General features: G+C 39.0%; 2 protein-coding genes and 2 long non-coding RNA genes across 5 annotated transcripts; 2 read left to right on the top strand and 2 right to left on the bottom strand.

The window, feature by feature from the left end:
* Positions 1-39,723: 39,723 nt before the first annotated feature.
* On the bottom strand, positions 39,724-43,782 carry LOC121050384. Its single transcript, XR_005802809.1, has 3 exons — positions 43,136-43,782; positions 41,005-41,167; positions 39,724-40,159 (listed from the first exon to the last, which is right to left on the bottom strand). It is a non-coding gene; the product is annotated as an uncharacterized LOC121050384 (long non-coding RNA).
* Positions 43,783-52,503: 8,721 nt separating this feature from the next.
* LOC112179498 (probable copper-transporting ATPase HMA5) lies at positions 52,504-58,097 on the bottom strand. Its single transcript, XM_024317925.2, has 6 exons — positions 57,786-58,097; positions 54,556-55,950; positions 54,190-54,444; positions 53,849-53,971; positions 53,243-53,722; positions 52,504-53,141 (listed from the first exon to the last, which is right to left on the bottom strand). Exons 1-6 carry the CDS (start codon positions 58,095-58,097, stop codon positions 52,725-52,727), a joined length of 2,982 nt encoding a protein of 993 aa, XP_024173693.1. The 3' UTR covers positions 52,504-52,724.
* A 3,134-nt stretch (positions 58,098-61,231) lies between these two features.
* Positions 61,232-63,244, top strand: LOC121050758. The gene is made up of 4 exons (XR_005803786.1): positions 61,232-61,859; positions 61,941-62,326; positions 62,431-62,515; positions 63,025-63,244. It is a non-coding gene; the product is annotated as an uncharacterized LOC121050758 (long non-coding RNA).
* Positions 63,245-64,046: 802 nt separating this feature from the next.
* LOC112177482 (splicing factor U2af large subunit A) lies at positions 64,047-65,037 on the top strand. Of its 2 annotated transcripts, none has more exons than XM_040511812.1 (5): positions 64,047-64,085; positions 64,183-64,242; positions 64,434-64,494; positions 64,578-64,690; positions 64,795-65,037. In XM_040511812.1, exons 1-5 carry the CDS (start codon positions 64,062-64,064, stop codon positions 65,020-65,022), a joined length of 486 nt encoding a protein of 161 aa, XP_040367746.1. In that variant the 5' UTR covers positions 64,047-64,061; the 3' UTR covers positions 65,023-65,037. The 2 variants fall into 2 exon arrangements, with proteins under 2 accessions (XP_040367746.1, XP_024171539.1); XM_024315771.2 differs by having other exon boundaries at positions 64,047-64,073.
* The last annotated feature ends 7,052 nt before the right edge of the window (positions 65,038-72,089 follow it).

Below are 72,089 nucleotides of genomic sequence, written 5' to 3' on the forward strand. Positions count from 1 at the left end.
CTCAGCCTTCTTTTCATGTAGACAACTGCTAGGTCATTTGCACTAGCATTGTCCACTGTGATAGTGAACACCCTACTGATATCCCATTCCCTCAAACACTGCTCCAGGACCCTCCCTATATCTTCCCCTTTGTGACTGGTAATTGAACAAAAGTTAATAATCCTTTTGTGCAATTTCCAGTCGCTGTCCAGGAAATGGGCAGTGACTACCATGTAGTTAATGTTCTGAATTGATGTCCAAGTGTCAGTGGTTACACTAACTCTCTTTGCATGCTGTGCAAAGATCGACATCATCTTTCCCTTCTCAGATTGGTACAACTCCCACACCCCTTTCGCTACTAATTTTCTACTTGGTTGAATCCACTGTGGCTGAGCTTCTAGCATAAATGCTTTAAACCCAAAACCCTCCACATGCCTAAATGGAAGTTCATCCCTTATGATCATCTTGTACAACTTCTCATCTATCCTACCCTGATTAAATCTGTGATATTGTGGAGCCCCAGAAACATTATCCCTAGCTAATATAGTCTGCCCTTTCTCGATTGGTTTCTCAAATAGAGGGTTAACCTTGCAGTTTCTTCCATGTGACTAGCAAGAACTGGTTCCATTCTTTGAACTTAAAGCAGGAACTAATGCTTTACAGTAGTTGCATTGTGCATTCTGTGGGTCAGGCTTGCCATCAGGGAGCAAAGGCCTTGTAAAACACTCCCATACTCGACTCTGTTTCCTACCCTTTCTTTTCCCCAGCCCTGCACTAGCTTCCACCGATTCAGGATTTGGATTTGGTGTTTCAGTTGGGGTTGGAGTGGGATCTAAGTTAGGGGTACTATTATCTACTGGTGGTAAGTTACCTACTGGTGGTACAGGATTTTGGTTATCATTTGGGGAAACACTAACAGATTGACAACTTGCAGTAACCATGTTTGAAGTTATGGAAGGGGATGAACAACAATGACTTCCTGACCTACTTGTAGAAGCCATGGTCTACAAATTGAAAAGATAGATTCAGTTTTGATCAGTTTTAAAGAAAAGATAGATGTGTTTCATACTTTTAAACGTTTGCAATCGTGTTCAATTTATACTTATAAGTCATTTTCAAGCAGAAACTCATACAGACAGAAAGTCACAAAGTCACATTCTAGCATAAACTTATTCACACAGAAAGTCTTAAGTCTTAAAGTGATAAAGTCACATACTAAGTAATAATCATAAAGACATAAACACCCATACACAGTCAGAAGCAAATACTTCAAGTTCAAATAATCAAAACCCAACCAAGCACACACAAGTTTAGACGTTTAGTTACCTAATCAAAGACCTCGATCACCTGTCTGCCTCAGGATAAACTGATAAACGCTTAACTCAAATCCATGGTCAATACCTTCAAGCTTCAAAGGACTTTCCTACCAAAACACATATTAACATATATGTTAGATAACCACGATCAATTTCAACCATGAAATTAACATAATCAATAACAGAATCCATTTTTTTCATATAGATTAGGGCAAAAGGAGTAACAAGAGAACAAAACTAAAAAGAAAATGATTTTACCTAATTATTTCTGCTTGAAAACACCACTTGAAGTCTTGAACACCGTATAAGCCTCCGAGCAACCACGTGAACCAAGCAACTGATCGAACGATATCTGGGTTGGTCGAACGATTTGGGGATTTCAAAATCAAACAATATCTGGGATTGGATTGGGGCTGGGGTTCGCATCAATGTTAGTGAGGTTCTGATCGATTGTTGTTTTTGGGATTGGATTGGGGCTCGGGTAGTTCTGACTTCTGAGACGAACTGAGGAACGGCGTACAAGAGAGGGACGAGACTCGAGAGAAAGAGGCGCTGGGTTGGGTTCTGAGAGAAAGAGCGGCTGGGTTCTGAGAGAAAGAGAGGCTGAGAGAGGCTGGGTTCTGAGAGAACGAAAGGCTGAGAGAGGCTGGGTTGAGTGGGTTCTGAGAGAAAGAGAGGCTGAGAGATGATGTCGCGAGAGAGGGAGAGAGGCTGCTTTCGAGAATGACTGAATGAGATCCCTAACTGACCCCCTTAGGGTTTTCCCATTTTCGACTCAGATCGAATGGCTTAAATTGATTGCTGATGTATATCAACGGTTAATAACACACCTACTAATTAAAATAATAAAAAATAGCTAATTTTAATCCTATTCGGTCGGTTCGGCAATACCGATCCTCCCCTAAATGCTAAACCGCTACCGAGCCGCCAATCCTCATTCGGTACGGCATTACCGCACCGCGCCTCCGGCTGCCGTTATGGTCGGCGCCGACTCCACCGGTTCGGCCGGTTTCCGGTTGGTTCCGGCAGGTTCGGCATTTCAAGCCACCCCTACAATTTCTATTGTCAAATGGCACAATTATTAATGTCACCGAAGCCCTGTATGCTCCTAGAGATGGAAGAACCTTATTAAGTTTTAAAGATATAAGAGTTAATGGTTTTCATGTGGAAACACATTATGAGAATGGACAAGAGTTCCTTTGCATCACCTCTAATGACTACGGATGTAAACGAGTATTAGAGAAACTTATGTGTCGCTCTAGTGGAGTATATGTAACCACTATTTAAGTAATTGAATCCAACAATGTTATAAGAGAAGATCCTTGGGATTCTAACACATATAGACTTTGGCATGACCGGTTGGGACACCCAGGTCGTGACGTGATGATCCGTATATTAAAGACTTCACACGAACATCCATTCTACAGAACGAAGAGAAGTAAGAATCAAAAATTGATTTGAGGAGCCACACATATCAAATCTGCACCTCATAGCACCGTCCCTGTGCATGAACGGTCGGCAATGGCCGGCGCCGCCTACCCTCAGCGAGACCAACATGGCTTTGATGCTATGGATCCATCTTTGACTCCTCTTTCTACTTCTAAGGTTAATTGTGACTTTGTGGCTCAACCAAAATCCTTATTGGCTGCTTCTAAGGCTCACCTTTAGTTCTACAAAGCCTTCCCTTTAGCAAAATTAGGATCGAGACCATCTTGCAAAAAGGACACTAAAGACAATATTCCATCTTGCAAAGAATCCAAGGTGATATTTGTGGATCTATTCAACCACCTTGCGAATCATTTAGATATTTTATGGTGTTGGTTGATGCATCGACACGCTGGTCACATGTCATGCTATTGTCCACAAGGAACGCTGCATTTGCTAAACTCCTAGCTCAAATTATTAAGTTAATGGCTCACTACCCAAATCATCCTATTAAGTCAATACGTCTTGACAATACTGGAGAGTTTATATCAAAAAATTTTGATGACTATTGCATGTCCATTGCAATGACTAAAAAATCAAAAATTTCGGGGATGTTTTTGTTTTTTTCACATCCCGATATGTTGAATGCCTACCAAGAATTAATCTTTCGTGAGAAATAGTCGAGATTTCTCGATAAATCTGGATATTTACCGAAATATGCGATATTTTCGTAAATTTCGCGAATATCACGAATATTCCTCAAATAAAATGTAAACAAAGATTTGACATAGACAAGTTTGGAACCTGTGCCCTATCAAAATCAAGTCTGATTGAGGAGAACGCCTTAACCAACTCGACTGGGGATGATGTTGGTTATGATTACTAATATTTTAATATTAAAACGTTACAAGGAATATAATTTTTTTTTTAACTTTCAAGATATAATCTCTAGCAATTTTAGATTTTTAGTTTCTTGCTGGTGAGCTGTGACCTATTAGTAAGTTATAATTTCAACATTGTAAAGGTCATGAGTTCGATTGTCACTGGCATATGTAAGGGTGCGGAGGGCTAAGGGTTTTAAAAAAATAATAATAATCAATAAAAATAAAAATAAAATAAGATTTTTAGTTTCTTGAATTCTTATTTTGAATTTTTTTTTGTTAGGTATGTAATTTATTATTGTTGTCAAGTAATTGGTTTGTTACAATTCATCTTATTGATATATATATATATATATATATATATATAGAGAGAGAGAGAGAGAGAGAGAGAGAGAGAGAGAGAGAATCTTCTTCTTGAGCATGTTTAGGATGCAAATATATTTCTAAAATGGCTAGCCAAAAAGATTTTTTAGCTATTTTGGCAAAAATTTAACTCAAAAATTGCTAACATTGCGAAAGATGCTCTAAATCTCTAATTAGGATTATTTATATTGAAAGTACCAAATACCGTACGAGCCACAACATACATGGACTCTAAAGTCTAAACTACTATAATTCACTATGAAATGAATTTTGTTCACCATTTGTTTTTTTGTTTTTTTTTCCCTTCAATATAATAGATGATTGATAAAATAAGTAGCTCACAAAGTTTCACTTAAAATTTTAATAATTTTCTTTCAATTTCCATCATTTCTTTCGAAAGTTTCTCAATCTTTCCATCGAAATTTCCTTTTTTGGTACTTTCAATATTTTCTCAATACTCGATATTTTGGTCATTGGTCCATTAGGATTGAAGTTGAACATCCAGTTCCTCATGTTCATACCCAAAATGGTCTCGCAGAAGCTGTCATTAAAAGACTTCAAATGGTTGCTAGAGCATTGGTTATGCACATCAATCTCCTTGTTTCTGCTTAGGGTAATGCAATATTGCATGCACCTATGCTTATTCGTCTAAGGCCCACTGCCACTCAACCCTTTTTTGTGTCCCAGATTGTGACTGGATATGAGCTTAATGCCTCACATTTACGCATTTTTTTTATGTGCCAATTGCTCCACCACAGCGTACTAAGATAGGTCCTCAAAGACGATTGGGAATTTATATTGGATATGATTCTCCAACAATTATCCGCTATTTAGAACCCTTGACAGATGATATCTTAACCACTAGATTTGCGGATTGTCACTTTGATGAGATAGTCTTCCTGTCGTTAAAGAGAGACAAGAATAAGAATGTTCAACAAGACCTACAGGAATTGTCGTGGTCTGTCTCCACTTTGTCTCATCTTGATCCTCAAAACGTAGCAGATTCGATGCCTGATACATTTTCTGATATCGCTAAAACGAGATCACATATACCTGTTGCAAACGTGCCTATAAGGATTGATGTCCCTAAAAATGAATGACATGACACCGTACCTAGAAGTATTGGGCACGATGCCACGGTCCCTAATGATGATGGTGTTGTAGCTAAGGCCATGGCTCCCGCTACGAAGCACGGGAGACCCACAAGTTCGATGGATTCTCACCCAAGAAAGAAAGCGAGTTTGGCACAAAATAATCCATTAATCATCGACACAAATAATCCGTCTCATGAAGATATTCCGGACTATGGTTATGTCCAAAAGACATCATTGAAGGACGCTCCAGTGTCAAAACCAACTCCAGAGAATATAGAGATGTCCATGAATTACACTACTGTACGTGAAACGTTGAATAGAGATTCTATTATCCTTGATGATGCCTTTGCCTATTCTATTGCAAAAGAAATTATAGAACATGATGATATCGAATCTCGCTCCATTGAAAAGTGTCAATGAAGAGCAAATTGGTCTAATTAGAAAGGTGCGATTTAGGCTGAATTGGATTCACTTACAAAGAGACAGGTATTTGGGCCCATAATGCTGACACCCCCAAATGTGAGGCATGTTGGACATAAATGGGTCTTTGTTAGAAAGCGTAATGACTTGAATCATATACTCTCGCAAGCGTACGAATCGTGTCAAGATAGGGAAGTATTAAACCCAAAATTATCGTACCACGGAGATTAGTGGCTAACCCACAATCCTTGGATATAGTCAGAACTAGAGTCACTAAGCAAATAAAGGAAAAAGAAAAAGAAATGCTATTCTAATGCACCAAGCCTTAGCAATGCTCGGCTTTGATTTTCACCAAAGCCTAAATATAACTAAGAGCCTAGTGGTAGATATAAACAAATGAGTTGAAAATTATAGGAAGTTTTGAATTGTGAATTAACTAAACTAAACGCAACCAAAAAGTAAATGAAACAACTAATTAACGAACTAGAAAATTAAATTGGGGTTTTCAAATTAATGGGAACATAGGAGTGTCGGGTGATTCACACTAACTCTCTTGCAAATATCGATGTCAATTTCACAAATGCATGCATTTCCTATATGTGTCGAGTCCCGTATCTAGTACCGGTTAAGGTTACTAAACCAATTATCATTTCTGTGTATTGATTATGCCGGTTAAGGCCACAATAAACTCTCTAATTTGGGCACTAAGCCGGTTAAGGCCGCAATATCCAAAATTAGAGGCCTAGAGAGTAAGATAATAGAGACCCAAGCAAGCTTAACTACAGTTAAGCTAGCTAATGGTCACCACACTTAAATCCTAGATGCCACAAGACTAATAAGTTGTCAATTTATCAATCTATTCATCACAATTGCCCACAACATAATTTCAAAGGTTGACAAAGCCTAGAAACATGCTTCTAAAGACCACTAAATTCGGATTTAAAGCATACACAATGGAAATTGCATTTATTAAAAGTAAAACATCAATATTTACACAACATGAGTTAGAGCTTCACAATCCTAACTCCCAAAATTGAACTACTCATGAGTAGTTCAATTTTATATATATATATAAAAGATATTTCTCAGGTGAGGAAGTCCGTACCGAAATTTCGGTACGGATTTGCTGTTTTCAACAACTTTCTGGTCACATTTTTATATCTTAACCGTTCATTTTTTAGGTCCTAATGTATAGATCACCTATGCAAAATTTCAGCCAATTTGGTGATCGTTAAGGCATCCAAAACTGCAATTTACACGAACGGACCGAATCTGTTAAACAGGAACCGTTCGTATTTATAATGGTAAATTGCAGTTTTGGATGCCTTAACGATCACCAAATTGGCTGAATTTTTGCAGAGGTGATCTATACATTAGGACCTAAAAACTGAACGGTTAAGATGTAAAAATGTGGCCAGAAAGTGAAGGTGATCTATACTTGAGACGGACTGATATATATATATATATATATATATATATTTATATATGTGTATATATTTGAAATCGGTGGCCTCCAAACGCGCGCGTGTGTGTATATATATATGTTAGAAGTTATGAATAACGATTGCATTGCTAGTTCAATTAGTAAGACCGTCGCACAATTTTTCAGTCTTCGAATCCCTGCGGAGGTCTTCTTGATTTTTTTCATTCTCTATTTTTTTTCTTTTCTGTCTCCATTGACTTATTCTATGTCTTTTTCGGTAACTTTTTCATTCATAAATCTTAATATAAAACAGTAGCCTTTTTTTATTACTCTTACTGTTCTTTTTTTTTTTGTCTTTTTTTTGGCTTTGTTTTATGTGCTTTTTTCATAAGTGTCTATGATTAAATCAATAGTACCAAAATTATCTTCTGGATAAAAAAAAAAACGTATTTGCTCCTGATCAAAGTAAAAATTCGAAGTAGTCTTTAGAGTGAATAAATTATTGCTAACTCAAAATCTTCTAGAAATAAATCATCATTACTAACTCGAAACAATCTAAAAATAAACCATCAATACTAACTTCAAACAATCAAGAAATCTTTGTTTGGTCAACATAAAAGAAACCACACTATTTGTGTTAAGCTGGAAATTTTGCAATCAATTCTTGCATTCTTTTGGCATCCTCCTTCAATTCTTCAAATATTTTGGCATGCTCCTTCAGTTCTTCAAATCTTACAATCTCATCTTCATGGGATATGAAATACTTCGACCAAGCATTGTGGTGATATGTCAAATGCAACTTGTTTTCAGCATCCTGTGAGTTCATCTAAAAAGTTTGACAAATCAAATGATTAATTTTGAATACTTCCCTTCAATTTCTCTTATTAATCAAATCTAAGAAAAATATATGAATAAATTGGTTTACAATCTAAAAACCAATCAAGTTGCCATTAGAAATAGCTATTAAGATACCTGTAATTCTTCACTGGAAAAACGAGCACACAGAAAATCCCATTCTACTTGAGTTTTAACTGCTTTTGGCTTGTTTTCTCGTGCTTCATTCACTGTTGGGAATTTCTCAAAATACTTCTTTAGGCTATAACGGAATTTAAAGAATGCCGTCATACACATTTTGTTTATATATCTCTTAACCCAAGGAAGAGACATGTTAATGTCGAACTTGCTCTGCATATACATTAGTAAACTCATTTCAAACAAAATATTGTACTCGTATAAAAAATGTAAAATGTTAAGAAATAAAAATTTATCACTCACAGTTATTCGTTCAATCATCTTAGTCACATCAACTGATTCGATGTCATTCCATTTTTCCACATTCATAGGTGCAAAGTTCCGAACTATTAAGCTAATATAATTCAAGAATAATTCTGCATATGGAGCTGTGGGCCTTCCATTATATTGTACCAAAGTGATGGGTATCTTAGCATTAAGCTGGGTATGCAAATTCTCATAATTCAGTCGTCTTGTCTTTCGTCGCACTTCTCTTTCTGGACCTTTAATATACAAGTTTTAATTAGTTAGTTAAATAATTTGTTCTCTAATTATAGCAAATATAATACAATGCGTACCTATAGGAGGCTCATGGATATTTGTTGACATTGTAATATCACTTAGCCCGATCGTTGTAGCAATAATCATTGGCTTCTCCAAATCTTAACTTCTATCTAAGTTGGACACCATCCGGTACATGAAATAAATTCAAGAGTAAGATTACTGCTTCTCAAAATAGTAAGAGCATGAAGCAAAAACACAGCCCCAATCTAAAGCAAACATCGAACAACTTTCTGCTATATATATATATATATATATATATTATGAGGTTCTCTCTAGAAGTTATTCAGAATAATAGAAGAAAACAAAACAGCAATATATTTTTTTTCGACTAGGTGTGAACAGCAATATTGGTGGTGGATATATAGAAGAAAACAAAACGTATGGGACCTGAGCATGTTTGACCGTATTGGGATTAGCTACCCTAAAAAAAACAGCCATCAATTCCAACTGGGAATGAGGCTATAGCTAGCAATTAAATTTAAGTTCAGTGACATATGGACATATACATATTATATAACACACAGCTGCACTACCCTGTGTGACTATGCCAGTGGGTGGCTGGCAGCTAGCAGCCAGGAGTTCTAATTTTTTTTTTTGACATTACAACAACAGAAAGCAAAAGGGCAAAGAGCCCAACAAGGTTTGATACTGCATTACAGAGGAGGGAAAAGAAGAGGCCAACGATACTGCTAATCAAATGTTAAGGTTAATCTTGTTATTTTAGGAACCAAGCACAAAATGTTTTCTAGCTTTACTGCTACTTCCATCAATAACAGTAAGTTTTAGGCATCATCAAAATCATACTTCCTTAACAAATGACCCAAGACTGAAATAACTATCAGAAATACAATTGAGGACTAAGGAAAAGACAGCCCCAAATCTTAACTTCTGTCTAAGTTTGGACACCTTCTAGTTCATGAAATAAATTCAAGAGTAAGATTACTGCTTCACAAAATAGTAAGAGCAAGACAATTTCTTGAAGCAAAAAGACAGCCCCAATCTAAAGCAAACATCGAATAACTTTAGAAAAATATTAATTTACATATAGAATTATAGTATATAAAAAGAATTAGAACATAATATATGAAACCCAAACCTAAACTCATTCAGCCAGAAGTTCTATTTTTTTTTCGGCATTACAACAACAGAATAGAAACAAAAGGGCAAAGACCCCAACAAGGAACAGAAAGCAAAACGAAAAAAAAAGGAAAAAAAAACCACCATCAGATCAACCCAAACAGAACACATTAAGGCGTTGGGTGGGGGGAGCTGCAGCATCAGATAAGTATATGAGTAGTTTCCTGAAAGATTTCTATATATAAACAAGTTCATAGCAAAACGAAATCAATCCAAGGCTCATACCAACACGAAATCAATCCAAGGCTCATACCAACACAAAAACAATCCAAACAAGTTCATAAAGTAATACCACGTGAGAAGCTAAAAGGAATCAGATCATTCAAACCAAGAATCTATATTTAACATATGAATACAACAAATTAAGGTATGAAGCCGCAGAAAAAATAAAAAGGATCAATCCTCAATCTTCAAACTATGACAAATTCTTACATAAGAAGAATTAGGCTACAAGAAAACAACAAAGTCGATTAACCAAAAGGAGAACTTCAAAAACAAATACATTGACATTGAACTTAATTAATCCAATTCTAAATAATATCAAGATTAGATTAAACAAAACAAACCATGATTAATCAAACAAACAAAACAACAATAAGATTTTAGATACCTACCCACGAGGAGAGTTTCAGAGAGAGCTGATAAGGAGAAACTAACAAGTAGGGTTTTGTCCTCTTAGTTCTCTTTTATATGTTTTATTATTTATTATTTTTTATTACAATCTTAATTACTACTATTTTTTACTGCCCACCAAAAGAAAAAATCTACCCGCTCTTTTTCTTTTTTAATACCGCCAATTTTTCTCCCTTATTTTTTTTCCCACCAAAACCTACACCGATGAAATAATTAGATCCTCACTAAATGCATCAAGGGCGAAGAGATCAATCATCGCTGAAATAAGACTTTTTGCGAGGAATTCTTACATTCGTCCCTATTAAATTTGGCGGGTTTTAAATAATTTTCCGCCAAACAAGTAACGACGAAATCGTTATTTCCTCGCTAATTGCTTCTTTTCACGAGGAAATAGTTCATCGTAAAACACGGGCTTTTAGCGAAGAAACCATAATTTTGTCGCTATTGAATTTGGCGGGTTTGTAATGATGAAATCATTATTTCCTCACTAATTGCTTCTTTTCACAAGGAAATAGTTCATCGTAAAACACGGGCTTTTAGCGAGGAAACCATAATTTTGTCGCCATTGAATTTGGCGGGTTTTAAATAAATTTCCGCCAAACAAGTAACGACGAAATCGTTATTTCCTCGCTAATTGCTTCTTTTCACGAGGAAATAGTTCATCGTAAAACACGGGCTTTTAGTGAGGAAACTATAATTTTGTCACCATTGAATTTGGCGGGTTTTACATAATTTTCCGCCAAACTAATAACGACGAAATCGTTATTTCCTCGCTAATTGCTTCTTTTCACGAGGAAATAGTTCATCATAAAATACGGACTTTTAGCGAGGAATCCATAATTTTGTCGTCATTGAATTTGGCGGATTTTACATAATTTTTCGCCAAACTAATAACAATGAAATCATTATTTCCTCGTTGAATGTCGTTTTCGTGATGAAAAAATTCCTCACCCTAGTCTCATATTTCCTCGCTAATAACTTGATGATTTAGGAGACCAAACTATGGTCACCTTTAGTGATGAACAAAAATATTCGTCGTAGAAAGTGGTGTATAGTGAGGAAAATATGTTTCTGGCAGAAAACCTAATGACATTTAGTGAGGAATTGAAATCTTCCTCGTAAAAAGTGACATTTACTGAGGAAAATAAATTCCTCGCAAAAAACTTGGTCGCTAAAAAGACTTTCTGTTGTAGTGTCACTATCCATAGTTAAATACATCATCATTAGCAAATAAAATTATGGAATAGATAATAAGGAATAGAGGGGAGAGTTAGCTTGATCACTTATAGTTATCATCCAACTACCCAAAATAGAGGTGTGGTGCTCTTGATGATGATTCTTTGAAGTTTGAGTGAGAAATCCTCTAAATACCCACAAGAAAAGCAAAGAAAATAAGAGAAATGGGAGGGGAGGAGTGGAAGGGCAGCAACCCCCCAAAAGGCTGTTGTGCGGCGCTGAAGGTGTCTCCATGTGTAGGGTAGAGAGAGGATCCAAATATATTGTGGGTGGCTGATTGGTCGAAGAGAGAAGTCAGACCTGAGATGATAAGTCTAAGCTTGAGGTGGGAAAATGACCAAAATGGGCACGTGGCTCGGTGTGGCCGTGTGGGCTTCTGAGGTTAGCATCATGATTAATTAAACATGGGCTGCACGGCAAGACTAGAGATGGGATGCTTAATTAAACCATCACCCATAATTAACCTCCTGCATGTATGCCGTGTATGGGTTCTACCAAAACTTGATTAATTAAGATAATTAATCAAGTGATTAATTAACTTCATTAATTAAGCTGCATCATTTATGTAATTTTTTTTCTTTTTCTTTCTTTTCTTTATGTAATTCCACACACACTATAGGATACAATTAGATTGACCATGGTTGACCCGCATTAACAATTTCGTTCATTTGTCGGAAACTCCATTTTACTCAATTTTCCACCATTTTCTCTCGATTTCCGCAATTTCGCTTATTTCCTACATAATAAATAAAAATAGATTAATTACATAACAATTGACTTATGGATTCACTAATTTCTAGCATTTAGAGTGCAATTACGCTCATAGAAATGCGTGTAATCACACCCCCACACTTAAACTTTGCTTGTCCCCAAGCAAACTAAATGAATCATAATCCGAAAATATAATAACTCACAAATATAAAGATAGTATAGTATTAGCCTTTCCAACCACAACCCTCGGAGAACTAATTATGTAAATGATCATGAGGTCGACAAAGCATAATATAGGAATTATGAATTTGTAAGGCAATTAAGATGCACACGTGAGAAATGCTCAAGTATATGCATGTATTGACCATGTGTCAAATCAATCCACCATAATCAAATAGGCACATAAAAGACCTAATATAACCCACTAAACTCACATAGGTTCACTAAATATTACCGCTCAAGTGTTTAGGGGCTATATGTGTTTCACTCAAAGCAATTTCACAACATGCGCGGCCATATGCTTGCTCTTTAATCTCATCTCCACTAGGTAGCTCACAACATTCAAGATCAAGAGGTCTTTTATTTGGTTGTAATGGGGCTAAGGGCAAGTGGCTATAAGAAATGAAAGATAAGGAAATACAAAGTCCATAGAAATCGGTGAAGCGACTCTCTCTTGTAGAGATTTAAGACTTTTGGTTTTGAATGCTAACTCACTCACTCTAATTCCAATGCGTAACCTACTAACTAAACTATGTAATACTTTTTTTTTCAACACTTTCTCTTTTATTTTCCTTTTTTTTTTGAACTTTCTTTTCTATACAAAAATCACTCACCCCACACTTATTCTTTTGTAACCTCACACTTTTGACTTTTTCTTTCTTTTGAAGCACTCAACCTAAAGTCATTCTCTCGAATCGCTTCATCAACTACCATGGAAAAGTAGGATAAAAGTGTATAGGCTAGGTATGAATTTGTGGTGCGAATGAATGAAAAGGCTAACTATATAAATAGGCTCAAAGTGGCAATCTAGTGGTAAATATCTTTAGGCACATGCTTCTTTGGCCATGGTGGTATTATGCCTAATGCCTCAATCCTTTATATCCCATCGTAAGCTAGCATGTAGCCTCGACAGGTCTCAAGCAAGTTCTAGATACGCAATGTCATGAAATTGTACACACATGAAAGAATAAGTGAATGAACGATACATACACTATTGACATAGGCACAAAAGATCACAAATAAGAGCATGCAAGTCAATCAAATCATCTATATGCTTATCTTATTATGATGAACCAACCTAACCATAGAGTATGTGCACACATATAGTCAAGCATAAATCACATATACACTTAATCACAAAACAAATTCAAAGTCCTAGATGCTTAATCTATCCACAATCATAACAAGTTAAGTCCATGTCTCGTCATTGGGGTTGGAAAAGGCATTAACCACTAAATTCTAATTACAAAAAGCTAATCTAATTTTTTTTAGGCACCCGAGCCCTCACCCCCACACTTAAAACCAACATTGTCCTCAATGTTGTAAAGTGAGCTCGAAAGCTAAAATCCGTGTCGGATTTAGGCATGAGAGTGAAGTACGGGCGAAGGCACACAAATTAACTATGAAAATAAAAATCTAAATGCAGAGAAAAGTTACGAAAAACCCCTTTGTAGAACCTCCATTGCTCACGACCTTCGGAGAAGACTAATATGAGACACCAACCTGAAGGCGCAAGGCCTTGACTTCCTTAACGTATGCTCCAAGCTAACTGATAGCTAAATTTAAAGCTATCGAGTTTCCTTATTCTCCTGCAAATATGTCAATCGTAATATAGGGAAATATGGGTATCCCGCAGAGGATTAAGTTAAACTAAATGCTTCAACAAAAGTCACAAAAACGTGACTGCAGCTCCTACTAAACAGCAGTCAAATAACAAACTAAAAACCTAACCAAAACAACCTAGAAAAATACAAAAATTTACAGAGGTATACTAGACAAGTAAAGTGTCTGGCACACAAAATTTGGGAATTTTTGGAGTTCGTTTACTATATTAAATAAATACGGGAAAACAGAGAACAGAAGGTAAAATAAAGAAAAGCTGATTTGAGAATGGTTGAGATCAAGATAATGAAACTAGCTAGGAAGGAAGTATCCACCTCCAACAATCACACACAACACACTTTGTCCAATTTACTTCCAATTAACTTAGTTGAAGACACTCAGATTGGCTCGATACGCTTGAATACAACCTATTACCCTTTCTTACTTTGTACGCTAGGCAGGAAGTGCTCTACACCTAAACTTTTCCCAAGTAATGCAACCTAAAGTTATGTTTATTAGATTAAACATGCAGAGATCATTAAGTTTGAAAACAGTTTGAGAAATCACTAGGCATCGCAAATAACTTAGAGCCTTGCTAAACCTAGGGTTTTGTTTACTTGCTAGTGAAAACTACCAATTACTTCTCTAGATAATTTGAGGAATCCAACTATTGATCCAGGCATCAAACAATCAAAGTATTAGAACCCTAGCATGCATACTAAGTAGGCCTCCAAAGCATACAAACATAGAATTCATCAATAAGAAATACGGTAAACAAAACCTCAACTTTATTAATTAGAAAACAAATTGAATGTCAAAGTATGTTATGGATCATGTCTAGGAGCTTCAACTGCCCCCTAACTACTAGAAATTTAGTTACAGATAATTGGAATCAAAAACACGAAATAGTGAAAAAGGGAGGAAGAAGAAGAGAGCCCGAGCTGCTGCAGATTGATCTCTTTTATATGCTTAGAGGTTAGGAAATCCAAAATCTAAAAGAATTAGGGTTCATGTGCTTAGGTGGAGTTTTCCTATTGGCTCTTGAACTTGATGTCTTATTCTAACCATTCACATCATGCCATTTGTCCATCATAAGTCAGAATATGAAGCACAAACTCGTCCTCCGGCTTCTTGGTGTGATTTGGGCCTCGAAACATACATTCCCGTCCATCCTCAGATTTGCGCGAAGCCGGACCTCTTGTACTAAATCAGCCATAACTTCCTCTAGAAAAATGATATTGTTATGATTCTTCCTTCATGTTGCTAGGAATAGTGCTGCTGACTTTAACGAGTTTGATTGTCAATTCGCACCGTTTTGAATTTAGCAGATAGGCTTATATTTTGATCGTGCACATGCCTTGCACGTGGCCAGTCCAGATAGAGTTGTGTTGTCTAGGGTTTACTTTATGTCTAGATCTTTGACAAGTGTCAAGATCTGCTAGCTTTCAGCTTAGTATAAATTATGTAAACGTTGTGGGAGCAGCCATGAATGAATATCATCTTTCCTTCTTTTTAGTTTTGTTTTCTGTTCTCTTACATAATTAAGTTAGGATCTACTCTCCTATCAGATATTGATGAGTGGTAAAAAGATTTGGAAACTAGACATCCGAGGCTATCCATAAATATAAAGATCATTCTCTGGATCGTTCTGAGATGGTCTCAGTGCTCTGTCGAATTTAACTGAACTGCACATGCAGATTTCCCGATTTTGCTTTTCAATCCCTCTTTTACTTCTTTTCTTCTTCTTTACTCCAAGATACTTATAAAACAAATAAACAAAGTAAATAACTAGAAAATACACTAAAATAAAAAAGAAAGTATGGAGATTAACGCTATTAACATCGCATATATATGCTCTTATCACTAGCTCTAGGTGCTCATGAAAGATCGACTCCATTGAGAAATATATTTAGTGTCCAAAGAGCAATAAGTCACAAATAGGCCACCAAAGAATAAGGACAAGGTCTTCCATTAAGATCATATGTTTTGCCACCTCCAACATAAATCACAGCTGCCTATAATAACCTCCATTGAAGAATTGAAGTGAAAGAAGTCCAACCGACCCGAGTGAACAAAAACTAGTGAGTGCAGAAAACTTTCAGCAATGATCTTTTTGTCTTCAAATACCCATATCTCAAACTCAGTAACTGATAAAGAAATGAGACCCGTTGAATTAGAAAGTACACTCAGAGATCTTTTTATCCATATAAAGTGAGCCACTATCTCCAACTGAGATGAAAACCAAAGCTGGTCAAAATTGCCGATCTGTCATGAAGACTTCCACTGACCCTCAGTCACCAAAACTGCAATAAGTAGGGCTCTAGATGTGAAAATAGAGTGAGAGCAACTGGAAATCAAAGTAGACTCATGAAGATAACTTCTGTTGAAATTCCACTGGAAAATTAATTCTGAGTCAAAATTAGTTAGCCTCCAAACTCACTGTTTTGTTTTACAGTTTCTGCTGTGCCCTGTTTCTGACCTCTGTCACTTGGAACACTATATCTGAAGCTAGGAAGGTTCAAATTAAAAATATTTTTACCAGCATATAGAGAGCATGTGAAGATACAGCTCTAAAAAATTGTAGCTCCAAATTGCTTTATATGTAGAGGGTGTAGCTTCTCAAACTCACTTTACAGTAGCTATCTCTGTTCTGACCTCCTTTCGTTGACCACTAAATAACTGGAGTTTCAGTAATCCAAAGTGGCTCAAATTTTGGCATAAGATAATAGATGCACAGGTTAATAGATCCAGAAAATTTTAGCTCAAAAAAATATGCAGATTGGGAACTGTATCTATCCAAATTCAACTGAATTTTCTGGACAGAAACTGCGCACTGCCACATACATTCTCCTTCTCCGGACACCTCCCATCCACCCAAAAAGATGGCTAAATAGCCTTATTGATGCAAAATAAACAAGAAGATTTCAAAATCACCTAGGGTTGCTTCCCTAGAAGCGCTTGTTTTTAAAGACCCCAAAGCCGGTCCATAGAACATGATCTTGTCAAGGTGGATACTTCTCAAGTACGACCACCCTATTGTTTGGGCCTAAGGGACTCCTTGACATATCATAGAGGTAAGACCAAGAGCTAACTATGAATATTCCAATTGGCGAGCAAAGGTGTAGCTTCTTAATCTTCCTCTTCTTCTCAATATTTCTTCTGTGACTCAATCTCCTTGCCTTCTCCTTCTTAAGCGGTGTAGAAATGATGCTCATATGAACAATAGGTAGTAGAGGATCTTGAGAGTGATGGGACATGGTGAGTGCAAGTGCTTCATTTTCTTTCCAATCCATCACTTAATGGTGGATTGACAGGTAAAAGTACCTTAATCTCAATCTTCTCATTAAGAACATAAGGGCTCAATGTTCTATTCTCCACCTTAGGAAGCTCATGATAGATCTCCATGGATTTAGGAGGCGAGAAAGTCCTTGGCTCTTTAATTTCTTTATCATCACAAAGTATTGAAGGACTATTTTACTCCATGGGAATATCGGTCTCAACAAATAAGGGATTATGGTGTATGACTTCAAGCTCCGCATCCTGCTCAATGAACAAGGGATTATGGTGTATAACTTCAAACTCTGCATCCTACTCATTAGACAAGTCATCTTCCTCTTCGAACTCATCTTCAAGCATCTCATCTCCATTTGAAAGCTTAGATTTCCAATATTGGACCCATTCTTCTGAATTGTAGTCACTCACCCCACGTGCATTGAAACTTTCATAACGAAGCTCTTGTACATCAACATCACTATCATTATTTTCAACGTTCATAAGCAAGCTCACTATGTTGCATCACTATCATCACTATGTCTAGCATCAACATCACTACCAAGCTCAAGATGCTTGATATGCACTTCTTCTCTTGAAATAGGCTCCACTTGGTCAAAGAAAGATTCTTGCTCATTAATAATTGTGAAGGGTGTTGCACACTTACTTCCAGTTGCTCATTGGAATGTGCAAGCATTTCTTCATAAACTTGCAATTGAGATTGTGAGGCTTGTAATTGAGATAGCAATTCTTCAAGAGAATGCCTCCTAGACTCATATGCTTGCTCATGAGGATATGCTTCGGGAACCATTGTCTCTTATGAAATTCTAGCTTGAGAGGCATGTAAAAGATCTCGGGAGGCTTGCAATTGAGCTAGTAGTCCTTCAACGAATTCCTTCCTAGGCTCATAAGCTTCATCTTGTGAATGTGCATCGGGTACAAATGTCTCTTGATACATGCTCATCTTGTTCTCACACTCTTGCATAAAATTCGGGCACTCAAATCTCAAAGAGCACTCAAAAGGTGAATACCACGGAGAATTATAGAAAGCACAAGTTTCATTGCAAGAAGACATAGAATCCACCGCATGAGAATTCCACTCTTGATGACCTCCACCATAGAAACTTTCTTGCTCATATCCTCTTAGATCTTCCCATCCATAGCTCAATATAATAAGAAATAAGCACCTATGAGTTCCCAAAAGTAAGAGTAGTAACCAAAAAATTAGAAAATATAAAATTAGAGAGTAAGCAAACAAAATAAACAACCAATTTTTTTTTTTAAATAAAGAAACAAAAATATGCTAATGTGACCTAAAGAACCGATTCACCAAGAGATTAAGTCTATTAAACCCTAATCCCCGACAACGGCGCCATTGACTTGAATCATATACTCTCGCAAGCATATGAATCGTGTCAAGATAGGGAAGTATTAAGCCAAAATTATCGTACCACGGAGATTTGTGGCTAACTCACAATCCTTGGATAGTAGGAACTAGAGTCACTAAGCAAATAAAGGAAAAAGAAAAAAAGAAAAAAATAAAAATGCTATTCTAAAGCACCAAGTCTTAGCAATGCTCGGCTTTGGTGAAACCAAAGCCTAATCAAAACTAAGAGCGTAGTGGTGGATATATACAAATGAGTCGAAAATTGTAGGAAGTTTTGAATTGTGAATTAACTAAACTAAACGCAACCGAAAAGTAAACTAAACAACTAATTAACGAACTAGAAATTAAATTTGGGTTTTCAAATTAATGGGAACATTGGAGTGTCGGGTGATTCACACTAACTATCTTGAAAATATCGATGTCAATTTCACAAATGCATGCATTTCCTATATGTGTCGAGTCCCGTATCTAGTACTGGTTAAGGCTACTAAACCAATTATCCTTTCGATGTATTGATTATACCGGTTAAGGCCACAATCAACTCTCTAATTTGGGCATTACACCGGTTAAGGCCGTAATATCCAAAATTAGAGGCCTAGAGAGCAAGATAATAGAGACCCAAGCAAGCTTAGCTTCAGTTAAGCTAGCTAATGGTCACCACACTTAAATCCTAGATGCCACAAGACTAATAAGTTGTCAATTTATCAATCTATTCATCACAATTGTCAACAACATAATTTCAAAGGTTGACAAAGCCTAGAAACATGCTTCTAAGGACCAATAAATTCGGATTTAAAGCATATACAATGGAAATTGCATTTATTAAAAGTAAAACATCAATATTTACACAACATGAGTTAGAGCTTCACAATTCTAACTCCCAAAATTGAACTACTCACTATCCATAGTTAAATACATCATCAATAGCAAATAAAATTATGGAATAGACAATAAGGAAGAGAGAGGAGAGTTAGCTTGGTCACTTCTAGCTATGAGCTAGTATGAACCAAGTAATTTCTTCACCCAACTACCCAAAATAGAAATGTGGTGCTCTTGATGATGATTCTTTGAAGCTTGAGTGAGAGATCTTCCAAATACCCACAAGAAAAGTGAAGAAAATAAGAGAAATGGGAGGGGAGGAGCAGGCCCGGCCCTGAGAAATTCAAGGCCCAGGGCGAAAAATAAAATTGGGCCCTTTATATAAAAAAATAATTAAAAATATTTTATATTGATAAAAAAAATATGATACAGCGGGGGGGGGGACATAAAACCAATACCCCGAAAAATAAACATTACATCACTTTATATCAATCAAATCTCATCTAAAATGATTTCTTCTTACACTTTTAGAAGCAAAATCATCAATTATGTGCTGAAGCTCAATATTTTTCAACATATTCTTTTCAATACTCAAGATTGCTAAACCATTCAACCTATCTTGAGTCATTGTTGTCCGCAAATAAGATTTTAATAACTTTAATTTTGAAAAACTTCTTTCTGCAGATGCCACTGTAACAGGTATAGTCAATAAAATCCTATAAGCAACTAAAATATTTGGAAACATATCCATTTTTTTTGCAAACTCCATAATTTTAATGGAATTCCATGGGTTACCTCATTTTCACCTTGATTTTCCGAAGAAACACATCTTTTGTTAAAAAAATTATCTAAAGAACCTCTTTGGGAGCTTATAAAATCTTCTTGCTGTTTTTTTCTTTTTCTTTTTTCACTACCAGTCTACCAGAAACATATTTCTTAGGAAACATTTATAAAAAAACAAAAGGAAAAATATCAATCGAACAATAGAAGTATAGAACCTGGATATGATAAATCTAATTTGTTGTCAACGCAAACCTCCCTCCTTGAGTGATTTGTAGGACTCCTGGCAACTTGTCTTTACTGCTCTCACAAATTGCAGTTGGAAATTCTAATAGAGAAGCCAAAACATTCATCAGAGTTAGATAATTAAACATCAAAATAGAAAACCATTACTGGATCAATAGAAACCGTTTTTATGCATCAAGTTGCAGACTTGCAGCAAGGAAGAAGAAAGGAATTTGAAGATGAAGAAAGGAAATAAATAAGGAATCTGCTTATCTGCCGAAGACTTGCAACTTGTCTTCCTTCTTTTTTGCAACTTGTCTTCCTTTTGTTTTGTTTAATTGCACGCTTGCAGCAGCCTCTATATGCTGCCACAAGTGAACTGCCCAAGCTTCCCTTTTGCTGCTTAGTGCTTAGAGCCTTAGATTAAACAACTGCCCAAACTTCTTTCCACGCTTGCTTTTCCTTTTCACATGCAGAAAGACTACTTCTTTTTTTTTTCTGGTCTACTGCCATCAAATTTAGGCCCCCTGTCTACTGCCACAAAATTTGGGCCCTGGGCTATCGCCCTGCCTGCCCTGGGCCAGGGCCGGGCCTGGGGAGGAGTGGAAGGGCGGCAGCCTCCCCAAAGGCTGCTGTCAGTGTTGTGTGGCGCTGAAGGTGTCTCCATGTGTAGGGTAGAGAGAGGATCCAAATATATAGTGGGTGGCTGATTGGTCGAAGAGAGAAGTAAGACATGAGATGGTAAGTCTAGGGTTGAGGTGAGAAAATGACCAAAATGAGCACGTGGCTCGGTGTGGCCGTGTGGGCTTCTGAGGTTAGCATCTTGATTAATTAAACATGGGCTGCACGACAAGACTAGAGTGGCTGCATCTCATGTTTAATTAAACCATCACCCATAATTAACCTCCTGCATGCATGCCGTGATTAATTAAGATAATTAATCAAGTGATTAATTAACTTAATTAATTAAGCTGCATCATTTATGTAATTTTCTTTCTTTTTCTTTCTCTTTTTTATGTAATTCCGCACACACTATACGATGCAATTAGATTGACCATGGTTGACCCGCATTAACAATTTCGTCCATTTGTCGGAAACTCCATTTTGCTCAATTTTCCACCATTTTCTCTCGATTTCCGCAATTCCGCTTATTTCCTACATAATAAATAAAAATAAATTAATTACATAATAATTGACTTGAGGATTAACTAATTTATAGCATTTAGAGTGCAATTACGCGCATAGAAATGGGTATAATCACATAATAAGAAAAATGAGGTTGTTAGATATAAAGCCCGCCTCGTGGCGCAAGGTTACTCACAACACCATGGAATCGACTATGAGACATATTATCTCGTAATGAACGTTATAACGTTCCGCTACCTTGTCAGTTTGGTAGTTTCTAAAAAAACTTGACATGCAACTTATGGATGTGGTTACAACATATCTTTGTAGGGATCTAGATTCAGATATATATATATATATATATATATATATATTTTATCCAGCGTGGAGTTCCGCTCTAAAATTAAAGTGTGAACTTCGAGTTTTTGGTCGCTTTTCGATCGCATATCCACATCTCGACTGTTCAGTTTTTAGGTACTAGTGTATGGATCATCTCTGTAAATTTTCAGCCAAATTGATGATCGTTAAGGTATCTAACTCGCTTAAACCAATCGACGGACTGAATCTATACCTTAACGATCATCAATTTGGCTGAAAATTTGCAGAGATGATCTATACACTAGTACCTAAAAACTGAACGGTCAAAATGTGGATATGCGACTGAAAAGTGATCAAAAACTCGAACTTCACACGTTAATTTCAAAGCGGAGCTCCGCTCTAAATAATATATATATATATATATATATATATATATAAAGGTCCCAGATGAACTTCAATTACCCAAATCAAGTGGCTCTAATTCCTCTAAACCGTGGAGCGCTTTTTCAATAAGGTTAAAATGCTCACTATATGGATTAAAATAATCCGAACGGATGTGGTTTAACCGTCTAAGTGACTACTTAATTGGGAAGGGATGTATCAATAATAAAATATGCCCATGCGTGTTTATTAAAAGGACAAGTTCTGGATTTGCAATTGTAGCAGTTTATTTTGATGACATGAACCTAATTGGAACTCTAGATGAGTTAAATGAAACTGCTAAGTATTTGAAATCTGAATTTGAGATGAAAGATCTTGGGAAAACACGGTTTTTTCTCGGATTAGAACTCGAGCATCGTAGTAATGGTATTTTGATCCATCAGTCATCATATACTCAGAAAATATTAAGGTGCTTTAATGATTATAAAGTGAAGCTTGTGAGTACTCCCATGATTGGCTGTAGTCTTGAGCCTGGAAAAAATCTGTTTGGTCCAAAGGATGAGGACGAAGAATTATTAAAGACCGAAGTGCCCTATCTAAGTGCAATAGACGCATTATTATACTTAGCTCAATGCACAAGACCGGACATCTCATTCACTGTAAACTTGTTAGCTAGCCATAGCTATGCACTAACACACCTCCATTGGACTGGTGTGAAGACAATATTTCGCTACCTAAATGGTAGGATTGATATGGGCTTGTTTTATCCCTACAGAGAGAACAAGAATGACAAAAGAATGGGTTCGGACCCCATTAGGCATGACGCCACCGTCCAAGCTGCCATGGCCGGCGATATTATCGTCGCAGGTGCAGCCGCCGCCACCAAAGGAGGGCGGCCTCACCCACCTCCCTTGCATCAAAATGTTGGTGATGTTTTGATGGGTTTTGCTGATGCAGGGTACCTCTCTGACCCTCATAAAGGTCGCTCCCAAACGGGTGATGTCTCTACCATGAGAAGCACTGCGATATCTTAGAGGTCTACAAAATAGTCCCTTGTTGCTACTTCCTCAAATCATGCAGGGATTATTGCTCTACATGAAGCCGTGCATGAATGCATATGGCTAAGTTCTATAATTAGACATATTCGTGGAACTTGTGGTTTGATGTTTACCATAGATGAACCTACATGCATTTATGAAGATAATGCAACTTGTATTGAACAAAAAGCATATATCACCTACGTTCTTTCACAATCAGCAACAACAAGCACTTATAAAGATTGAAGTAAATCAAATCCAATCAGAGGATAATGTAGCGGACTTATTTACTAAGTTGTTACCTAAATCCACCTCTGAGAAATATGTTGCAAGTATCGGATTGTGAAAATAATCCGAACTCCCAAAATTGAAGTAATCAGGGGGAGATGTTGACATCAGAGGGTGGAATGATGTCTACATGTAAGATCTCGAAGAGTGAAGGACCTGGTGAACTTTTTTCTCTTCCTCGAGATTGTTTTTGTCCCACAGGGTTTTTATTACTCGATCAAGGTTTTTAACGAGGCAATGTTTGAAGCTCATCACCAAGTTTGAATGGCACAAGGGGGAGTGTTAAAGAATGTTGACTTTAGCGTGTTTCCACAGAAAAGTTTTTATTTTTTATTTTTTTTATTTGAGATACTTGTCTTGACATTACAAGATCGTAAAGTCTCTTTTATTTTTTATTTTTTTAGGACGATTTACCAAAAGTTTGTCTTAAACCTTTTTTGGAGATATTTTCCGATGAATAATTTGTCAACAAGGTATTCTTTACTAACAGATAGTCGTAGGCAAGGTATTCCTTATCAACGTAAAGTCTTCGACAATGAGTCCCTCTTTTTTTAATTTTTTTTCTTCAAAATCTTTGCCGACGATAATGCATTGACAAGGTAAAATTCGTATGCATTGACAAGGTAAAATTCGTTAGCTTAAACCACAAAATGTCGTTTGCAAAATGAGTCTCTCTTGTTTTGTTTCCTCTTTGGAGTCTTTCTTTCATTGGAAAAGTCTATCCTTTTTTTTTTTACACATCAATCAAGATAACTAAAATGGCCACTCCAATTAGTCTTGGATCTATGCCTATGACTTTTTTATCTTTTAGCCTTTTAGGTCTCAAAGTTTTCTTTGCTTTTCCATTTTGCTAATGCTATGTTGCCTCATGAGTTCTTGGAATGTTGAGGGAAATTGTATTAGAAATCTCATTTTAAAGTTGTGGAGAAAATAGTTTCCGTGGAAAAGTTTATCATTTTATTTGAGATATTAATTTGTCTCGACATTACAAGATTGTAAAGTGTCTTTTTTTTTTTTAAGGAGGATTTACCAAAAGTTTGTCTTAAACCCTTTTTAGAGGCATTTCGCGACGAAAAATTCATCAATAAATTATTCTATACTGACAAATAGTCGTGGGCAATGTATGCCTTACCAACGTAGTCTTCGACAACGTGAGTCCCTTTTTTTTTTCATCAAGATCTTTGCTGACAACAATGCTGTTAATGCTTAAAGTTCAGCGGTAGCTAAACCTTTGTTAACGTGGGTCCGATGGGCGGACCGCTATCTATGATACTAAGAGTTTCCGCTACCTGTCAAATGAAATACAGAGGGCGTCAGAGGGAGACCTTGCTGGGCGGTCTTCACTTCTCTGATGCCTAAGTTAGTCAATGTACTTGTGTTGACAAAGTAATAGTAGGTAAGTATTAAATGCGTAATTAATGAGGAGAGAAGAGAGAACCTTTTATAGGTGAGGAGAGAGTTGATCTTCTCCATTTTTTCAATGTGGGGCTGATATGCCTCAGTCCCCAGCTTCTGGAGCTTCTGATGTTGTCTTGGCGCGGTACGTGGCGACGCGTCAGCGGTGATCTGAGGGTAAGTCGAGGCTCAGGCGGTAGCCTGCTTGGCTGTGTTCCCGTAGGTCACTCCTCTGGCGGGAGTTGGTACGGCTAGTGGTAGCATGAGCGTGGCTCATTATAGCTAATTATGCTTGCAAATGTCTATGTAAGTACAAGTCCCCCAAGTCTCCAGTCAAGGAGGGCGATCTTGGTTGGGGAGTTGCCTAGCGGTTCGAAGCGTTGCTTCCGCCAGTCTTGCAAAAGCATAATTAGCGTCAGTGCGTTGTCAACCATGTACTTACTGAGCAAACGCTTTATACCCTTCCGGGTGGGCCCCTGTTAGGCCCCCTAGGGAGTCCCCAACTCCCTGGCTAAGATAGACCTCTGTTTGGCCGGTATATTGTTTGTAGAGGGGAGCTGAGCTGAGCAAAAGGTGTTGGGTAGCGAACCCAATCTTTGATACCCAAGTGGCGGGGGTTAACATGCCTGATCAGGGCCGTCGAAGACTGTTGACGCATCCCCCTACCTGTCCCGGAGGACCATGTTTTGACTGCAACGCCGCGTTGCTGTCGTTGTCAAAGTGAGGCGTTGCCTCGAGAGTCACCGTTGATGATAAGTGGCCAGCAATGTCGCGGGGACCTGCCTGGCGGCAGCCTGGAATTGCGGGAGAAGTCTCGCTAGCGGAGTCGCTTGCACGATGGAAAGAGAGAAGTTCCGCTAGCGGAGTTGCGTTTAGCGGAGACTACTCACTTGCAAGGTGGAAAGAGAGAAGTTCCGCTAGAGGAGATGCGCTTAGCGGAGACTACTCGCTTGCAAGATGGAAAGAGAGAAATTCCGCTAGCGGAGTTGGGCTTAGCTGAGACTACTCGCTTACAAGGTGGAAAGAGAGAAGTTTCGCTAGCAGAGTTGCGCTTAGCGGAGACTACTCGCTTGCAAGATGGAAAGAAAGAAGTTTCGCTAGCGGAGTTGAACTTAGCAGAGACTACTCGCTTGCAAGATGGAAAGAAAGAAGTTCCGCTAGTGGAGTTGCTCTTAGCGGAGACTACTCGCTTGCAAGGTGGTTGATGGTTTTCCTTTGCGATGGTTACCTTGGACAGATGCTTCGTGTGATGGTGCCACACACATGGCCTACATGTATTGGATTAGCGTGTGTGATAAAGTCTCTTCAACACGCCCGTCATCTCATCATTAATGCGAGTAATTATTGATTTCGTAACCAAGGCGTCGTCTCAGTTAATCCAGAGAGTAAGTGCGTTTGTGGGGCTCGTGTACGGTTGTGGTACGATGTCTTTTTTAGCGGATGGCGTAGATTAGTTTGATTTTGACATAAAAGAGAGGGAAACCTTGTGTTTTGGCACTTTGCACCTTGAACTAGTATCGTCATCTTCAAGCTTGGTTTTCTGCGTTCTAAGAAGAAGATTGCCACGATTCCGTGGGGTTGTCGATCCTTGAAGCACTAAGATCTCCTGTAGTGAAGAGAAGAGTCTTCGGTCGCATCACAGTCTTCATCTTTGAGGTTGGTACTCTGAATCTCATCCCTGTTTTATTGGATTTCTGTGTTTGCTTTTGTCGGTTTCTGGGTTTTTTTATATTTGGGATGCTTTGTTCCTCCTCGGTGTGCTCTGAGGGTGTAAATCGAGTTTTGGGGATGGGTTTTGGTGTTTGGTAGAGAGTTAGGGTTTAGGGGTTTGTTGGATGGTTGAATCTGGGTTTTGGGGTATATGGGTGCTCTCTGTTCTTGTTTTGGTATTTGCCGGGTAATTGTTCTTGATGTTCCTGGATGTAAATGGTAAAGGGATAGTCTAGATCTTGTACGAACTGACTGGTTTGGGTTTTTAGGGTTTTGGGGTGGCTAGCGTCATAGAGATTTCAAGCGGTGAGGATTCCGGGTCTGACGAGTCGCTCAACGTAGCAGATAGGGTTTTTATTGACTCGTTGCGTCTGTCTGCCCCTACGGGAACCTCTTGGTCCGAACCGCTAGACATTGAACTGCTACAGACCATACCCTAGGAAGTTGCCATAGGTCTTGTTGGTCGTCCTAAGAGTTCTAAGGCGGGAGAGGATGCCGCTACTCGCAAAAGGCGGGAGGATAGGCTGGCAAGTAATAGCGCCACTAGCGACTCCGGTGATGGGTTGAGAGAGGTTGGCGGGGAAGAGGTTGAGTCAACCTAGGTTCTCTGTGACGGTACAGCGGTTGACGAGGCGGGAGGGCCGAGAAGGTGGCTGCCGTCAACCGCGTGAAGCGGGTGTTCCGCCTGCCAGGCGTTGTGAAACTGTGACCGCCGCTGAAGGATGAGAAGGTGTCGTTCTTGCCAGCGGGTCATGCCGCCGTGTACGAGGCGATCTTCCGCTAGGGAGTGACATTCCCTCTGCTGCCAAACCTCCAGATTTTCGTCTGTGAATTTGGCATCGCTTTTGGGTAAATTTGCCCTAATATGTGGCGGTTACTGATGGCGCTCAATTCACTTTGGCGCTTGTCCGGCTGTAAGGATCCAACCGTGGCGGAGGTGTTGGAGTTCTACTAGTTGGTGTACGTGAAGCGCCAAGGATGCAGCAGACAAGTGAATCTGAGTCGTCGCCAGGGGGCGCCCATGCTAATCGAGAACTTGAAGGACTCCATGTCACCCTGGCGGGGAACCTTCTCTGTTGCCACCACCGGCTAGGAATATCAAGCGGGGTCGAACGATGGAGAGCCGACCTTCTGGATTAAGTCGGAATTCCAACCTATCAGAGGTTGTTCGTCTGCCGCCGTTTGGAGTTAATTTTTTATGCTTAATAATTCCTTGTTGTAATAACCACTTCGTTGTTGTTTTTTGTGTAGCGGGCCTGTGCTATATCCTGACGCTAGGCCTGTAAATGGACCGGGTTTGGATCGGATCGACCTAAATCCAAATCCGTTTACTAAAAAAAAAATTCGATCCAAACCCGCTCCGTTAACCCGGCGGATCATTGATACCTCGATCCAAATCCATATCCGTCGGATTAACGGATACCCGATCCGTTAATCCGATCCGTTTATAATTTCAAATATTTTTAAATTTTAAATAGTAATATTAAATTTATATCATGATACCTCATAAGATATTAATAAAATATTAAAATAATATGATCTACATGAAGAGTATCACCAAAAGTAAAATTATATTATATTTTATATTTTAAAAAAATAATAATATATTAATAAAAAATAATATTTTATTATTACAAAAACGGGTCGGATCATTAACGGATCGGATCGACCTAAATCCAAATCCGATCCGTTTATTAAACGGGTTAACAGATTCGGATCGTTAACGGATCAACGGATCAAAATGTTCGATCCAAATCCGTCTAATAGTCACGGATCTGGAGCGGGTCCGGATCAAAATCCGGTCCATTTACAGGTTTACCTGACGCACAAAGAGGAGTGCCACTTTGTAAGGATTCGCGGCTGCTGGCAGACCGCAACTTGCTAGATCTCCGTCTACTTACCGACTGGGAGCTGCTGGTTGATCAACAGTTGACACGAGCCCTTGGTAAGCACCTTTTGTTGATGTGTGCCTTAGTTCGACTGTCGTCAAGCTAACCCGTTTGTTCTTTGTAGACTCTCCGCCGGGTAACAGAGTGAGCCGAGAGGCATTCGAAAAAGTCGTGGATCGTGCAGAGATCAACAATTTCCTGGATAGCATGTACGCCTCTGGGCTAGAGTCTCAAAAGACCAACGTCGACCCTCAGATATTGGCGCTGAGCCCATCTGAGGTTCCCGTGGTATTGCCGATGCGGCATCACTCACACCTCGGCCCCGATGGCTGGCCAATGGTGTAGGCGGGAGTAGCGGAAGCAATGTCCCCGCTGCACTAGTGCGTTGAAGGAGAGAGTGGCACCCACAGAGGGGCCGGTGACTATTGCAGGGCTGGAGCCGCAGATGGGAGCTTTCCCCGTCATCGCTGGTGTGACACAGGTGGTACTTCAAGGGAAGCGGCGACAAAAAGAACCTCGTAGGCAAGGAAGATGCGGCCGATGTGGAGACTATTGGGGTCCTCCAGCGGAAGAAGGCAAGGCAGGCCCCCTTGAAGACCACTATTACCGCTGGGCTGGAGGTGCAGATGGGCGACCTTGACTCATTTGCCGCATGCGCCGAATTCCTGTTGAAGCCTAAGCAGGAGTTTATCTTCCACCTCTGCGAGCGGTTGGGTTTCGGGGGCTTGGAGGGAATCGTGTGCTCAACCGCAATTGATCAGTCAGTCACCCTACAGCTCGGCTTTCGGGCACTTGTCTGTTGGGCTGCATGAGATGTTCTTGGCCTTCGCAAAGCAGCCCCGGGTGGAGCGGCAGCTTAGGGAAGAGGTCAAGGATCTCGAGCGGGAGTGGAGTTGGCGGAGGCCAAGGACAGGTTGGCGGATGCGGACCGACGCCTGACTAAGGCAGAATGTGATGCCCGCGGTAAGCTCTCTGTCGCCATTGAGCGGGACGTGGAGCGAAATGACCACTTCTCCAGGCTGGAGCAAGACATAGCCCTGCTGAAGGTTCAAGTGGTGGCGAAGGTGAAGAAAGTTGAGATCCTTCAGCGGGATTCTACCGCTAAGTCTGCTGCGGTGAAGAGGCTGGAGGATGAGGTTGCTCGTCTGGGAGAGGGGGGGGACTCGTGCGGCGTCTGCAGCTGTGGAAATGTTTAATCAGTCGGCGGAGTATAAGAAATCTTTGATTAAGGCGACAAAGGCCGATGCTATTGCCAACGTGGAGCTGCTGAAGCAAAAGGGCGCCATTGACTGGGTTAAGGCATCCCAGCCCGTTGGGTCGTCAAGTCAGAACGCACCGTCGGGGCAGGGTGTGGTTGGCGCAGAGGCTGAAGGTGCCTGCTCAGGTAGAGGGGAGAGTGGTGTGCGTCCGGCAGAAGACTCTCAACAGACCCCTCCTCCTACTCAGTCTCAGGTCTCTCGCGCTGGCTTTCTGGCCGCCCACACCCAAGCGGAAGGTACCATTGTAACACCGAGCCCTACCGCTCGTGGGTCCGATCAGATGAGCAGTCAGTCCGAGCAACAACCTCCGTCGTAGGGAGAGACTGTCGCTGAAGTCCTTCATCAATGAAGATAGCTCCACAGCTTGAAGTAGTGCCGCTGAGGCCCTTGTTTTTGTTTTGTTTTTTTGTTTTTTTTTTTTTTTGTGCCGCTAAGGCCTTTTTTAATGCAACAATATTCTTGGGCGGGTAGTCCCGACCCCTCATATATACAACAGGTATTTTGTTTCTGGAATTTTTCCAAGTGTGGATGCGTTTTGATAATTGCGTTGTTTGAATATTTCTGAATAGCTAGAGTTTTGACTTGTTTTGTGATTCAGTGAAACATTAAAGGGATTAAAATTGTTCCAAGTCCACGATGTAGCCGACGTAATCCGCCGAATATTGTTGGCGTTGCCAGTTGATTCTTGTGCTTGGGCTTGGCGATAATGGTTTGAATAATTCCTCGTTTCATTTATAGCTGATATGTCAGCGTTTACAAAAAAGAAGGGTTGTACCCGTTAGGTAGCTTCCCTTAGCTAAATATTGAGTCAAAAATTTAGCTAAGCCAAGATGCTCTAGGGTAGCGGTATGACTACTTGTAGTAATAGCGAAGGTGTTAGGTATTCCAAGGGTGGGTCGTTGTGACGCCATCCTTGTCCATCAGGTAGAAGGTGTCGGGGCTAGCGACTTCCACGATTTTGTATGGACCCTCCTAAGTTAGGCGGAGTGCTGTTGGCGGTGGAATGACTTCCTTAATTTCCCAGTCCCCCAATTAGAGGTTCCAGGCCTTGACCCTGGCGTTGTAGAAACGCGATACCCGCTACTTGTTTTGCAAATGGTCCTTGTGTCGTTTTTCCTCTAGGAGGTCTCTGTCGAGGTTGAAGCCCTTGCCGTGGTCTCGGGGCAGTAGCCTTACACCCTAGCAGTAGGTTAAGTTACCTCAATGGGTAGAACGGTCTCCGTTCCGAACATCATGCAGAATGGTGTTTCACCAGTGGCGGAAGTTGTGGTAGTTCTAATGGCCCACAGAACTTCCGGAAGCTTCTCCACCCACAAACCCTTGGCATGGTCTAGCTTCTTTTTTAGTAGTTTTTTTATTATCTTGTTTGGTGCTTCGACCTGGCCGTTAGTTTGGGGGTGGGCTACAGACACGAAACTCATCTTGGTGGCCAGGTTAGCGGTGAAATAGATGAGTTCCTTGTTGTTGAATTGCGTGCCGTTGTCTGTGATGATTGTGTGGGGGACACCATAGCGGTAATAGATGTTCTTCCAGAGGAAGTGAGTTTCCTTGGCGGTGGTGATTGCTGTTAGTGGCTCCCCCTCTATCCACTTGCTGTTGTAGCCGATGGCGACAATGGTGTACTTGAACTGGCCTTTGGCAGTTTTGAATTTTCCCATCAAGTCCAGGCCCTACGTGGAGTGAATCCATGAACCAATGATGATCGACAGTCGTTCCGTTGGGGCATGTGGGAGATCAGAATACTGTTGGCATTTGTGGCAAGATTTCGATATCCTTCTGGCGTCGTCGCTGAGCATAGGCCAAAAGTAGCCTTGTCGCATTGTGCGATTTGCCAAGGATCTAGCACCAGAGTGGTTTCCACATTTTCTGCTGTGTATCATTGCCAGAACAACATTTCCCTCATCTGGGGTTAGATACCGGAGGTTGGGGTGGGTGAACCCCTGGCGGTAAAGCTTGCCATTTTGGATGTTGTAGCGTGCTATTCGCTTGAGATGTCGTGCTTCAACCTTGTCCTCTGGAAATGTTCTATTGCGCTTATATTCGATGATCTCGTTCATCCAACTGGGATTGGCCTCAATGTTGAAGATCTCCGCTAGGGTTTTTGTGATGCTAGGCCTGTCAAGACACTCCACCCTTGTGTCTGCTGGACTTTGGTGTGGTTGAGCGGTTGCTAGTCTGGCTAGTGAATCGGCTTTGGCATTCTTTTCCCTGGGATTTGTGTGATGGTGTGAAACTTGAATTTTTTTAGAAGCGTCTTGACGTAACCCAAGTATGCCGCCAACTGCTGATCCTTGGCCTGGAAACTGTCGTTGACATGGTTGACGACTAACTGGGAATCGCTGAATATGTTGACACTATCATCTCCTGAGTCGATGGCGGGGAGTAGGTCGGCAATGAGCGCCTCTTATTCTGCCATGTTGTTTGAGGCCTTGAAGTTGAATTTTAATGCGTACTCCACGTTTAGTCCCACTGGCCCTGTCGCCACTGGCCTTAACACAAGCGGAGCCGTCCACGTGTAGGTTCTAGTCCTATTACTGGGGGGCTGGTCCTTCAGCAGTTATCATTGCTGTGCTGGGCTCTACCTCTATGTTGGGTTCAACGTGATGCTCAGTGAGCTTAGCGATGAAATCTGCCACCGCCTGGCCCTTCATGGCTGTTCTTGGTTTGTAGTCAATATCGAACTCGCTGAGCTCGATGGCCCATTTGCTAAGGCGCCCCGAGTGCTCAGGGTTCTGCACTACCTGCCTCAAGGCTGATTTGTTAAGACGTGAATTAAGTGGGCCTGGAAGTACTGGTGGAGGCGTCTAGCGGCCACGATGAGTGCGAGGGCGAGCTGCTCCAGGGGGGATACCTTGTTTCAGCCCCGTTCATGCCTCTGCCAGTGTAGAAAATGGGGAGCTCATCTTGGCCGTCCCGCCGGACAATGGCGCAGCTTACCACTGACTGTGATACCGTTTGGTCTATGTACAATGTTTCTCCCTGCACTGGGATAGAGAGGAGCGGAACTGCTGCCAAGTACTCCTTCAAGCTTTGGAACGCTGCCTCACAGTCTGGGTTCTAGTCGATGACCTTCTTATGGGTTGTCTTCAGGACTTTGAAAAATGGGAGACATCTGTCAGTGAGTCTTGAGATAAACCGAGAGAGGGCAGTTAGTTTTCCCTGGAGGCTTTGAACGTGTTTTTTCCACTCTGGAGCCGTCATGTTGAGGATGGCTTGAACCTTGTCAGGCTTGGCCTCTATGCCCTGTTCACTGACTATGTAACCCAGAAATTTGATGGCGGTGACACCGAAGAAGCATTTTTCTGGGTTAAGGCGCATACCGTAGGCCAAGAGAATGGCGAATATAATTATGAGGTTTGCCACGTGTCCATTGGCCTTTATGCTTTTTACCAACATATCTTCCATGTAGACCTCGATGATTTTTCCTAGATGCTCAGCGAACATAGCATTCATCAGCAGCTGGTAAGTTGGACCGGCGTTCTTCAAACCTAAAGGCATGACATTATAGCAGTATATGCCCTTGTCGGTGGTGAAAGAGGTGCACTCTTGGTCATCAAGGTGCATCTTGATCTGATTGTAGCCAGAGAAGGCATCCATCATGCTGAGTAGCTAGTGGCCAGCGGTTGCATCGACTAGTTGGTCTATGCGAGGTAGTGAGAAACTGTCCTTGGGGCATGCCTTGTTGAGGCCTTTGAAGTCGACACACATTCGCCATTTTCCGCTGGGTTTTTTGACCATGACCAAGTTGGCATTCCACTGAGGGTAATTTACTTGGCGGATGAATCCAATGCTCTGGAGCTTGGTAACCTCTTCCCCTATTGCATGGTATCTCTCCTCATCAAAGGCCCTTCGCCGCTGCTTGATAGGGTAGGCGGATGGTTTGATGCTCAATTTATGCGTTATGATTTCGGGGGAGATGTCAGGCATGTCAGCGTAGGACCATGCAAAGACGGCGGCGTTGTCATGTAGAAACTGGGTGAGTTCAGCCGCTACCTCCAGATCTAGCAGAGCGCTGATGCGGATTGTCCGCTCAGGGTGCTTGTCAGATATGCAAATAATCCTTAAGGATGTTTCTGGGTTGACAGGCTCTTTTTTGAAATACTTCTTTTCCTCATCCCTATGGTCCTCAAAGATATCTGGTGCCGCTGCATGATTTCCCAATGTTAGGATTTCATGGCGGTGAGCTGATCGTGCCACTGTTGTGGAATAGCAGTCTCGTGCCAGTTGCTGACTTCCCTTTACACAGCCTGTTTCGTTAGGGGTGGGGAACTTCATGAGGAGCATGTATCCGACGATGATGCACTTGAGTTTGTTAAGTGTCGATCGACCAATGATGGCGTTATATGAACTGAAGCAATCCACAATGATGAACTCTGTATGGATTACGTGGACTAGCACTAATAACCAGTCGCATGTAGTCGAAACCGAATGGCTGTGTGACGTCAGCGGAGAAGCTAAGTAATGGCTTATGATCCTGCAGTAGTTTTCTATTCCGCCAAAGTTTGTCGTAGCACTTGTTGAAGATGACATTTACAGCAGAGCTGCTGTCGACGAGGATCCTTCCCACTGACCATTTATCAAGTATGGCGTTGATCAAGAATGGATCGTTGTAGGGAAAATGTACTCCGCGTTCCTCCTCCTCTGAGAAGGTAATGGGCTCCCAACCACTTTTTGGGAGTTTAACGGACTTCTCATAGCGGATATTGCACACCTCCTTGGGGTGATTAGCACGCGCATAGCGCTTTTTTTCTCTGTGAGACATATTGGTGATTGGAGCACCACAGTCGATGGTGTTAATGCGGCCCAAGGGCTCAATGTTGACGATCACGGGTGGTGGTTGGTGTACGTTGAATTGTTCCATCTTACCGTCTCGGTATAGTGTCTCAATGGCTGTTTTAAGGGCGTTACAATTGTTGGTGTTGTGGCCGTTGTCCTCTTGATATTTGCACCACTTGCTAGTGTTTCTAGGCTTTCCGACCCTTGGGTATTTTCTTGGGGGTGGTGGCGGGACCTGGTCCTTGCATTGGTCATATATTTCCTCGTATGAGGCCGTGAGGACTGTAAACAATGCGTACCACTGGGATGACCCCTGTTTATTACGGTTATGCCCATGAAATGAGCGGCTGCCCCTATTGTAATGCTGGTCCTTTTGTCGCTTGTTCTGGTGGTTGCTCTGTTGCCATTCTCTCTTTTTATCAGTTGGCGGCGCAGCAGAGGTCTTGCTAGTGGTTTCTTAATGGCTGGCAGAGGGTTGGGTGGACTTTACAGGCGTTGGTGGTGGTGGGGGGGCTTCTCCATATGTAATGAATTCTGCCTGTGCATGGATGACAGCCTCGCTCATGACATGGTTGTAAGCGGCATTTGGATGGTTGTAATTGAGGTGATAGAGAAATGGTCCCTTAAGGAGTCCCTTTTTGAAAGTTGCAAGCGCCATTGTTTTATCAAGATCGAGGCACTGAGAGGTTGCCGCTCGCCACTTGGTGACAAACGCCTTCAATGTCTCCTCCGCCCTCTGTTTGAGGTTGAATAGTTGAGATGTATTGTGGTGTCCAGCAGCCAATAGGATGAACCGAGAGAGGAAAGCATTTGATAGTGCATTGAACAAGTCGATGGACCCTAGCGGGCACTCAAAAAACTAACTCATTGCCTCACTATCCAGCGTTTCGCTGAACAAGTGGTAGAGGGTGGCGTCATCGAAGCCTTTGTTATTGGTGACTTTTTTGAAGTTGTCCATATGGACAAAGGGGTCAGTCATGCCGCTGTAATGTGACATCTTTGGTGTCTTTGCATGTGCCGGACGGATGGCATGTAGGATCCTGGGGGTGAGTGGTCCTGGTTTGGATGCAAAGAGTGGATTTGGTATTGGCGCTGGGGCGCCTGCCTCTGGCTGGACTAACCTTTGCTCTAATTGTTGCATCCATTCCAGTATTAGGGCGGTTGTGTTTCCACCGGGTTCTGCCTGGATGTTCCGCTGAATCAGCTCTCGCCTGGGGACAGGTATATTACCCTCAGTTCTGGCCCTGATTGTTGAGCAGCTGGTGTGTGGCTGTGACTCCGCCTCCTTCTCCAACATTAGTCAGGGTTCAGCAGGTGGTCCCATTCCTCGTAGCTCTGGTGGGTTCAACGGTACCTGCATCTGTACGATTGGTCTGGGTACCAATCCGGATGTGTTGGGCTGGCTGCGCCTGGTGCTCCGCGATTGTTCTCTTTGCGCTGGGTTGGCGTTTGCTTCCAGCGCCTTTTTCAGCTCGTCAAATTTTGACATCAGCGTGGCCACCTGCTTTTGTGCCTCAGCCTTTTCTCTGCGCTCCTGCTCGTGCTTTCGATTTGCCTTGTGAAGATCCGCTAATGCCAGCTCATACATAGCGGAGAGGTCTTGCATCAGAGGGCGGTTGCTTTTCGACTGAGCCTCAGCTGTAGGTTGGGTTGGTGGGACCTGGGAACTGGCCTGGGGTTCCCCGCTGGGGTTGACCGGCGTGCTGAATAGTGCACGGTTAACGTTAACCGCTAGATTGACTTGGTCACTGGGTTAGTGAGGTGGGGGTTGGCGGATTGATCCGTCTGCTCAGTGTTTTCCCCGCTACCGTTAGTCATGGTGGATATGGTGGGATGGCCTTCTGTTCAAGGATTTCCACAGACGGCGCCAATGTTAATGCTTAAAGTTCAGCGGTAGTTAAACCTTTGTTAACTAGGGTCTGATGGGCGGACCGCTATCTATGATACTCAGAGTTTCCGCTACATGTAAAATGAAATATAGAGGGAGATCACTGGGCAGTCTTTACTTCTCTAATGCCTAAGTTAGTCAATGTACTTGTGTTGACAAAGTAATAGTAGGTAAGTATTAAATGCGTAATTAATGAGGAGAGAGGAGAGAACCTTTTATAGGTGAGGAGAGAGCTGATCTTCTCCATGTTTTCGATGTGGAATTGATATGTCTCAGTCCCCAGCTTCTGGAGCATCTGATGCTATCTTGGCGCGGCGCCGTCAGTAGTGATCTAAGGGCAAACCTGGGCTCAGGCAGTAGCCTGCTTGGCTGTTTTCCCGTAGGTCACTCCTCTGGCGGTAGTTAGTACCGCTAGTGGTAGCATGAGCGTGGCTCATTATAGCTAATTATGCTTGCAAATGCCTATGTAATAAGTACAAATGCATTGGCAAAGTAAAATTTGTTAGCGTAAACCACAAAATGCCATCAGCAAAGTGAGTCTCTATTTTTTTGTTTCCTCTGGAGGCTTTCTTTCATTGGAAAAAGTCAGTCCTTTTCTTTTCTGGGTGCGGCTATTTCCACCCTATTAACTACTTTCTTCACCCTATAAGTTTTTTATTTATTGAAATACTAAAATACACTAATATAAAATTACAATATCTTATTAAAAATTATAATTTATTTTTCTTATTACACAATGTGTTAACATACGACATGCATACAATTGTCTTCAAGTGGTAAAATGTGTCCTCAAAATAGCAATATTAGTTCTCAAAGTGGTAACATGAGTCCATAAAGTAGTAAATTTTCTTAGTTTCCACATGAGTCCTTAAGTGGTAAAATAAGTCCTCAAAGTGGCAAAAATAGTTGATGAATAAGAAATATTAACATACCAAACACTTACCCCACCCTATAGAACACGTATTAATTTCTTCATTCATCGTCCTAACGCTTTCTGTTATGTAAATGAGTGAACTAAGTAAACTTAAAATTAAAAAAAAAAAAATATATATATATATATATATATATATATATTATATAGTGAGAAGAGAATATAGGGTGAAGAAAATAGTTAGTAGGATGACAATAACCGCACCATTCTTTTATACATCAATCAAAGTAACTAAAATGGTCACTCCAATTAGTACAGTAGATGATCTATGCCTAAGGCTGCAGCCCAACCCAGAATTCTAGTAAAAAATAAGTACCTAAAGGGCTAGTAATAGCCTACCCTAGAAAAGAAAAATCATTGCGTTAATGTCCTAAGTCTCTCTTTTTCCTTCCAAAACTTTTCTTCTTCCGGTCTTCCTCAACGTTTTGATTATGAATATACATATAAGTTTAGCCCACTCGATATTTTGATTATGGAAAAAACTTAGCCCTGGTCAGCAAAGGCTGCCCATAACCATTCATAACCTTACACCTAAGAAACCTTTTTGTCTTGCCCATTTTTATTTCTTCCTTTGCCTCATCCATACTGCAGGTTTACTTCTTTTACAATTATTATTAGGGAAACATAGTGGGCCCATATTTGAATTTGTTTATTACAATATGTTGCAGTTAATTCATCCTCAATGCTCAAAGGTAAGCAGTTAAAATTTACTATTCATAATTTCGATTGTTGGTAGACTAGAGTTACTTGCTATTTGTAGAAATACAAGCAAAGAATTAAAAATAGAAAGAGAAAAGTTGAGAAAATTGAAACTCTTTAGAGATAATATCAACAGAAACACTCCCAATTATTGGGAACCATATATAGAATCCAAACAAGCATCTATAGAATTGAGCAAAATATTGATAATCTTTTATATGTGCTTGAAGAGGAACAAAAACCTCTTGATTATTTGAGCATTGGTTAGATCCGCAGTTCACTGGTATCAGAGCTTGTAAAATAGCTCAAAAGGGGAATCCCCAATAGGGACAATGTCTGATTTATTATTAGAGAAGTTGAATTCTCTACTAAAATCTTCTTATGAGAAACATCAGATCCTTCTGAAAGAATTATCTAGATGTCAAGATCATCTAGAAAAATTACCTGCTATAATCCACCAATTAGAAAAATTGGAAAACAAACTGGATTATATCAAGGAACTTCCAAAAACGGAAGAAGAAAAGCTAACAAGTGTTAGTAGAAAAATCAATGAACAGCAAAAAACGCTGGATTCTATGAAAAATATATTGAAGGACAAGAAAGTGCCTACAGTAAAACCAAAGAAAGCTAATGGATTTAAACCGTTAGAAAAGCCTGAGAAGAATCCTGTTCCAAACATGATTTTTCTTGGATCATCTACTAGTCAAACTAGTATCCAATATGGAAGCTCGAAAGACACAAGAGATGTCAAAATGATGAGCATATTCGGGAAAAAGAAAGGAGTACAACTCCTAAATGCTGAAGAATTCGAATTCAACGAAATCGAACAAGAGGTAAAAAACGCCTCAATTCCAAAATTAGATTTCAAGAAAATCTATAAAAAAGGGAAAGTTTGATGTGTTGGATAACCACCACTTCAAATTATTGGAATTTACAACCCCCTCAACCACAGGAGAGACAGATCTTTTTATGATCACTCCTGAAGAAGTTGCTAGAGCAAGAACAAAAAATTATCAATTTATGCATATTGGAGCAGTCCAAGTAGGCATAAAACTCTTAGCTCGAGAAGGCATAAACTGTTCAGTTCTATGTGTCTTACAAGACAATCACTACTACAAAAATTGAATCAGACGACGGCTAAAAACCGTGGTCTGATATGGAGGCAAACCGTCGTATATCGAGGCGCCGTCTGATGAAGGTCGATTGTAGGGAACCGTCGTGTGAAGGGTTCGGCAGCATGCCGGCAGCCTGTCGACAGCATTAGCTGTTGCGTGACTATTCTTCTGACGACGGGCGACTTTAGAAACTGTTGTGTGTTTGCAATTCAGAGGTCGCTTTATTTTATGCCCGTTGTGTGACTTTCATTCAGACGACAGTTTTTCAAAATAGTCATTATCTATTTTACAATCAGACGACAGTTTTTATTTTTGGGACATTATTGTAACTATTGTGCACATACGACAGTTTTTTTGTGGTTATTGTTGTCCTAATAGAATGATTCAATGCATTGTATATGCTGAAAAATGTATAGAAAAAAATGTTATGATCCAAATCATGCTCCAAAATAGATTGTGCAAAGGTAATCTTTCATCTACAAATGGAGTACATCTAATACTACTCTCCTAGCAATATACAACGAGAAATTTACTTAAGGAGTCTAGCTAATTTGCTGCTCTCATGGCCTCATTGGAGTCTAGCTTTGGAAGCTTCTGTAGGTGCTTTCTCGCTGCATCACCGTCTCTACATTGTTTACTACACCTAGGTCTCCTTCACATCCCTTGCTTGTTGCCATTGCAATATAAATAGCAGATTCTGAAGAGAGTTCTGCAACTCAAGAAGTCAGTTGCTGTATTTATACTTTTAGTAGCTTTTCCAAAAGGAGTGTAAAGATGGAAGATGAACATACTGATGGGAATACTGATAGTCTGTCAAGTTTGGTCCAGTTTCCAATAAAATCAGGTATTTTCCCTGAGACAAGGCAACTTAGGGATGAGATTACCATTTTAACAACAAAGTACAAAAGGAAGATAGCAATACACTACATAAACTTTAGCTAAACATGTCAATTTTTGGACTTTCTACAGCTCTAAAAACTCATGTTGAAGGGTTGCTACATGCATTTACCAACTTTTCCTGCAACAATGTGTTGATTCTATGCCGGAGACAAATTAGAATATATAATGACATATAAAAACCTGAAGAAGACCAGTTATGAACAAATGCAATGCCTGTGCATTCTGGTCTATTAGAATTGTAATCCGACCAAAAAATTTAACCACACCATTGTTATTTATGCTTCTACTACTTGACATAGTATCATTCAACTCTTCAACCATTTATCACCTAAACCCCAAATATTGACTTCTTAAGTATATTAATCAGGACCCATTATAATCTTCTACGTACCTCAAACTTGACAGCAATTAGTGAGTCCAAAAATACAACAAAGATAATACATACACACACACACAGAGCAATTCTCCTAGACAGATTGTAGGCTAGAATAGAGATTGTGATAGCTACCAAATTCTGAACTCAATCATATTAACAGAGAAGAATTTAGTACATTTATTATGATTGAATTAGTTAAGTTGGTATATATTAAAGCATATATAGCTCTCACTTGCACAATTGGGTGATGGATAGTAATGCAATTAAAAAATGGGCAAACACTTTCAATAATTTAGACAGCTAAATATACATTCTACATGTATATTTAGCTCTACATGATTCTCACAGCTAAATATACATTCTACATGAAACCTCACAAATAAATTTTCCCCACCAAAGTGGAGCTATTATAGGACATTTACCTCCACAGAGCCCAGATTAGTTGAAGAAGAAGATAAAGTGCTATAGGCCAGTTGTGTGATCTTGTCGAGCTCATCTTCATTATCCTAGTTGTGTGATCAGGTTCTATAGGTTGTGTCGTATCTGCCTTCATTTCTTCTAAGACATCAAAAGCACGGTCAACTGCTGCTGATTGATCACATGCAATAATAAGCGCATTGAATACAACTCAAACTGGGTTTACTTTCTGCTGCATGTGACATTTCATCAACATGAACTTGCAATGCAGGAAGATACAAGAAACCACTTGCTTAGAAACACACTAAAGAAAGCAGGAATTCTTATGACATATAAAGGAAGCTAAATAGGCATTATTTCTCAGCCTGGAAGTAACGTGACTAAATATTTAAACATTCAATATTCAATCCATCAGAAAAATCCATAGACCCTATGTCAACTATTGAAAGAAGAGAGCTCATTTGGCATTTTGATAGCCCAAACAAGCACCACATGTTGTGGTAGACAAGGCTTCCTCGTCATGGAGAATATCACTCAAGATAGCACCAAACATGCATAGCAGAATGTTTATGTTAATCAACTAAGAAAGCAACTGATATTGAAGACTCCGTCAGCCAAATTACTTATATGAAGTAGATGCACATAAATACATGAAGATAGGTCTTAGTAAAACGAAGAGAAACCAAAAACCAAAAGTTATATGGCAGTTGTGAAAAAAAAAAGTAATAAATTACCAGACATGTCTATCCTAATTATATCGAAAAAGAAAACAATTTTAGCTACTATGACTCATTCTCTATTGTTGTGCTAAGTTAACAAAGTAATTTGCTTTTTGGATTTTTGCATGCTTCACTTGATCCAAGTACAAAGACATTGAATAATCATCAAACTTATGTATTGCAAGTCTTTCTGTAGTTCAATTTTTCTACATAAATTAGTTGCCAAAAATAGAGTTATTAGCATAGAAGCAATTAGTCCATGATCACTATCTGCTATCAATTAATAATGATTGTCATAACATTATTCAAAGAGTGGAAATACTATACAAATTGATTCCAAAGTGAAAAACTATAGATGAGTATGTAACTTTCCGCAAGAAATCACAAATATTTACATTAATATCAACCAAAAAGTGCAAGGCACGAAATTACATACATTATACAAAGTAAATAGCAGTAAGTAAAGCAAGGATTCATAATACTGAAGAGAATAAACTAAATTGTGGAATGTAAACACTTAAATAGAGTATTCAATGGAAGTATCAACATGGTATTGAACCTTGCATGAATTTTATGTGCAATAAAAATGAAATCAATCTGATTATAATGTAAAGGAAAGAGCTGATCGACCATGAATTGTAAATAAATGAGTTTTGATAATTGAAATTTTATATAGTGTATTCTAACCGAGACATTAAGAACACTTTACGGGTACATAAAGGAAAAGAAACTGAAAGCAGCAGTAACCAAATGTTAGGAGAGAGAATAAGTTTAAAACTTTATGATTGTTATGAAAGGGTACTCAGGAAGGCGATAATCTTATCCCTTATTTAGAAACCCAGTTTAACAAACGGTACTTGTTGTTAAAATTTGCATGCTTTATTGATAAATTTGACAAACCCAATCAATAGAGAAAGAAGGACTTACTCTCATTTTGACCAGTGATAAAATAGAGTCAGTTGCCAAGCATGTCTGCAAGCTACAGTGTCACATGAAGTTCCAGTGATCCAGAATTCTGTATCCCAGAATTTAAGACAACGTGAAATGCTTATATGTCATTTTTTATCAATATCCATCTAACTGTGAGGAATACAATTTTAACCAAATACTCTCAATCAATTGCACTTTCCTGCAGGAAATGTTTACTCATTCTTCTATTTCTTATTTTAACAACAGACATCACCATTGCATTTTGCTATTTAGACTCTTTGGTGAAAGAGATCGAACACATATACTGACATATATAAGGGTAGAAAGAAGACTACCATATTATTATCCCAAAAAAAGAGAGATCAAAGCCGAACAATCAAGAACAAGAGCAAAAAGGTCAAATCCAATACAAAGAGAAAGAGCAAAAACAATCTCAATTCTACAAGGGCAAAGAAATTTGAGGGGGGGTTTGGGGAGTTAGGCATACCTGAGATAATTGAATTGAAGCGAAGCAGAAGAGGGCTGGCTGACGGTGATAGCTAGCTTGGATTTCAGACTAGGGGAAGAGAGAGAGAGAGTTGGCTGAGATCTTCTTCTCGCCGGAGGTGTAGTAACCATAGGTCAAGTGACCAACAGAGGGGAGCCCATGATTCGGTCATGGGACTGGAACATGGCGATGTACTCGTTGCCGCCATAGTAGCGGTTGTTGGACAAGCCCTCAGATCGATGAAGAAGATGACGACACTTGGATTATTGGCGGTGATGGCCTTGAGAGGCAGGTACCGGAGATGGTGAGGGGGAACATTCTCTTCCATGATGCCTTTCGCTTCAACATTTTCCTCTTGAGATTAAAAATTGAAACCCTAGAAAATTGGGGATTTCGAATTCAGCAGTGTAATGGGGATTTGGAAGGGACATCAGAGGATGACTCATTTTGGGTTTAGCGCATCAATCGATTAGAGAGCCTGGTTTTGGTTTTAAGGTGAGGCGCCAGCGAAGAGTGAGGGTTTGGGAGAGTGAGGTTTTCGTTTTGGGTCTCTGTTGAGGGAGAGAGAGAGGTGCTGCCGAGAGAGTGAAGGTTCTTTGTTATTTTTGTTATACATTTTGCTCAAGTGTTAGGGTTTCATGCCCCGCCTATATTAATTTGGACAGGTCCCCATCAATTTGGACAATAACTCATACAACAGAAATTTATAAAAATGTGGTTTGTATGCGGCCATTTTAATTTTGGGGTTTCTCTCCTATTAATTTGACTTCTTCTTTGGGGAGTTGGAGAAAAATGGTGGTGGGAAATCTCCCTCATTTCCGACAAACATATTAATCAGACCACAGTTTTATTGTTTTTAGTCGAATTATCAATCCATTTTGGGGGAAATTTTGGGGTTTGAGATAGGGTCTGGCACCACATACATGGCGGGAAACTTGCCGCTCAATTTTTTTGGCGTCACACAACGGTTTTGTCTTTAAACGCCTTCTGAACTAATTCATAAGTCCATATGAGAAGACGGATTTTGTAGAAACGACGTCTGAAAAAATAAAAATCAATCAGACGACGGGAAAGTATAATGCGTTGTCTGAGAGGTGTCGTCTGATTCAATTTTTGTAGTAGTGAATAGGCTAACAGATTTTCATGCTATTCTGCTGGGAGCCCTTGAGGCATCTTTATGCAATCAAGTGGCTTATTTCAACTGCTTCCCAAATTTCTCTACCAGCTTGAAAGATGCAGCTCACTGTTTAAGACTGAGAGTCAAGACAGATGGCATATCCATGAAAAAAGATATGCACGAATTGGCTATAGTATATAGAATATACTATAAACTGATGAGTACCACAGTAGAACCAAAGACAAGGATATCAAACATCCCTGGTCTTACTACTGGATTCCTCACCAGTCAGAAGAACCATTCACAACAGATTCACAAGGTTACTTGGAATGAAGTAACTTTTCCTATTGAATAGAAATTGTCTGGTCCAAAAAAACCAGCAGAAAATGCCAGAGCGGCAATATATGAAAGCAGAGAGACTAGAGATATCAGTCTAAAATTTGACGATGACAGAAAAAGTGGCGTTTGTCCTGAGAATATCAGGATAAACAACAACTTTTTTAGAAGAAGTTTCAGCACTAGAGAAGCTAGTGTCAGTGGTACCAAATACTCTGAAGAACCATCAGAATCCATCACTGAAGAAGATTTAGAGGTTGATCTGAACAGACCAGTAAATATACTTAGAGCACAAAACCTCTACGATCTTTATGAAGAAGCAGAATTCTGCGAAGATCCTGATCGATTAGAAAAACTAATCAACAAAATGAAAGGGTTCAAACCAGGAAAGGAAAGAAAACTCCTTCCCTATCAGGATGTTGAAATGGAAGAAGGAGAGAGCTCCAAAACTTCCATCACCAGAGAAAAAGGAAAAGTAAAACTTCCCTTTCAGAAAGCCCCTATGGGCAAAAATGGAGAAAGAAATTCTCAAAGATTTGTCCCAGAGGACAATATACCTAGAATACCAATTTCTACCCATGGAATTTGGATAAATCTAGACAAAGCTCTAGACAAGAGAAAAACTCTTGACCAATGGGTTGATAGCCTTATGATGGCTTCTGCTCTAACCCTTGGAAAATTTGAAGCACCAGATCTTCAGGTATACTATGAAACTACTCTCACCGGAGTAGCAAAAAAGTATTATTTCTCTTTCAAAGAGACTGCCAGAGGGAAAGACTGGCTTGAAGAAATCAAAAATTCAAAATCTCCTTATGATTTTGCAGTACCCCTGTACGATCAGTTCTGTGGATATCTCTCAAATTTGAGTGAAAAAGCCAAAGAAACGGCAAAATCAAATATCTATGCTCTCAAAATTTGTGACATGAGATATTTTGAAGAATACTTGAATGAATTTCAAGAATACTACTGTACAATTGGTGAGCTAGAAAATACTGATCTAGTCAACCTGTTGCACAGGAAACTCCCTGAACCATGGAGAACAGCTGTGCGAGAAAGCATAGCCGAAAAACCAATTGAGCGATTTTCAGTTGGAGGAATTGCTGACAGAATTCGGCAATTACTGAAAGAACAATGCAAAGCCAATCTAAGAGCAAAAATGGCTAAAAAACAACTTAAAGGAGTTGAAAATTTCTGCTATGGAATACTGGATATGCCGACCAACTGGGGATGTCATGAATCCAAGTTCCACAGAAAGAAGAAAGAAAAGCATTACTCTAAAAAATTCAGTAAGAGTAATAAAAAAAAAAGATTGGAAATTCAAAAAGAGTTCCAATTACAAGATACAACAGGATGAAGATCCTAAAAAGAAATTCTTCAAGAAAAAGAAGAATACCCATCAACATAAACAACCAAGCAAGAAAGCTTGCAGATGTTGGTTATGCAAAGCTGAAGGGCACTATGCCAATGAATACCCAGAAAAGGGTAAAAGATCTACGAAAGCTCTCTTTGAAGAATATGAGCTAATAATAGAAACAGCAAACATGAAAGGCTACGAAATAGCCTATTCTGATGATGAAGAAGACGACAGGTTAGTTTACTCTGCCTGGTCTGAAGAAGAAGAAGAATCATCTGATTTTGAAATAGATTCTGAAGTAGAATACTTGGAATCTAGACAGATGAATGTCCTACATGTCAAAAACTGGGAAGAAAGTAAGACAGAAGCAATAACATCCTCTTATCGGGTGAACCCTGGTACATTCGTTTGTGACTACTGCCTATGTCACGAAAAGGATATATGGACTTCCTATGTTCTGTGAAAAGTAAAAAAGGACTTATCACAAAGAATGCTTCATAGCTGAAGCAAGAAGGAAAACCAAGAATGGCCTTGTCAGCCAATTGGTAGAACAAGAATATGAAGAATATTTCTCTGAACAAAAAGAGGAAAAGGTAGAAGCCTTGTTCCAAGAAATTATGGAACCATCTTCCTCAAAAATAAAGGAAGAAATCATCGATGAAGAAAAAAATTGATGAAACTGAAAATTTTGAACTGGTTGAACCACCAGAAGTTATTCCAGAAGAATGTAAACCATTCATTCCAGAGGAACAAACTCAAGAAAATGAGCTTCAACAATCGAAAGTCGTCTCTACCAGTAAATACAGCAACTACATAGAGATTGGACTAAAATTCCCTGATCACAAAAAATATCATCTACATGCCTTTGTAGATAATGGATCGGAATTTACTGTTGCAAAGAGATTTGCAATTCCAGAAGAACTCTGGAAAGAAGATAAGAAAAGAACAGCTACTGGTGTTACCTTTGATGGAAGCCATCTCACCATGAATAAAGTAGCAAAAAATGTTCATATCACCATTGGTGGAGGAACATTTATCATCCATAATGTTTGGCAATCTGAAGGCCAAGGATCAGATTTCCTGTTGGAAAATGATTTTATTCTCCAACAAAGATTCATTCAGGATGAAGAAGCGATAGGCTTCAGAAAAAGAGAACGGGTGTTATGGGCAGACCGACTTACACAGGCAAAAAGTGGGCGCCAAAAATTGATAGCTAAATTTAAAGCTATTGATTTTCCTTATTCTCCTGCAAATATGTCAATCGTAGTATAAAGAAATAAGGGTCTCCCGCAGAGGATTAAGTTAAACTAAGTGCTTCAACAAAAGTCACAAAAACGTGACTGCAGCTCCTGCAGAACAGCAGTAGAAAAAAAAACTAAAAACCTAACCAAAATAACCCATAAAAATATGAAAATTTATAGAGTCGTACTAGACACACAAATCGTCCAGCACACAAAATTTGGGAATTTTTGGAGTTCGTTTACTATGAAAGTAAAATACGTGAAACCAGAGGACAGAAGGAGAAACGAAACTGAGACAGATTTGAGAATGGTTGAGAACAAGATAATGAAACTAGCTAGGAAGGAAGTATCCACCTCCAACAATCACACACAACACACTTTGTCCAATTTACTACCAATTAACTTAGTTGAAGACACTCAGATTGGCTCGGTACGCTTGAACACAACGTATTACTCTTTCTTACTTTGTACGCTAGGCAGGAAGTGCTCTACACCTAGACTATTCCCAAGCAATGCAACCTAAAGGTACGCTTATTAGATTAAACATGCAGAGATCATTAAGTTTAAAAAGAGTTTGAGCAATCACTAGGCATCGCAAATAACTTAGAGCCTTGCTAAACCTAGGGTTTTGTTTACTTGCTAGTGAAAACTACCAATTACTTCTCTAGACAATTTGAGGAATCCAGCTATTGATCCAGGCATAAAACAATCAAAGTATTAGAACCCTAGCATGCATACTAAGTAGGCCTCGAAAGCATACAAACATAGAGTTCATCAATGAGAAATCGGTAAACAAAACCTCAACTTTATTAATTGGAAAACAAATTGAATGTCAAAGCATGTTATGGATCATGTCTAGGGGCTTCAACTGCGCCCTAACTACTGAAAATTTAGTTACACATAATTAGAATCAAAAACACAAAATAATGAAAAATGGAGGAAGAAGAGAGAGCTGCTGCAGATTGATCTCCTTTTATATGCTTAGAGGTTGCCTTCATCTTTCTTGTTGTGTAGGAAATCCAAAACCTAAAAGAATTAGGGTTCACGTGCTTAGGTGGAGTTTTCCTATTGGCGTTTGAACTTGATGACTCATTCCAACCACACATCATGCCATTTGTCCATCATAAGTCGGAATATGAAGCATAAACTCGTCCTCGGGCTTCTTGGTTTGATTTGGGCTTCGAAACATAAATTCCCGTCCAACCTCAGATTCACGCGCAGCCTGACCTCTTTGTACTAAATCAGCCATAACTTCCTTTAGAAAAATGATATTGATGAGCCGTAAAAAGATTTGGAAACTAGACATCCGAGGATTTCCATCAATATAAAGATCATCCTATGGATCGTCTGGAACTGGTCTCAGTGCTCTGTCGAAGTTGACTGATCTGCACAAGAAGATTTGCCGATTTTGCTTTTCAATCCCTCTTTTACTTCTTTTCTCCTTCTTTGCTCCAAGATACCTATAAAACAAATAAACAACGTAAATAACTAGAAAATACACTAAACTAACAAAGAAAGTATGGAGATTAACGTATATCGCATAATTATGCTCCCATCAAGTAGGTCCTGGTTTTACTACTTAGTATCAGAGATCGCAACAGAATAGTGGTGATCTTATCCCCTAAAAACCCAAAATTGAAACCATCCTCCAAATCAAACAACAAGAAGAACTACTTGTTGTAGAATCATCTTCAGAAGAAGAAGAAGAAGAAGAAGAAGAAGAAGAAGAAACAACTAGCGCAGATGATGAAGCTAGTTTCATTCATGAGCATAACCTCAAGCACTTCCAGAATAAGCTTGAGTCTCAGAAAGTTCCCACTCTTGAAAAAATCAAGAAACTACTCGAACAGAATATCGATGTAGATCCTCAGAAGTTTTGGAAAAAAGATCCAGTGGTCTGTGAATTAAGATTACATGACATGAATGCCATCTGTCATGTCAAAGCCATTCCTCAGTACAAAGAGGAAGATAAAAAAGAATTCAGAAAAGACATTGAAGATCTCCTGAACAAGAGATTAATTCAACCTTCCACTAGCCCTCATCATGCTCCAGCATTCTACGTGAGAAAATCATGCAGAAAACTTCGGAGGAAAAGCTAGAATGGTGATTGACTACAGAGATGTCAACAAGAAGACTGTCAAAGGCGGTTATCAAATTGCTCAAGTAAGAGTACTGATCAACCAGCTCAGACGAGCTAAAGTCTTTTCAAAATTCGATGCAAAGTCTGAATTTTGGCAAGTCTAGATGCATCCTGAGAGTGTACCTCTCACTGCATTCGGAACACCACAAGGACATTACGAATGGTTAGTAATGCCTTTTGGTCTAAAACAAGCTCCCTCAATCTTCCAAAGAAAGATGGACAACATCTTCAAACATGTTGCGGAGTTCTGCGTCGTCTACATAGATGACATCCTGGTCTTCTCCAAAAACAGAGAAGAACACATGAAACACCTCTATGAGGTTGTAAAGCTGATAGTTCAACATGGAATCATCCTAGGTCAAAAGAAAATCTTCTTTATCCTCGATGAAGTTGATTTCCTAGGAATAAACATCAAGAATGGAGTCATAAAACTCCAACCTCACATCCTTGAGAAAATCTGGAAATTCCTAGATAGAATCCCCAATGCCAAGAGTCTAGAAAGATTCTTATGAGTCATAAATTATGGGAGAGATTTCATTCCCAAAATTTCAGGGTTAACAGTAATGTTATCTCCCAAGACAAGTTCCAAAAGAAAATGGAACTTCACAGAAGATGATTAAAAAATTGCGAAGCAGATAAAAAATCTATGCAAAAACCTCCCTCCTCTTCAACAACCAGAAGAGAATGATGAAGTTATCCTCCAGACAGATGCGAGTGATAATTATTGGTCCGGTGTAGTCCTGGAAAAAACGTCTGGAACTAACATTGAAAAGATTTGCAAATTTTGTAATGGCAAGTTCAGCCCTGTAGAACTGAATTATCCCACAGGGGAAAAAGAAATTTTGGCTGTCAAGAAAACAATTTTAAATTCTCCAGCTTTTGTTGGAAAACCCTTTACTGTCCACACCGATTGTGCTAGAGTAAAGAATTTCAAAAATTTTAAACTTGATAAAGCTACTGATAGAGGAAGATTAGCAAACTGGCAATTATTTCTTAACCAATATGATTATAATGTTGAATTAATTACAGGAAACAAGAACTATCTTCCAGACGCCTTAACCAGAGAAATGACAATGTTCAGTCGAAAAGATGACGATGAAGGTCGTAATCCCAGAAGCAGAAGACTTGGGAAGGAACACGAACCTGCTGAGGATCCTAAAGAAAAAATCCTCAAAAGATTCTTGCTAGGTCCAAAAGGACTAGCTACAACTGATCAATCCCAGGGGAAATGATTGGCTAGCCCGTCTCAAACGGCAGACGGTAAAGGCTCATCAAGACTGTTGACGGCTGCTGCTTTGCCAAAAAGCAGACCAACTCCAACTAGAGTTATAAATGTTTTTAATTATGAATTAAGAACTTTTGATGCTCCTGTGTTTAGAACTGGCAGGAGACTAGCTTACCACCAGAAAGTAATTCTAGATAATCTCCTATTTGCTTTTCAAGAAAGAAGCAGTGGTCTGATGTTCCCAGCTCTCTTTGCGCTAGCTGAAGAACTCTACGAAAATGGTAGGCCACAGCTTGAAGAAATTCATACACAGCAGAGTGTTGTTAGAAAAGAAAAAATACACTTCCTCGAAGATCCAGAAAGTGCTAGGGTCCCTATCATGGCACTCAATGAATCAGACTGGCATGAATTTCATAGTCTGATAGGAAGTCATAATTCTGAGGACCGTATTCCTCCAACTCTCTTCATTATTACAGGACCATATGTTGGAAGATACTTAGTTAATGTTCAGAGTGAGCATCCTCAAGAACACAAGCTCTGGCTTGTTGAAAATGGTTTTGTCCATAATCTGTGGACTAAAACAAATGATGATCTCAAAGGCTTGCCCCCTATCAATGTCAACACTGTCAAAAATATTAGAAAAAATGACTGCATGCTTCGTCTGAAGTTCAGATCCACTCCTCCAGAATGGATCCAAAAGGCAAACGGTGAGGTTGAGTATATTTCTCCATACCATTATGTGAGAATTATTCAAAGAAAATATCTGCAACCTGCCTGTGTTGGTTACAATGGCCAGCCAAATTCAAGCATCCCATGGATGAAAGCCATGACTCTGGAATATATCAAAAAGATCATCTCTGAAGATATCAACAATACCTTCCTGGCAGCAGGAGAAAAAACTATCATTACTGCTTATGATCATCCCGACGTAGTCAGCAGTGACCTATTCCTATCTCTCACCAAAAAAGAGATAGACTCGACACTGGCATGCTTACAATGGGTGGAACGGCTTGAATCTGACAACCACTACAAAATGTATGTTGATATAGATGTCGAAGACAATGCAACAACTGCTCGTATGGCCCAGGCAGACAACGACTCGTTTGTCCTTGGTCACAATTCAGAAACAGACGAGAACATGTGAAGCAGCAGGTGTAGAAAGCACCGAAAGTACTTTTGGACTTTTCCCAAAAGATGCTTTTGCTTTTCAAAAAGACAGGTGAAAAAAATTTCACCTAAAGGAATCTGCTTTTCCCCGTCCGACCTCCACCAGCAGGAGCACTCAGGAAAGCAGGAAATCACAGAGTCGTTCTGTATATTTGGTTGTTTTCAATTGTAATTTGAGTTCCGCTCCCTATATAAGGAGCTTTAGCTTCCCTTAGAATGCATTCGAAAAATTAAGAAATTTCCATATCAGTTCTAGATTCGAAAAAATTCCTAGAACAGGAAATAGAGAAGAATCAAATTCTCTAAGAAAGCCAGAATAGCAGTGTGCTCTTTCCTTCCTGTAGTAGTGTGGAGTGTGCTTTCATTACAAATAAGTAACTGTAATCATTCTTGTGGATAGCTAAATAGCTTAGTAGCTATTTACCTGAGAATCAGGCTCTGAATTTCTGTATTCATGTGTGATAAATAAGTTCTATATGAAGCCCAATATGCAGTCTGAAAATATTTGTTTAAGTTTTGAATACTGCAATTTATCTGTTTACTAGTTTCAAGCTAAGATTGACGATCCAAAAAGCCTAGAACAGCAGTGATTCCGCCCTGAAAGTAACCGTTTAAACTGGATGTCGTTAGGTGAAATATGGCATGTTGAAGGCTAGATCTATGCTTTAGGATTTTACATTGCAGGCTTGATAATTATGAACAACAGATAAAGGTAGAAAAAGGTTAAAAAGAAAAAGAAAAAAAAAAAAAAAAAAGGGAGAGAGACACGTGTGAGACACTTAGAGGAGTACCCAAAACCTGGTCAGCCAAGTACTATCCTTTGATTATGAATCCCCAGGACTCAGTGTTTTCTAGTGAAAACTTCATTCATACAACACACGTAGACAAAAGCAAATTAAACTAAACAGTCTAGTAATATCACTGCACATATACTTGCTTCATCAGCCAAAACACTACCTAAGAACTTCCCAGATACATACAAACGCAAGATCCAAAAGCCTATTATTGATCACTCGATCACTATTCCACGCACCTCAAGGTTATTCAGCTCCTTGGGTCTCTTATAGTTCTTCAACAACAATGAACAGCAAACAACACTGACAGAAGAAGCAGCCATTGCAGCTCCAGCAATCCAAGGGGGTAAGCGAAATCCAGTGGATGGGAAGAGAACTCCTGCAGCTATTGGGATCCCGAGCACATTATATCCCAAAGCCCAAATGTAGTTCAAACGAATACGGGTGAAGGTTTTCCTTGAAAGATCAATGGCAGTTATCACATCCTCCAAGTTACTCTTCATTAGCACAACGTCTGCTGCCTCAATTGCAATGTCAGTGCCAGCACCAATTGCCATTCCTACATCTGCCGCCACAAGTGCTGGTGAGTCATTGATGCCATCTCCCACCATCGCCACAGTGTAGCCTGAAGCCTATGAATAAGATATTTGAAGTTTAATAACCTGTTAGCATAACTTACACAAACATGAATGAACTTAAGAACTTCCTCACGTAATAGAGTCATTGTATGTACCTGCAATTCCTTCACTTTCTCTGCTTTCTGGTCAGGTTTCGCTTCGGCTATAACAATATCAATACCAACTTCATTGGCAATAGAATTTGCAGTTCCCCAATTGTCACCGGTCACCATTATGCTTCTAACATTCATTGACTTGAGTATGGTAATTACTTCTTGAGCACCTGGTTTCAGTGGATCAGATATTGCTAGAACTCCGGCCACTTCTCCATCTATGGCTACTAGAATCCCAGTTTGAGCCAGCCCTTCAGCTTCTGCTAGGTAGTCTTCTGCATCGAGTGGAACTGCAATGTTCTGGTCCACCATCAAGCTCTTGTTCCCCACAATTATTTCCCTGCCCCGAACAATAGCCTTCACCCCGTGACCAGTAATGGAGACAAAGTCATGCGCTTCTGGGCCCGCTGGATTCTCTTCATCTTCTCTGAATTTTTTGGCATACTCAACAATGGCCTTGGCCAAGGGGTGTTCACTGTTAACCTGAAATATATGCGTCATAAAGAACTGTTAACATACATGCTCAGATGTTGATTTTAATTCTGAAAAACGTTTCAGTCCATCTAATAAAGCAGATATAGCAATTGCTTACACAGGTTAAAAGCCTACCTCAGCTGCAGCAACAAGTTCATAGAATTCTCGAAGCACCATATTTTTCAGGAGTCGTGTGTTAACAACCAGTGGCTTCCCAATTGTAAGAGTCCCTGTCTTGTCGAACACAATGCAGTCCACCTACAACATCAATAATCACAATCATAGGAAGCAAACCCAAATTTTCTGGGAGGGCATGGTCATCCAGGTCCACAACTTGGTGAACCAAATAAAAATATACAGCAGCAGTTATAAGTTAAAACGAATATGTACAATTCTTCAGACCTTTTTTTAACATTTTTTTTTGTCGATGCAACTTCATAATGGGTGAAAATGCAAAAAAGATGAAGCTCTCTAACCTTATGTGCACTTTCTAATGCTTGACCTCCTTTGATCAATACACCTTGGGAGGCACCAACTCCAGTACCAACCATGACAGCAGTAGGAGTTGCTAGGCCTAGAGCACAAGGGCACGCAATAACCATGACAGAGATTCCAAACTGGAGAGCAAGCTGAAAGCTATCCATGGACTTCGGTATCCAAGATTTCGGGTAGCCGTGGAATTTTCCAGCCAAAAACCATGAAAGCCAGGTAAAGAATGAAAGCATGATCACCTGAAAATTATAACCACTTTTTAAAATAGAAAATCCTACAATATCTTCTAGTAAACCAAACAGAAAACATACAGGAACAATGAAATTGCATTATAAGTTTATAACACATACCAGTGGCACAAAGAATTTAGAAATGCGGTCAGCAAACTTCTGAACAGGAGCTTTGGCCATCTGAGCTGACTCAACAAGCCGTACAATCTGCGCGAGGGAACTTTCTGATCCAACCCGTGTTGCCTTGATATGCAACACACCATTTTCATTTACAGTACCTCCAATGACTGTATCACCCTTCCTTTTTGCTACTGGACGTGCTTCTCCTGTTATCATACTCTCATTTACATGGCTTTGTCCCCATATCACATAACCATCCGAAGCTACCTTCGCCCCTGGAATAATTTTGATGACATCGTTCTTTTGTATCAACCGACCATCAATTTCTTCTTCACCTAAAATGTTTCCTTCTTCGTCTAGAGTCAACAAAGTGGCTGTTTCAGGTGCCAAATCCATCAGTTTGGCAATAGCATCAGATGTCTTCCCCTTCGCTAACACCTCTAGGTACTTCCCTAAGAGAATGAATGAGATTAGCATTGCACTAGTCTCAAAGAAATCTGTACCCTTAAAATGTGGGGAGGTGGCAGCTCTCAGTACGGAGTAGACTGAATAGAAATATGCAGCATTTGTTCCCAAGGCAATTAACACATCCATATTAGCAGAACCATGGCGCAATGACTTGTATGCCCCAGTATAGAACCTCAGGCCTATAATGAACTGCACTGGAGTAGACAGAATCCACCTTATTAGCTCCCCAATGCTGAGCATATTTACTACTTTCTTGTCTAAGCCATGCTTAAGTCCAGGGATGTACATGAAGACCATGGAGGTTAAAAATACTGGAATGGTGAAAATCAAACTCCAGATAAAGACTCTGTAGTACTGCTGAATTTCCTCCTTCCTATGATTTTCTCTTCCTGCTCCACCGCCTGGATAAATTTTTGCCCTGAAACGCCTGGATCCAGTTGTTTCAATCACATTGATGAAATTTCGGGGCCCTGTCATATCTGGCTTGTAAGACAGGGAAATTTTTCTGTCATCATGATGTATGTCTACACCTTGCACCCCAGGGAGTGCTTGAAGAGACTGTTCAAGTATTCTCATTGAATGATCGGTCCTTACACCGTCAACTTTAAGATCTATCTTGCTCATGTCTTCACCTGAATTAATAAGTATGGCTTCGAATCCAGTGTCTTCAATGGCTACCATCAGCCGATTGCAGCTCACTATCTTTGGATCATAGTGGACATCTGCTTCTTCAGTTGCTAAGGCAACTTGGGCTTTTTGTACACCATGAACTGCCTGCAAAGCTGATTCAACAGTGGAAGAGCAAGAAGTGCAAGTCATTCCTTTGATCCTTATTCTGCACACCAACGTGGACTTCTCGTTTCCCTCATCAGCAATCAATGCTGCTTGAAATCCAACATCTTCAATAGTCTCACGGATAGTCTCTGCCTAAAAGGTGTAAAACAACAGCTAAATAAGGCTAATTAAGTATGAAAAAATAAACTTCTACATAAAACTAATGGGAACAACGATGAAAAATGAAACTAGAGAATAGAAGCCTGATAACAACTCCAAAACCATTTTGAAGTGTGAAATAATGCTAGCAAGTTCATATACATTGACAGCCAAGAATCTAACATCTTGTATGAAATGTCTCTACACAAAACTTGCTCAACTACAGATGTCTCCAGCTGGTTCAACACTCTTGAATTAAACACCTGGTATTATCTAGTATGAAAAATGAAACACAGAAAACCATAGAAGCCACTACTCTTCATGCTTAGTAGAAATCAGTTTGTAGCCACACTGTTGGAGGCATACAGAAAGTTGTTTTAATACAGTTGCAACCTCATCTGTATAAGTTCGGAGCCTCCACTAATCTTTTTGATTTCGTATCTTGGACTTATGTCTATGACGATGTTGTTTGTAGGCTTCTACTATCTTTCTAATCTAAATCCTAAACACTAAATCAAAACCTCAGAAAAATGTCATCTTAGACATAAACACAAGAGCAGCACCTAAAAGATCAGCAAAGGATACTATTTCCTGTTTTTTCTGTTCAGTTCTATCTAGGATCAAATTCTCTGATATTTCATGTTGACTTTAAATGATACTAAATAGGATGATCAATGTTTCTTGTAATCTTGTTGCTGATAGAAACACACAAGGAAAGTTTAGCAAGAGAGCAAAACGTTTATATAAGACGAGCAAGAACAGTTAAGTTTCTGATTCAAGGTGCAAATCTGTCCTTATTGGCATAGTAATATTGTCTACGTAGCCCAAATGTTGAGCTGAATAACATGAAGTGAATCTGGTTTGAGATCTCCTGTATTCTATTCAAGTTAGTTTATTAATACATAGTGATTATGTAATTTGTAAAGTTTGTTGTATGGATTGACTTTTGTGGTTTAATATGCAAGAGTTTGGGCTGTACTTGGTGTGAAAGAGATTTTTTTTTTGCTTATCACCAAAATTATTTTCTTGAGCACAGAAGTGACTACGTAGAAGATTAAGATAAGGTTTAAGGAAACGTGAGAGAAATTGTGTAGAACACTCTCTCTTATTAGCTATAATAATAAGTAGATGAGTTATCTCCCAAAATTGAACCAAAGTCTTTAAAAACTTACAAATATAATTGTCCTAAGCTTAGTAGCGCAGTAAGTGGTTAAGTTGGAAACAATATATATTAGCCAAAATTCTTTGGACTTATCAAAGTGGTATACAGGTTCTATGTGCCCCCAAGAGTATAATATCTTCTAAATAAGTACTCTGCTTATGACCACTTAGATTTGAAATATAAACACAGAAACAGCAAATATAAGCAAGATCCTCAAATTTTTTAATACCAACCCTTTATTGTTAAGGGTACTCAATTTTTCTTCCAATTGTTCCGTGGATGAAGATAATTTTTGTTAAAATAATTAAATCATGTTATGTCATGAAGCTAATTAGGTTTTAAACTTTTAATTAATCGAAGCTCCCTAAGAAAAACTCAATTTGGCATAATCCCAAGCTCAACTTAAAGTGAATGCATGTCTTTGCAGGAAAATGACTCCTACCCAGAAACTGAACAAAAGTAGCAGAAGTCGGTAAACTAAATCACATGTTTCGCATTACATGATTAATGAAAAACACCCAACAAAATTAGATCCACAAGAGAAAAAACAAATAATAAAAAATATATAAAAAAAAGTTATAAAATCGAATTTTAGTGTGACATCATCATCCAAGTGATCCAACAAAACGATTCTCACTGCAAAGAAAGAGTAAAGTAATGGACTTACGTTAACGAAATTGGGGAAGAACATGACTTGGGCACGGTTGTTGAGCACGTCGACCACCGCCTCGCGAATCCCGGGTAGCCTCTTCACAGCCTTCTCTACCGATCCCGCGCAGGCGGAGCAGGTCATGCCGATGACGGAGAACACGGCCTTGGACTCGGTGCCCACCACCATAGTGGTCTCCTCGGCCACCACACCCTTCGGATACTTCGGCATGGAGGGGTAGTGAGGCCGCGGCGACAAATCGCTGCTGCCGCGGCCTTCAACACTGTTGTTGTTGCGTATGCACGCAAGAGCAAAGAACTTGGTCGCCATGAAATGAAAAACGCAGCAGGGTGGCGTAGATACGTCTGGAGCTTGTTGGTGATTCTGAAAAGAGAACAAACAAAATAACGTTTAAAAATTGGAGGGTAATATCAGAGGTTGTTGGGAGATTTGAATAATTGGGGGATTTAAAGGTGGGGATTTGCTTGATCGACAAGTTGGGCTGGAGGGTTCCACCATGAACTTGAGTCTAACGCTATGAATATGATGTTTGGTGGTTCTATGTTTTCGTTAATATTTCGTCCATTTTATTAAAAACAAAGTCAAAAGGCTGTTTTCCACTCCTCCCGAAATTACTGAGCCTGATAATCAGACTTGTGAAATCTATCGCATCTGGATACCACCTTCAAAATATCGAAGATTCTAGGTTTGGCAACTGGAGTCAACCAAAATAATTAGATAATAATAATTATAAGAATCTTTAGTTTTTATTTTTTTAATGTCCAACTCCATCCCATTATGTTATGATGAGTACGTTTATAAAATAAATGCATATATGCAACGTATTCGTTGATTTTAAATAAAATCGTTCAATCTTTTCACTCATGACTTCCGCCTTATTGATTATTTTAGATAACCAGTCAATATGTTACAACTCAGCTCACCCACAATAAAAAAAAAAAAATTAACAATGAAAAAAATCTAAAACATTCACCAATCCGGCCTCTTGTTTATGACAAACCTTTTCAGATGATTCTTGAGTGAATTTGTGCATTCAATCTGTTCTCAATATGCAAATTCTTGAGTTTCATAATCTGAACTATTTATATTTTAAAGCATCATCTAATAATAATCATTTTAGTAGTTGTTTATAATATTGTTCATTTGTTTGATACAAATTGATGACTAAACAATCATGTGTACGTTGACTGAATTTTTACATAAATTATATCCAAAAAGTTACTTAACATAATGTTTTATCTGAAAATGCGAAATAGAAATTTATGAATCAAGAACTGACCCGAGCAAGCATGCTCATGACCTTTGTGAATCTAAAAATTGTCCGAAATATGAAAATATTAGTATTGTACTAAGAGCAAGTTCACCAGTGGGTCACCTACTATTCATTTCTTTTTATGTGTATTTTCACTCTCTAGATCACGGGCACAGTGTATTTCGTGCCCTGGGTCGCCATGTGTCACCCTGGTGACCTGCAAGCTGACCTAGTGACCCAGGTCTTATTGGAAACTGTGCTCGTGACCCAAAGAGTGGAAATAAACACTAAAAACAGTGAATAGTAAGTGACCTGGTGACCCAACGGGTGAACTTGCTCTAAGATATAGAGCTATAAGTATTTATGACAAAATCACAAACCTTTTCTTTTGTAAAAGTTCAGTCCCAAATTTATCCTTGCATGTCTTTCTTTGTTGTCTTTTGGTTGACTAAAGGCAAAGATGCGTTTATTCATATCCAAAAAGATTTAAAAAAAAAAAACCAAAGATGCGTTCAGTAAAGAATTTGGTAAATGATTTCAATGCATTCTCCTAAATCATCATGATCGAAATAGAATAGCTAGGGTATGCTGGGCTGTTTCTGCTTCTATATCTAGGGCTGAAGGTAGTTAATCGTCCGATGCATAACTAAAACAAAAGCAGCAAAACAGAAAATGAGATTCACGACCGAAAAAAGAAGAAGCAGAAAATGGGATAGTTTGCATGAGTCAGCAGTACATGAAAGATCGAATAGAAGAAATAATATCACGTACTGTAAGTGAAGATTTCGAAGGAATAAAATCCTTAGAAACCTCTACTTTTGATATATATGTGAATAGATCTGTCGAGCTAAAAGTATGAAATAATGTTTGAGAGAGAGAGAGAGCGAGAGCGAGAGAGAGAGAGAGATCGAAGCATTACTTGGAAGATATGCTTACTGAAGGCAGAAGGCTTCTGCTAGCAATAATTGTGTACCAAGTAATGAAGGATTCAACGATATATATAGTAGAGCTTCAGCTTCCTACCAACACTCTACGAAGCTATAGGTCACAGCTGACAGCAGCCAAAAGGGAAATTATACTAATTAAGCTAATTAAGTGGACTTTCTCAAACTTTAAAATACGACGATATAACAAGACGTGAAATTATGGATTATCTAATTTAATAAAGAGACCATGTAGAACCTAATAACGACTTAATTGAGAGGTTCATATTTAATAAACTTTCAGAAAGAAAATTATCATTAAACTACTTGTACGTACGTAAAGTCTTTCATTCATTCATGTGTACGTTACTGCATAAATTCCGACTATCTTCAACAGTACGTATCATCTTTTTTGGTCATGGATTTTCAATAAACCCAATATTGCCCGTGTTTTATTTTTAGTTTTTTCTTTCATTCATCCATGGATCATCCAAAGTTTGAATTCCTACGCTCCGCCATTCTTATATTGGCCGTATTTGTGTGTGTGTTTGAATAGTCTAGCTAATACGTCATATTATCAATTTGAAAATAATTATAACAATAAAAAATAAACAATTATTTTTATCACATCAAATAGAATTTCTACCCTCACATATTTTTGGAAAAGGTAATCAAGTTGCATATGCTCTTGTTAATTTTGATTGTTTTTCAAATTGTCTAGTTTGATGGACTTGGCACTGATAGGAGCATTTTAATGCGATATTTTAATAGTTAATTCCTCACATTTTGCTTAGTTAATTCCTTAACGAATCGATTTTTAACTCAATTTCTATTTTCTTAGGTACATTGGAGTAAATGATGGTGAAATGAGCATTATGTCCACACTTACCTACAAATGGTGGAGATAAAATTGAAGTAAATGAGTAGGAAATCCATCATCATCATCACCCAAAAACATTCCATGTTTTAGGGTGTAATCATCATGTTTTCTCCATCATTTCTCACACTAATCCACCATCATCATCACCCAAAAACATTCCATGTTTTATGGTGTAATCATCATGTTTTCTCCATCATTTCTCACACTAATCCACCATCATCATCACCCAAAAACATTCCATGTTTTAGGGTGTAATCATCATGTTTTCTCCATCATTACTCACACTAATTTACTCCATCTTTTCCAATTTCACTCTTCTTTCTCTTCCCTATATAAACACCTTCTCTTCTCACTCTAAAACATATTCCTTCATCCATTCCATCTTCTTTGTCTCTCCATTTCCTTTCCATTTTCCTAAATATTCCTTCATCCATTCACTACTAAAAAAACCTTCAATTGCTTCGAAAATTTGCGACGGAAAAGTTTTCCGTCGCAAAAAGTCAACTTTTGCGACGACATGTGCTACGGCTATTTTACCGTTGCATGTTAAAGAATTTTTGCGACAGACATAACATTACCGTCGCATAATTAGACATCAATTGCGACGGTATAGTCACGTCGTCGCTTGTATAACTAAAAAAAAAAGAAACAAATACGACTATTCCTTCAGATCTAGATCAATTTCTTTCACGCGACACTTCCTCCTCTTTCTCTCACGCTTCATTCACCGAGCTCAAAACCCTAACCTAGTGATCCTCGGCCGCCATTGAAGAGAGAGATTTGGTGACAAGCGGAGGAGATCGAGCTTCATTGACGACGTGGCCGAGGAGGAGGAGGAGGAGGACGATGAAAACGCCCTATCGTGGTGGCGGCGGTGGGAGTGTAAGCGGAGCAAAAAGAGGCTCTCCGATATGGGTTTTCTTGATCTCGAAGCGGTGGTCGATTCAGATAAGGAGGAAAAGGAGGATGAGGGTTGAAGCTTATTCAGTTGAAGCTTGCTGGTGACTGGACCTCCGGTTAGTTTGCAACCACTCTGTCTCTCTCTATAAACTTCCAATTTTTGACAAGATTTATATATGATTCTAAATCTGATGCAGGGTGTTGGTAAAACCACTCTAATAGTGATTAGGATAGTTGACAAGATTTAGTATCGATATCGTGAAACCCACCGGTACGGTGGCGCCAGGGGCGGATCCAAGTACACCCTTGGGAGGACTCAAGCCCACCCGAAACTTTTGGACTAAAAAAAAAAATCTATATGTATGCTTCTTTTTTTCTTCCGATAATTGAGTGCTGGCTTTGTCAAGCCCACCCGAAGTCCCAACCAGCCAAACTTGATTGCCTGACGAAGACTCTCACAACCTCTCAGTCTCTCGTTCTCTATACTTCTCTGAAAGATCAAACCTTAGATCCGTAGTCCGTCGGCTCCGTCCTTCTTTTCGTCTTCTACTCATATTCTTCAATTTGCGGCAATCAATTCAATGTAAGTATGATTTCAATTTCTTCAATTTAATCAATTCAATTTGGGGCAAATTTTAGGGTTAATGATTGATGTCGAATTCAATTTTGTGGATTTTGACTTAGCAGTGGATCGAGGATTGTTTTGTGTGCCATCGATATCAGAGGAATGATGAGGGCAAGTTATTTGCGTTGGAACTTGCCAACGAAAATGGTATGGATTGTTTGATGAATTTGGGTTATTTGTTATTTGTTTGTGATTCCTTAGTTTAATGAATCTGGGTTATTTGTTGGATTGGGTTAGTTACTTGGTTTAGTACTTTAGTTGGACTAGTTGCCGACTTGCCGCCGTAATTGGAATGATCTGGATATGCATGTACTGATGTAGGATTGGATACATGTCTTGATGATTACTATTTTCTGTAGCAATTTTCTTTATTGCATAGATACAGAGGAAACATGATGCTTAACCTCCAAGAGTATTAGCATGTTTCATAGTACTCAGAGTGATATATATCCTAATACAATTAAAATGATGTGTATGGTTTTGGCATTGTTATTCTCGAATTCATGTCTGGAAAACCAATTCTTAGGAATTATCAACTTGTTTCGATCATGCTATACTTATGGAGTTCCAGCCAATTTGAGAGACTCGAGCTTAAATATGACATTTCATTCTTCATGGCGTGTCTCTGCTTACCAATTTTTACAATTATTTTGCAGATACGAATCAAACATATGAACGTCTTCACAGGCTCTTTACTTAGGTGGGTATATTTGATAAATAGCAACTGACAATAATTCAAGTCGTCCTCAGCCCCCAAGTCCATGAAGGTGAATGGCTCTCTCAATCTTTTGGCTCATACCCAGATCGTTTTCTTGCATTTAATTGTGTAAAGTTGAAGCCTTTGCCTTTTTTGAGCCAATTTGATGTTTTCAATTGGTGGTGCTAATTGGATTTTCTTTTTTGGTACTTATTGTATCTGCCTTGATGTGGGTTACTTTTATGGAACTGCCTCGGAGTGGCTGGTTAAAAAATTGTCACTGATGTTGCTTTTGTTCGTAATCTCTTCATCTAAAAGTCATATTGAGCTTGTGCTGATTCTATTAAGCTGCAATATTGTTGTGAGCTTCATCACTTCCAGCATGAAAAAAACAAATAACAAAAGAAGAAGAGGACAAAAGGCTTGAGCTCGTTATAATTTTACTTACCTTTGTTTGTACCACAATAGTTAGTGCAGTTGACAAACTGCATTCTGGAAATGTCTTTACTTCATATACTGTACTTTTTTTTTCTAACGAAAAGTAGTTCATTGTGTGAAGAATCTGAGCCTAGATTTGGAGTATGGGTTTGATTCTCTAAAAGTGATTCAAGGAAATAGAGATCCGAAAATATCATCAGGTATATATTAGATTTGCATTTTTAGTAATCAAATTTTAATCTTGATTTGCAGGTTCCCCATGGTGTGTCCTGAGCAGATCCTTTCTGAAATTTTGCATTCTTGGTTGGGATAATCTTCCCCAAACATTTAAGGACATTTCATTCAATGCAGTAGCAAGCTCAAGATCTCAAGCCATGGTTTGTCCCATTTTCTTATCTGTTTTTTTGTTAAGTTGTTGACTTGAAATTATGGCTTGTCCATTTCAGCTATGAAGCCCATCTGTTCTTATCCTAGGCATTGGAGTCTAGCTAGTACATCATTTATAAATCAAACTGAGGTTATCTTCCTTTTATTTTTGTTAGCATTCCTTGATGGGCAATGACTCAACAGGTTGGCATTATTGTGAGAATTGCTGTTCTTTATGAACTATTTCCTATATACTACTTGTCTACTTATGTGGACTTTTTCTGACATCAATTGTTACTCATGTTGGTATCAGGCTACTAGGCATGCCCGGAGGGTGTATGTTGGAGGGCTTCCCCCTACAGCAAATGAACAGGTTCACCTCTTTGCCAATCTTTTTATTGTTTTTATTTATTTACATAAGCATTAATTATACTTTGATAATCATTTTAGAAATTATACTTTGATATTCATTTTAGAGGTCATTCTTTCTTGAGATTTCTTTACTTGTTACTTTTTTTATTTGCTTAAGAGCTTAAGCTTACACCATCTTCTGGATATGTGCAGTCGGTTGCTACATTTTTCAGCCATGTAATGCATGCTATTGGAGGGAACACTGCTGGCCCAGGTATGTTTATGTTTTCACTAGATGTGTATATAAGCAAGTATTTTGCCCTATAGATGATTACCTGATTCTTATTGTTCTTGCAGGAGATGCTGTTGTTAATGTTTACATCAACCATGAAAAAAAATTTGCCTTTGTGGAGATGAGATCTGTGGAAGAGGCCAGCAATGCAATGGCTTTGGATGGGATTATTTTCGAGGTATTTTGATATTTTCTTTTGAGATTTATGTTTCCCTGACATTCTACTGAGCATATTACATGGACTGACCTGTATTTTTTCACTTTATTTGGGAAACAAAATAGGGTGCCCCTGTTAAGGTTAGGAGACCTAGTGACTACAACCCATCTCTTGCTGCAACACTTGGTCCAAGCCAGCCCAGTCCAAATCTGAACTTGGCTAATGTCGGCCTGACACCAGGTTCTGCTGGTGGCCTTGAGGGACCTGATCGCATTTTTGTTGGTGGTCTACCCTATTACTTTACAGAAGTACAAATCAAGGAGTTGCTCGAGTATACCGAAGGCTATATATAAGCTGTGGGTATTATTCCAGAGTTCACTTGTGAGCGTCATCATTCCATGTCCACGACCAGATGGTCAACCTTCATGCTCTCGACTTGTGAGTTGTGACTATATTGTTGACTAGAGTTAATTGTCAATTTCAGGAGGAGATGGGGCAGATGCAGACAACGATTCAACTACCTTTTGTAACTTTAAGTATGCTAAAGAACAACTTGAGTAATTCATAGTTTGTTCGATTCAACATAGTATAAATATGTAATGTGATTTGGTGTAGTTTATGTATACCAAACTAGAATGTTTATGAGTGGCATTTTGTATGTTTATGACATTTTGTATTGCACCATTTCATTAGTTTTATTGTAAGTTTACAATGTTAATATATCTTAATAACTTTTGCATGTTCTTAATTCGCACCATTTTTTTTTTATAAATGAAATATTCTTTTGCGACGGCAAAGCATCCGTCGCAACCAATTCACCCCATTTTTTTTAAATAAAATATCTTTTTTGCGACGGCAAAGTATCCGTCGCAAATAGTTTAACCATTGCGACGGCAACAGTTTTCCGTCGCAAATACTTTTTGCGACGGTATTTTACCGTCGCAAATGGATTTTGTGACGCCACCTATTGCAACGCCAATATTTCCGTCGCAAAAGGCTCATTTTTCCGTCACGAAAAGTTTTTTCCGTCGCAAAAGCCCAAATTGCCGTCGCAAAATAGGCGTCGCAAAAGCAATTTTTTTTAGTAGTGATTTCATCTTCTTTGTCTCTCCATTTCCTTTCCATTTTCCTTCTCCATTCTCTAGTTGCAAAGTTCTGCGTTTTCAAGCAAGGAGAGGAAGAAGAAGAAGGAGCCGTGAGGACATATCCTCCATCATCCACCTTGAAGGCTTGCTTCCAAGATTCAAGATCCAACCATCTAGCTCTCCATCTCCATCTCCCCTCACGGTGTAATTCATTCTTTTTCCTTGTAATGATCTTTTGTTTTCCTTGTTTGAATTCATATGAACTTGTTTCTAGTTAACAATAATGTTTAGGGTAAAGTTTAACCCAACTTCTATGTTTAAATAAAGTTTTCGAATTCCATAATTGTGATTCTAAGTTGCTTATGTGAGTTTGTTCGATTGAATTTGCTTGATAGAAAACTTTTATATGTTTATCTTATTTGGGTCCCAAAAATTGACGCGCTCAAAGCAAGCGCACAATTTAACCCTGAAAATGTCGTTAGTAGTATAAGTAAATAGGGATCGTTCTATTCCGGGGATTGAGGGTACACTTGTAATTGTGAAACAAATAAAGAAAAGTATTATTTACAAAAATAAAATAAAGAATATAAATATATACAATTGTATAAACAAATAAAGAATTAAAATAAAAAGTAGTATTTACAAAAATAAAATAAAGAATAAATATATACAAGTAAACACAAATAAGGGGGGATTAGGATTCTTAAAATTAAAATTAAAATAAATAAAATAAAGAAAACGTAAAAACATATATACAAGGGTGGAACGCAAGGAACAAAGATCAAAATCAATTCCATGTAATCAAATTCGATTCAAACTCTATAATTGTTCTTCCAAGTCATGAGAGAGGAGTTGATCATGTGAAACATTCGAAAGCAAATGATTTCCCATATTTTACTTTTCAATGCTAATTAACCTAAGCGAAAGCACCTAGATTAATCCTATCAAACATGCAATCAAGCCCTAGAAAGCTAGTCAATCATGACATGTTCAACGCATTAGACATAGAGAAAGGCTATCAACTCAAGTGTACAACTTAGTTATGGAAAAGTCCACCTAATTGCAATCCTCTTCAATTAAATTCGATTCTTGTCTAGAACCTTTACTACTTTTGATTCAAGTTACACAAAACGAAAAGTCGATTTCATGTTCTTAAACCTAGCACCAATTACATGCAAATCCTATAAGTGTCGACCCAAATAAGATAAACATATAAAAGTTTTCTGTAAAGCAAATTTAATCGAACAAACTCACATAAGCAACTTAGAATCACAATTATAGAATTCGAAAACTTTATTTAAACATAGAAATTGGGCTTAAACTTTGCCCTAAACATTATTGTTAACTAGAATTCATAGTTTTACAAAATCAAACAAAGAAAACAAGAGAAAGGATATAATACACCTTGAAAGATGAATGATAAAGCCTTGAGACGAAGAACTTGAAGATCCTTGAAAGCAAGCAATCTTCTAGGGACGACACAAGGGTGGATGGCGGTTGGGAAATTGATGTATTGCATGGCTTCTCTTTCTCTTGGCTTGAAAATGAAGAACAAGAAAACTAGAGAATGGAAAAGAAATATGGAGAGGAAATGGAGAGACAAGGAGATGGAATGGATGAAGGAATGTTTATAGGAAATGGTGACTAAGGAAAATGGAGAGGAAATGGTGAGACAAGAAGATGAAATGGATGAAGGAATGTTGTTTAGGAAAATGGAAAGGAAATGGAGAGACAAAGAAGATGGAATGGATGAAGGAATTGGTATTTTGAGAGTGAGAGGAGAAGTGTATTTATAGCCCAAAAAATGATGAATGGAGGGTGGAGATGAACATAAATGAAGGGCTAGATATGTTAGACAAATTTGTAAAAAATATCTTCCCACTTGTTTATCACTTGTTCAACTTGAATTGATTTTCCTCCTCAAGATTTTCCACTTGCTTGCAACTTTAATTTTCCTCCTCAAGATTTTCCACTTAGTTGCAACTTTGATTTTCCTCCTCAAGATTTTCCACTTGGTTGCAACTTTGATTTTCCACCTCAAGATTTTCCACTTGCTTGGAGGTCCTAAAAATAGAAACTAATAAGAAAAATAGAAACTTTCCTAAAATGAAAAATGGCAACTTACTAAAAATGATAAATAGAAACTACAAAAATATAAACTTTCTATAAATAGGAACTTTCCCAATCAAAGAATGGAAACTTTCCTAAACAGGATTTTAATAAGGAAATAACGTAAGAAATGTAGGGAAATGCAGTTAAAACGTCGCATTAAAATGCTCCTATCAAATTCCCCCACACTTAGCTTTTGCTAGTCCCTTAGCAAAATCACACTAAGACACACACTAAGACTCAACGAAAATTAAAGACTCTACAAAAACAATGACTCTATTGCCCTTCAACTTTTTGTCTCAGAAATCTCCTACTTTCACAACATCAAGATTAGCACTCAACCAAGAATCAATATGTAGATATTCAAGAGTTAATTAAAACATATAATCCACACATACACAAGTAGGACTTGGTTGTAATAATGGTGATGGTTTCTGTTAAGCATGCTTCGAACAAGTATGATTCATATCCTCACAAGGTATATCCACTCTTTCTTCTCTCAGTATTCAAGACAATGCTTAAAAGCTTATAATCACTCAATTATATGTGAGAGAAAATATTTTGAGGCAATCAAATAGCTCACATATATAAGAAACGAAAAGCACTTTGTGAATATAATTTTTTTTTGAAAAGATCTCATGAAGGATATCAATTACTTGCACGGATGGACCCAAGCCATAGGTTCAACTCTTGTAACTCATCTCCACATCAAGGGCTGTCCCATCTTAAGGATCAAGAAGGTCTTCTCAAAGGTTGTAATGGGGCTAAGGCTCAAGGTTTAAAGAAATGAAATGTAAGGATTTATCAAAGTGTCCTAAAAACCTAGCAGAGCACATGTAGATGTAGAGACCTCAAGAAATCCACCAAGGCATTGCAAAAACGTCACTTTCCCTAGAGGTAACATAAAAGGGCCTAATGTCTTCATGTTGGGCCAAATCTTCATTGTAAACTTCCCTAGAACTATAGTGGAATGGACAAAGGCCAAATTTTTCTGTAGTGGGCCTTCAGTTCAAAGTAAACTCCAAAATCACTAAGTATGGGGGACTAAAATCCATAAACATTTTTCTTTTTTTTCTTTTCTAGCCGTACACAATTTTTTTCTTTTCTTTTCATTTTTCACGGCTTTCACAATTTTTTTTTTTTTCATGGACAAGTCTACCCCCACACTTGAACTTTCACCTCTTCTCAATCTTCTTTCTCAATGCCAAATCCTCAAGTAAAGTCCCAAAATATAGCTCCACTAAGTTTTTAGAATAAAGGGTAGGAGTGTAGCTATACTAAGGTTCAGGGTTAAGGATTTAAGGGTGATGAAAGAAAAGGCTTAATGTAAGCTCAAAGGGGTTTATCTAAGGGAGTCCCATGACGGGCACAAATAGGGACACATGCTTATTTGGCAATGGTGATAATTCCTAGGTTGCCTCTATCCCTTCCAGAATCAGGGCCATGTATTGACAAACGTCTCAACAAGCACAAGAGCGAATTCTAGCATTCTCTAGTCCATCAAACTTAATCTATGGCAAGCAATCAATCAAATGAAAGAGTAATGAGATCATCAAAACATCGCCAAGAAATTAAGAATATGTTTTTCATTTATCACTCCAAGAAAAAGGGACATGGCTCAAATATCTCACATGGGCTTTTATGAATCAAAACTCATCCTAACATGCTCATATTCTGTACCAAGGTTACGAAATCCATATCCACTACACATGCATGCATTTTTCATATATCTCAATTAACCAAAGAATACCATTTTAAAAATCATCTCAATTTTGTGATCCTCTTTTAATCATGATTTCAGAGATATAGAATCATCTTAGACAGTTGAAAGGGCATCCTAAGACTCAAAAACAAAAACAAAAGTAAATTTTTTTTCTTTTTTTTCTTTTTCAACAATTTAATTTAATTTCAACACTTAGGTACGGGAACAGGGAGTCTCGATGTGCAATGGGACTGAAACAGCTACCCTTTTTCAAGACTATGTTTAATCCAATATACCTTAGTGTATCACAACATCAAACATTTTTTTTTTTTTTATATACTAACTACTAAAAACACAATAAAGCAATAACCCTTCCCCCATACTTAATTCATGCATTGTCCTCAATGTATAAACAAATATAAATCATGCAAAGCATAAATCAAGCATAGAAGAGAAAATGAACACAACGAAACCTAAAACAACTTAAAATTTAAGAAAATAAAATAGAAGGAAGAGTTCAAGAAAACAAATCTGCGTTTGATGGCTCCTCCACAGCTACAGTTGAAATGGGTTGCCTCCCATGCAGCGCTTAATGTTTAAAGTCTTTCAGCCTAGACTTGTACCTCCATTTACTCCTTTAGAGGAGCGGTATGCGGGCGAGTGGTAGCCCTCTTGCTGGTTTCAGCCTTCGGAGGCGGGTCCTCATGTTGTGATGCAGTAGCGTCCTTGCGAGGAAACCCAGGAGGATAACTCTGCAAGTTATTGACTTCCTGAGCAAGCTTGTTTATTGCAGTGTGACAGCGGATCAAAGAGCAGTTCATCTCAGAGATGTAATCGATCATGCAATTGACTCTCCAATCTGTCACCATAATACCATCGCGGAGAGAGGAACGCAAATCATCAATCGAATCCGACAAGCTTTCCAGGGTGGCCATAGGCCGAGGAGCACGAGCAGCTGGTGATGAAGAAGATTCTCCGGGATGCAGTCTGGGAGAGCGACGAGGCAGAGGAGGGGGACTGCGGGTACGCTCACGGATAGGACGACGGTCCCATGGACGAGTAAGCCCAGCTCTAGTGGCCGCCTGACGACCTTCTTCCTCCAAAGAGAGAATACGGCGTTGATTGACGCCCCTGCGAGGGGTAACCCTGGTTCGAGCCATGAGGAAGTAGAAGGAATTTGAAACTGCACGCTTAGACAAACCTTAGTAAAATCTGGAGGAGACAAAAAAAAAAGATGTATATGTAAAGCACAAAATAGGGTAGAAATCTCAACAGGCACACGGTTTTAACAAAGCTTCTCCGAGAAGGAGAAGAGTTATGACAGTTCACGGCCCAAGAAACACGTATGCACATGAAAAACTCCCCCACGCGTAAATATTCCTTTCTTTTCCTGGATTTATGGCATGCTTTCGGCTATAGCTTGTCTGTCACGGATCCTCGAGATTCGTTTGATTCCCCCACGCGTCCTTTGTTTTCCTTGATTCACGGCAATTAAACCTGTTTTCTGCTGTAGCTTGTCTGTCACAGCTCCTCGAGATTCGTTTGGTTCCCCCACGTGTCTTCCACGCACCAACAGCTTTTCCGTGTTTTCGGGTGACTTTAATCCAACGCGTAGATTTAATCTCAGAGATCGTCCATCCAACGGTGGAGATCCGCTCACTTGTTCTATAAATAGGTGCATTCTGAGGGAGCGACTATTCACTCCAAAAGAAAATTCTTCCGAGTTCCAGCCTTTCTCTCTCAACCCTTCAGCCTTTCCTTCGAAACTCAAATCCTTTCTTCATCAACATGGAACCACGAACTCTGCAACTAATGGAGTTACAAACCCAGCAACAAATGGAATTACAAGCCCAGCAACCAACCGAGGAGGGAGGAAGCATCCAAGCAGCCGGGAGTAGTAACCGGTGGGCTCCCACACCGCCTCAACTAAGAATCCTCAAGGGCCTTTACTATGATAAGGGTTTTAAGTACCCAACTCCAGAGCAGATTCAAGAGATCTGCCTTCATCTGAAACAGTATGGGCAGATCGAGGACAAAAACGTCTTCTTTTGGTTCCAGAACCTCAAGGCTCGTGAGAGGCAGAAGTTGAAGGAATTTCGGAACGTTCCGGTTGGTGGATCTCTCGATCTCAATTTTGGATCCACCGGTTCTACTAGTACTGACAGATCCATTGATCTAAATTTTGGGTCACGTGTCGGCTATGGTGTTGATGGATCGATCATGGAACAACGAGGAGAATATCACCAGGAGATTGAAACCCTTCCACTATTCCCCATGCATGGTGAGGACATCTTTGGCAACATGAAGACTACTTCCGAGGGAGGTAGCGGTTATGGCGGTGGCTTTCGCATTTCCCTTGAGCTCAGCCTCAACTCCTACGGAAATGCAGACATAGCTTAGTATAGAGTATTTTTATTATTATTATTTTTTTTTAAGTTTTTAATTTTTTTTTTTTTTTGTAAATAGCTGACTTTAATAAGACGGAATGAATGCAGTTTTTATTTATTTTTTTATTTTTTTATTT

This window comes from Rosa chinensis, chromosome 7 (genome assembly GCF_002994745.2).
Source record: "Rosa chinensis cultivar Old Blush chromosome 7, RchiOBHm-V2, whole genome shotgun sequence".
NCBI classification, from domain to species: Eukaryota; Viridiplantae; Streptophyta; class Magnoliopsida; order Rosales; family Rosaceae; genus Rosa; species Rosa chinensis.

Excerpts from the sequence above, each read along its gene's own strand:
- LOC112179498 (XM_024317925.2), bottom strand. The coding sequence starts at position 58,097 with ATGGCGACCAAGTTCTTTGCTCTTGCGTGCATACGCAACAACAACAGT. Across the intron at positions 55,951-57,785 it reads TCTTCCCCAATTTCGTTAAC|GCAGAGACTATCCGTGAGAC; the intron begins GTAAGTCCATTA and ends TACACCTTTTAG. Across the intron at positions 53,142-53,242 it reads AGAAAGTGAAGGAATTGCAG|GCTTCAGGCTACACTGTGGC; the intron begins GTACATACAATG and ends TCTTATTCATAG.
- LOC112177482 (XM_040511812.1), top strand. The coding sequence starts at position 64,062 with ATGACTCAACAGGTTGGCATTATT. Across the intron at positions 64,086-64,182 it reads CTCAACAGGTTGGCATTATT|GCTACTAGGCATGCCCGGAG; the intron begins GTGAGAATTGCT and ends TGTTGGTATCAG. Across the intron at positions 64,691-64,794 it reads TGGATGGGATTATTTTCGAG|GGTGCCCCTGTTAAGGTTAG; the intron begins GTATTTTGATAT and ends GAAACAAAATAG.